The sequence below is a fragment of the Capsicum annuum genome, chromosome 7 (genome assembly GCF_002878395.1).
Source record: "Capsicum annuum cultivar UCD-10X-F1 chromosome 7, UCD10Xv1.1, whole genome shotgun sequence".
Classification (NCBI taxonomy): domain Eukaryota; kingdom Viridiplantae; phylum Streptophyta; class Magnoliopsida; order Solanales; family Solanaceae; genus Capsicum; species Capsicum annuum.
In genome coordinates, this window is record NC_061117.1 from 217,795,600 (window position 1) to 217,867,688 (window position 72,089).

Sequence of the window (72,089 nt, forward strand, 5' to 3'; positions counted from 1 at the left end):
GGTGTGACAGCTCTGGTGACTCTGCTGGGGATTTTTCAAAATTCGAGCTTATTTTGGAGTTGTATCGGCTTAGTTTGGCACTATAGGTGTATAGACATTTTGTTTGTGTTGTTTTGTGTTATTGTTTATCATTGTTGAGTGCCTACATGTTCTTTGTTTACAATTTTACTTTATGTATTACCGCCTTATATCTGGTATCATGTGCATAACCCGAGTCTTTCTTTCTGCAACAAGTCCATAGTACACGTGTGTACATGACTTATAGTTGAGTCACCCTCATTTTAAGAGGAGGAGCCGTTGGGTTGTATGGAGTAGGTGGACAGCTAAAGCAATCCACTATCGATCATACGCTCCCCCGAACAGCCGTGTTAGTGAACTCAAACGTAGGTCAGCCTTTAGGTCATGCTATGTGCATCGTATTGAGGCCTAGCTGGGCCCACTTGGTCCTTTGTAGGAGACTCACCTCTAAAGCGTCCCTACGTGCTAAATATTGCATCTCTGAAGGTAACGTGGTCATTTGATGGACTGATTTAGGGAAAGTGTGTGTTAGAATAAAGTGTATAGACAAGACAGTGTTGGAAAAAAAAAAGTGAGTCAAAAGAAGAGGGTCATAGTTTTTGGGGTTCTTTATGGATTTTGTTTTCCAAAATTCAAAAATTCAAAAAGATTTTTACTTTTTGCACTCATTTTCTCAAAAAAAAAAAACGTCAAAAAGATTTTCTTTTTATTTCTTTAGTAAGCGTTCACAATTTGAAAATTCCAAAATATTTTTTTTCTTTCAATAGGAGCTTTGTACATATTTATATAATGAAAATATCAAAAAGTTTTTTTTTTACTTTCATAGTTGTTGGTGTTAGTTTTTAATTAAAAATCCCAAAAAAGATTTTATTGATATTGTTCATCGTCTGTCCGTAGTCGTGTCTCTCAAGTCAAGGTTTTGTTTGTTCTATAATCCTTAATTGTCCAATTTGGAAGAATTACACACCCTTGATTCTCCTCTTTCGGGAGTGAGATATGTAGGCAGCCTATTGCTGGTTCGGGGATCTTATTTGAAAAATTCAAAAAGATTTTGTTCACTCTTTATTTAGAGTAAGTGTTTCATATACTTCTTTAAAAGAAAGCTGCAAAAAAAATTTTCTTTAATAGTTTCAATTTTCATTTGAAATTCAAAATTGAAAACCCCAAAAGATTTTCTTTGTTAATCATAGGTTTCATTTTGTATAGGAATATGAAAAAAAATCATAAAAGATTTTCTTCACTCTTCATTTAGAATAGGTGTTTCATATATATCTTTAAACGAAAATCACAAAAAAAAAAATTCCTTTAATAGGTTCAAGTTTCATTTTCATATTAAATTCAAAATTTAAAACTCAAAAAAAAATAATTCTTGGGTAATAGTAGGTTTCAGATTGTATAGGGATGTTAAAACTGAAAAACGCAAAAAAAAAGATTTCTCGTCAATTCTTTTGACAATTTATTATTCTGTTTTGTTCTTAAAGTTTCAAGAAAAAAAAAGAAAACGAGTTTAATTGTCCATTTTGGCAAGACTTTACAAACTACGCACACCTGATTCTCCCCTCTCGGGGGCGAGATACGTATGTGCCCTTCTTGGGTTCGGTGATCTTTTAAAAAAAAGAGGTTTTGAAAAATTATTGAACTCTAACGCATTTGCTATCTCTTATCCAATTAGTTTAAGGTGGTTGGTTTGTGTTATTTTGGCTGGTTCTTCATATTGCACCAAGTCATAGAGAAAGTTATGGCCAACAAGGATACCGAGTTTGTTGTCACTAATCAGACAGGGAGGTCGGGAAATAAGAATTTAGGAGCTAATGAAGAGATTCAGAAATTAAGGCAGTAAATGATAGAAATGCATCGTGTTTGGGCTAATAGGTTGCCGCCTCCTTTGGTTCTCACTGATAATTTGGAATATCTTTCTAGCTTGCCTCCCGTGTCACATGCACAATTTCCTATTTTTGTTGATATGTCATAACATACATCAGGATCGAATCCAGGGCAACAATATCCAACCACTTCCAATGTTCATTTCCTCACTCCCCAATCCAAGACTACCACATACTCGACTCCACCTGCTGTTCATGCTTTTGCGGTGCTACCCCACCTGAAGCTCCTATTTTTTATGTTCATCCACAAGTTGTGCCTCTCTACTTTATAAGAGAGTCTACATTGGATATTATTGGTGATCAGCGTTACACTTCTAAGACTACATTCAAGTTGACTGGTCTTTACGATGACACTCACCCGCCTGAATTTTCTCCTAACACTGAGAAGCCTGTTATGACAGAAGAACAAGAGGAAATGACCAGAAACTTGAAAAGTTTGGAACTGGATATGAAGAACTTGCAAGGACTTGGGGGTTACAAATCTCATATAAGGACTTATGCATGTTTCTAGGTGTCAACTTTCCTCCTGGTTTTAAAATGCCAAAGTTTGAGAAATATGATGGACATGGGGAACCCAGAGGCACATTTGAGGCGCTATTGTAACCAATTCAGAGGTGCTGAAGGGAAAGAAGAACTACTCATGGCTTATTTCGGGGAGTCTTTCAGGGCTAGCTTCGGAATGGTTTGTTGACCAAGACATTGACAAGTGGATTAGTTGTGATGAGCTAGATAATGAATTTGTGCAACAATTTCAATACAATGTGGATTTTATCCCTGACGAAAAATTCCTAACTAGTATAAAAAAATAATACTGGGAGTTTCAGGGAGTATGCAAACAGATGGCGCAAACAAGCTGCTAGAGTAAAACCACCAATGAAAGAAAGCAAAATAGTAGAGGTATTTATTCAAGCGCAGGATGAAACATATTATCAACACTTGTTACCTGCATTAAGCAAGTCATTTATTGAGGTCCTTAAAATGGGGGAGATGATAGAAAAGGGAATTAAGACAGGTCGCATTGTGAGTTTTGAAACATTGAAAGCGATAACTCAAGCAATTCAAAAGGGTTCAGGAAGTGTTGAGGAGACAAAGAATGAGGAAGATGCATCTTCTATTGTAGTTGGATAGCGGAAACGGTCAAGAAGACCCCGTTGTCGTCACTCTCAGGCTCAAACCCAAGTTCATACCCAAGCTTCATATAATCACTCCCAAAATCCATTATACTCTGCTCCTCCACCTCCATATCCAGTATATAACACACAGCCACCTTTTCAACCCCATCTTACCCACAGTGGAACACACCAACTCCTCAGAGTCATCCTCTAACTCCACAAACATACCAAAACCATTCTAAGCCTGATTTTCAATCTAAGCCAAACGATGAAATGAGGTAGAAGTTGAGAGATAGCTTCACACCAATTGGAGAGTCGTATGCCAGTTTATTTTAGAGATTGGTACAATGGTGAATGATCACTTCTCTCTTTGGGTGTACTCTTAATCGGCGTTCAAGAATTTTTGATCCTAATGTACGGTGTACGTATCATTCTGATGCTCAGGGTCATAGTATTGAAGATTGTAGAGATTTGAAAAGAGAAATTGAAAAGATGATTCAAGATAGACCAATTATGGTGCAGAACATTGACAGTGAGGGAAGCTCTAGTCATGCTGATATGCAAACCAGTGGCTAAGTTGTCAGGATGAGCAATTGAGAAGTCACCTCTCTCGCTTCTAGGAAGAGGTCTGATACTTTATTTTGTTTTCATTTTTGGTTTTTGAATTATTTCAGGATTGTAGTTCAAAATCTATCTTGTTTTGTCCTTTTGTCGTTTATGTTCAAACCCTTCTATCTTTTATTTCAACTAAATGAATTGTTCCTTTTCCTTTGTGTTTTAAATATGTATTATTTGTTTGTTCTCTTTATACAGTACATTTTATGTTGACTCTAGTGATATGACATGCTTGCAGAATTTTCAGTCAGATCTTAAAGTCCAATTTAACCATGAAACATGGAATCAGAGGGCTAAGGTTAGAAAAAGAACCTGAGAAAATAGGTAGAGTGCTGAGACATTTGGTGACAAGTTGAAGCCTTCTTTCAAAATTAAGGAGATTATTTTGAGAATCACAAAAATAACTTGGTCATCAATTGAAAAGCATAGTTCAATTAGGTCAAACAGTGTCTGCGTGATCCTATCAAGAGGAACAGAAAGAAAATCAACTCCACGAAAGCATGATGAGTCATTCAATGTGAGGGATGTACAACAAAAGTGGAGTTGTATTTTTGACAAGTATAGAAAAAGAGGTGACACACATGTTCGGGGCAATTTAGTGTTATAAAACATGTCATGAGTGATGTTGATCATGCACTTTCACATTGCATGCTATGTACTAGTATTTTCAAGGATTGATATGATGAAGACATTTTATTCTGCTATCCAAACATTGTGTCATCCTTTGTTTATCCCATTTGATCCTTAGTGTTATTTTCTTTCATACTCCTCTTATGGAATCAAGATGAAGCTAGCAAAGCTCAAAAGAAAAGTATCGAGCAAGAGAATAGAGTCAGAAAGTTTCAAAAAAAAAAAGAAAAATGTGTCCAAAGAAGGAAGAAAAGAGTGTCAAGAAATTAGAGTCAGAAAAATCACAAAGAAAAAGAGTCAAAAGAAAAAAAAAAAGAAAAACAAGTCAGAATCAAGCAAAAAAAGAATAAGCTGCCAGAACTACGCATGACCTGATTCTCCTCTCTCGAGGGTGAGATAAATAGGCTGCCCTACTCAGGTCTCGGTCCAACCAAATAAATAATTTATTATTGCCCAATCAAAAAAAACTGGGGTATGAGTTGATCCTCATTGTTTGAGTCGATTCCAAAAGTTGTAAATCCCACCCCACTTCAAGTGTCGTTTGGGCCTCATGTCATCCTTTATTTCTAACCCTTTTCAAAAGCCAAGTTACAACCAAAAAAGACCTTCAGATCAATCTTTGAGGATGTTAAGGCTAAGCATGCAAGGGATATGATGATGCATTAGGGAACTATTTGTCTTCCTCAACATAAGGAATCAAGAAAGAAATAAAAATGAGAGAGTCTTATCAGTGAAAACCCTCACGAGTACTGTAAGAAGACTATGAGTTGAGAGAAATAAAAATAAGAGAGTCTCATTGGTGAAAAATACTCACGAACACCGTAAGCCAATGGTGAGCTGAGAAAAAAAATGAGAGAAGCTTGTTGGTGAAAGCCCTTTAAGGTTTCACTAGCCGAATGAGGTCTTAAAGACAATTGACCGAAGGAAACAACTCAGTTTCAAGCCTAGTTAACTCAACAACAATTGGTATAAAGTTTGGATGGAAAGATTAGGCAGCTTAATCCAAAATGCATGGCATAATCATTAGAGTTGACTTTCATTTCTAGATCAATTTTTCGTTTCTTTGTTTCAAATGGGGACATTCATTGTCTTTTCTTTCCTCTCTTTAGTTATATTTTTATTTTCTTGAGTCAGTTATCCAAATAAAGCAAAGTTGTTATTTTTCTATTGTCTTTGAGTCAAGTTTATGTCAAAACAAGGGAGAAAAGATTCCAAAACTAGCTACCAGCTTTTTCAATTGCAAAGCAACACAAAAGCTAGCACATAAAAGAGACATGATTGTGAACCAAAATGAAGCAAGCAGAAAGTTTTGTCAACAAACAAGTCTAGGAACTCATGAAATACCAAGGTTCGAAAGGGGTTTATCTGAGAAACAGGAAAAAGCATAGATACCACGTTTGTTTCAGAGTCACTCTTAATAACCTGAGTTTGGGTCAATGATGCAGCAAGTCAATGATATATGCTAATGGTTGGAAGCAGGGTTAAATGTGACGAGGGCAAGAGAGACCGCCGCAAAAGCTAAAGCCACAAATAAGCCACCATGTTTCAAACTCACAAGTTTTCTTTGATGAAAAAATAAACATACTACCTTCAAAGAAAGAACTTCAGAGCATAAACATCAAGGGATGCAATGCCTCACTTTTACAAATACAGGAAGAAAAGTTGCTGCATAGGTTTGATAATAAAATCATGGTAAAAATTTATCATCCTATATCCCTCAGAGACACACTTGTGCAGGGATTTCAGTTTTCATTTGCTAGGTGATGCACTTCTTAAATTGAACCTTCACTCCTAAGAGACGTACCTTCTAGTCGATTCATCCCCCTTGATTCCTATAAGACGTACCTTTTAGTTGAGTCATCTCCCTTGATTCCTATTAGACGTACCTTTTAGTCGAATCATCCCTTGATTCTTATAAGATGTACCTTTTAGTCGAGTTATTCCCCTTGATTCCTATAAGACATACCTTTTAGTCAAGTCAATCTCCTTGATTCCTATAAGGCGAACCTTTTAGTCGAGTCACTCCCTTTGATTCCTATAAGACGTACTTTTTAGTCGAGTCATTCTCCTTAATTCCTATAATGATGTGACTTTTCAAAAGTCCTTTGATGATAAACTTGGGCAAAATTTAATCCTTGTTGTTTGGAACTTCATTTCTCTAGCAAATGTTCTCTTTATATAATCTTTGTTTGGGATAATTTTCTTTTTAGTTTTGATGTGATTTCAGGAGTCCACCTGAAGAACGGGATGAATAAAATGAAAGTCAAGAAACAAAGTGAAGAAATTGAAAGACAACATATGAAAATAGCAAGTCAGGAGCCCGCCTGAAGAACAGGGTGATGAAACGGCAAGTCAGGAGCCCGCCTAAAGAACAGGGTGATGAAATGGAAAATCAGGAACCCACCTGAAGAACAGATTGAATAAATGAAAAGTCAAGCAACATAGGGAAGAAATTGAAAACCAAGAAACAAGTTGAAGAAATTGCAAGTCAGGAGCCCGCCTAGAGAATAGGGTGATGAAACTCAAGTCAGGAGTCCAAAAGCAACTGCATAGATAGGATTTTTGTAATTCCATTTATGTTTTAACTTGTAATTTCTCATTTTTTATGTAATGATAGAGCCGTGGTCCGGAACCTCGAAGGGACCTCACTCGACTCTCCAACTCGGTTGTCCTTCTTCCTTCTGTTTCTTCCTTTGAATAATGGTCGGGACTAAATTCCGTCTCGTTGTCTACTTCTTTGTCTGAAAATACTGCGTGTTTACATTCATAGGGGGCATGATGTAGACACCTAATTTTGTCCCTCTCCGATATCACTTTTACTCATTGTACCCTCAACCACATAATTCCCCCCCCCCCCCCCCCCCACACACACAAAATATAAAAATAATAATAACAAACCTCTAACCAACTTTACACCTCATCCTAATAACCTACCTATCCCACCCCACCCCCCCATATTTTATTCCTTTTACATAGCAAAATGGGGCCCACAGGGAATACAATATAAATACATGGATAATTACCAAACCAAAAAAAAGACACCTAGACACAAAAGCAAAAAGAAAACCCACTTTAAAATGCTTTTTCTCTCTAAAAAAAAAACATCATTCACATATACACCAGCACAAGACAAAAATGAGGGGGACCTTCACTCACGATTCACACGCATACTCATAATTCCATGGATCCTCACCAAAAATAAAACAAACACACGCCATTGCTTTCCCTTTGTCTTCTTCAAGATTACTCAACACACACAGAGAAACATATACACTACAAAATAGAGAACAATTGATACTCATCCTCATGCAACAGTCATACACGCACCCTCCTTCATTTTTCATCATCACTCGACCATACTCGTACAATACATAAATAGAGAGAGAGAGAGAGAGAGAGATGACAGGAGGATGACGTGAGAGGATAGATCAAGTGGGTTGGCCGGAGAGATCGAAAGGTTAAAAAAAAATGGAGAATTAAGGACTAACAGAAGGAAAACTTGGGACCAAAACAGAGAGATCGAGAAGAGAGAGTTGAGATCGAGAGAGAGGAGAGTAACACAAAGCTGAGGGAACACAAGTTTTCATGGTTTGGTTACTGTCCCGGGGACGGGTTCACCAAAAATGCATCACAGCCGTATTCCTTCTTCGTTTTCGGTAATTAGCGCTCACCAGAGCTACGACTATAGAGAGCAGTTAAGCAAACCCCGATTTTACTTTCGATTCTGTCCAAACTTGTCGAAATCTATTCTGAGTTGGGGTTCGTATTTGAGGTTCAAATCGAGGTATTCCGGCGCCGCTTCGTCGAGCAATTCAATTGAAATAAAACGTAAAGTTTGATGTCCAAATTTTCAACTCTATCTCTTTCTATTACTATTTTATTATGGAGTTGATGTTTTGATGTTGTGGATTGCATGATTCATGTTGGGTTGGTGATATATTTTTATAGTGTGTTTGAGAAATTTTAATTGTTGTGATTATGACTTTGATTGCTTGATTTACTTTAACATTGATTAATCATGTGATTGGGAATGATTTGGGGAAATTGATGATTGAATAAGTTGAAATATTATTGTTTTGGTTCGTTGATGTTGCTGATTGTGATAGTACCATGATAGGTCGTGCTGTGTAGGCAAACGGTAGGCTCGGGCAGGCAAAATCAAGACTTTTGATTTTTGAATGATGAAAATATTCGTTAAATGTTTTGTTTTTGTTGTATTTGTAAGTGTATTCATTTGTCCGGGGAATGCCCCGAGGTACATGTGTTTATTCATCGGGGAATGCCCCGAAGTATTTTGTACCCGGAGGACATTCGTGATGAAGGCCCGAGGCATCAGGTAAAGCACTAGAGCATAGTTAGAATTAGTGTAGGATAGAATAGGATATATTTTTTGTATTTTTTTTATTATTTATTTTGGACTGTATAATTGGATTGAACATTATATTTTGGATTTGTTTGTTTCGTGTGTTTGATTGATTGTTTTACGTGCTTTGTGTGGTTTGTACATTTATGATGTCAAATTAGCCGATATACTCCACTAAGCGACCGTGGTTGAACCACGAGATCGAGGGGTGCCTAACACCATCCCCTCGGTCAACAAAATTCCTTATCCGGAATCTTTGTTCGCAAATCAGTTTTAGAGAGTCAAAACTGTTTTGAAAAAGGATATCCAAGGGTGACTTGGCACACCCGATTTATGCCAAGTGGCGACTCTAAGATTAATTGTAAAACGAATCCTTTTCGAAATAATTTTCAATCTTTTGTCACTTTAACAATATAAACCCTTTCGAACTTAAAAATAATCTTTTTGGAGTTAAAAAAAAGGGGTGTGACAATATTCATCTTCTTTCCGAAAAACATAAAATTGATATATTTATTTTTTTTCAATCTCCATCGTGAATCATGTCTAAGCCAAAATTCGATTCTACTCCTCCGCGTAGAAGCCCTAGAATATTCAACCACTGATTTGTTCCATTGTGAATCGCTATTCAATCAACGATTTGTTCTCCTTCATCAGAAATTCTCTTTCTTCTATAGTTCCTTTTATTCTTTAAAAATAATAGGATATAAGGAGTATTGTCAATTTCTTTATTAAATACTCATATAACAATAAAAGATATGTCAATGGATATTAGAGAAAAAATATTGAACAATCAGTTTGTGTTGGTAACAATATAAAAAGGATTTAAATATAGATTGTAATCTCTCATAAGAATAATATGGTGAAAATTATCTTTTGTACATTCTTATTAAACTATTTCATGTATGAATTCTGTATAAAATCAGTATGAAATAAGTATAATGATTATAGAAGTTGGTATAGAAATCGACTTTCACCAAATATTATACGTTATTATTTATTTTAGTGTATGAAATAAATATACAAACTTGTATTTTTTGAATTATTTCATCTATGAAGCCTGTATAATATCAATATTACATTCAAGGTTTATAAAATAGTTTCTTACATGTTATATTTATATGAAATGAGTATAATGTGATTGTGATATTCAATTAAGAAGATATACTTAAGATTATAAATTAAATGGAATCAGTTTATAAAGTGTTTCTTACATGTCACATTTATATAAAATAGATATATAAATTGATATTTATGAATTGCGATATTAAATTTAGGTGCTACCAATTTATATACTCATTCTATACACTATGTGCTTCTCTCTTTGAATCAAGATTCTATGTCATCTACTTTTGTATTAAATTAAGATTTAATGAACACTGTCATTTTTCATACTGAAAAAAAAATCACGATTTGTAAAGAAAAATTGCAGTAAATGTGGTTGACACAAACTTAATTGATATCCAATTCATTCAACAATGTGAAATACAAAACAACTGTTAAATTAGCATAACACCGAATAAAAAACTTCTTAAATACAAAAACTAAACTTTGTTCATACCAACAATCATAGAAAGACAACAATAATGAGCACCAAAAAATATTAAAATACAATATTCATGTCTATGTATGCAACTCTTACTGCGCTTCAATCACAAGCAAATTGAGGAGATGAGGGTTAAAGTCTTATTAATCAAGTAGTGCTCCCCTAGAGACATATTGATCAAATGGAGACATATTGATCGTGCTTGTTCATTAAAGCGTTTGTGACTGGAACAACTAAATGGTATATAAAAAGAAGGTAGTGTATGAAGATGAAAACTCTTAGTGGAAGCATTAAAATAAGAGAAAAGAAAAACGGTTAGAGGGATTTGGGGTGGATTGATATCAATAATTAAGGATAACTATATTTAAGGAACGATTATTGCATATCAGTTGTATTAAATCTTTATTTTCCTTTTCAGTAATTACTTTTTTGTATTTAAAAAAAAAAAAAAATATTTTTATTTTTTATTTTTTATAAGATTTGCTACAATTTGAAAAATAAAAGTTATGCTATAAGTTGTAATTTCCTATCTAATAATTGCTATATATGTATTTTTCCCAACTTATTTTCCCTACTTTCGCTAGGGAAGACATTTTCTTAAAAAGCAAATTTTTCAAAAAATTTGAACAAAGAACAAAAAAAAGTTGAAAAAAATGTCTTCCTCCTTACTGATTTTCAGTGGAGTCAGATAGGGCATGGGGGTTTATGAACCTCTTTTGGTGGAAAATTACATTGTTTGTATGTATATATAGGAAATATTGAGTCTTTTGACTTCTTCGCATGTATACTTTTTTATATTTTGAATCTCTTAGCTTAGTAAAAATTTTAGTTCCACCGCTACTATTACACCCTACATATTCTACTTTTAGGCTTCCATCACCAACTAGCTTAATTATTTGACTGGCCCAAATATTTGAAGACATTTGAATCAAGTCCCAAGTTCATTTTGGTCATTCTTCCTAGACTCTTCCTTTAATAATACTATTGCTGTTCATAATAGTCCATAATATGGTACAAACGTCAGAGTTGGTCAGGGTATTTTATTTACTTAGTCTTTTTATTTATTCATCGAATATACTTTTAAATTAGACATTGAAATGGAATGAAAAATCCAATTGCAAATTCCTATCTAGAGTTTTTTATTCTATTGGAAATAAGTTACTTAAATCTATAGATTAATTAGATGATGATGCATCTGACAGGCCAACATATGAGCTCACATTCAGTAGAACAATTCACGATAACAAAAATATATGAAATTACAAGTTTCAAAGTAAAAGCTAATGATTTACAACTTGAGTGCATAAAAAAAAAAATCTAAGGGCTATGAACTTCGTCAGAAATTAAAAAATAATATCGTAATTGGTCGATGGCTTACTATAAATAGCCTCAGAAATAGTTGTCCAAGCAAACATATTTAGTTATTTACTATGAAATCATTCACTATTGCGATCCTATGCATCATTTTTATGATGCCCACTTTGGTCATTTCTTGTGTCATATTGTGCAAACACCAGGTGGCGGAGAGGTTGTGACAGTTGTTTCAGTTGTGACGGATATGGAGATTAATTTGAGTGATTTATGATTTTGAAAGACTCGATAATGAATTAATAGTGTTTCTTCATTTGTGTTTCTCCTTTTTTCTTATTATTAGAGGAGTTGGGAGAGTAAAATAGTGTTTGTTGCTGACTTTTTCGCTCTATTTTTGAAAAATAAAGGCTGTTTGGATTAACTGATTGTAAATAGCTGATAACCTTTAAGTATTGTAAAACATTTATAAACAATAAAATTGTTTGAAAGACAGGTTCTTTGGATTAGCTAGCTGATAAGCTTGTAGTGCCTAATTTGAATTAATTTCTACTTTTGATAGGTTAGTTGTGAATTGTTGATTTTTCTATTGTCCGATATTTTTATTGAAGATTCGATAGTTAGTTAATATGTATTATAGGCCCTTTTCCTCCTTATAATTTCTTCTCTCTTCCTTGCAAGAGTCCGAGGAGTGAAAATAATAACCTTTGCTGATTATTTTTGACACTATCTATCACAAAGTCTCCCTTGTGAAATTAGCTAATTTTGTAATCACATGGCTGAAAAATAGTTATTTATGAATTTTACCTTGAGAAGATGTTACTTTATAAATATTACTGGAGTTGCAGATCCAAGTTTATCTCATCCCAACACGTCTAAGAATAATTTGAACAAATGACTATTTTAAAACTGTTCTATTCAACATGGTCAAAAGTTTCATATACAATCATCGTGTTCTAAAGCAACAATCAATTCAATTCGATTGGGTAGATAAAATTAAATCTCAATTGAAATTCAATATTTTGCAAATTTGAAACTTAGTGAAGTTTTCTGTTTGTCAATATTGGTAACAATCTAAGGTAAAGAACTAAATATCAAGAATGGAATAGTGATATAGAAATACTTTGATTTACTATTTTATGTTATCAATACTTAGTTGTTAGGTCCATCATTCACTTGATCAGTGACAAAAATTAAACTAAAAATTACACAAATACACAACTTATGTTTTTAATATTACAAAAAATCTCAACTCCCTAAACATATTACAAAAATCCCAACATATACAAAGAATGCTATATATATGTCGGTTATGTTATGTATATTAATAGGGAGAGAGAGTAAAGTAATTAAAAAAGTGGAAGAGAGTGTAATTACTTCCAAAAGGGTTGGTATTTATGTTATTTATACAAAATTAAATGATCACCATCCCTAATCAACTCAAAGTTATCAATTTCAGCCCAATCTTTGATCAGGATTTTGGGTTGCTTGATTCCATATATTTTGTAGGAAAATATACATATATACACAAGGTAACTGTACCTTATTACATAAAATCCTATATTGGAAAAGTAATTACATAAATTCCAAACTAATTACTGAAATCCCCTATTTTTTTTACTTTCTCTCTCATCTCCCTCATACATACAAAAATAACGTTTTTTGCTTCATATTTTGTGCATCATTTTTTGCTCTATATTTGTGTTCCTTTATTTACGCCTAGAATCAAGCTAATATGATCTGGGAAGTTTCAAATCAAGCCATCTTTTGCTCTCTCTTTTTCCAGCTTTTTGAAATAAATTTTTTCTTTAATTTTTTATGTAATCCAACTGCATACAACAAAAACATCAAAATAAGTCGATATCTCTAAATCGGCTTGCTCTTCCGCTAATCTAGCAAGGGAATAAGACGACGACGAAGAAGTTGATATTGATGCTGGGTGTTTTGCTACGGCGATGGATTTGGCTTGAGAGAGGAGGTGAGCACCTTGTATGAAGTGCTTCTTGGATTGGATGTTGGAGCGATTGCTGAAATGGAGATTGGAGAGGTATTTTTGAGGGATATTGTACATGAAAAGAAACATGAGTATTGAATACCATTTAATTTGTGAATGTATGCAGATTGTATAATGTCACATTATACATTCTGATCTTATATACATTATGATATTGGCATACCTTTTACTTTGTGAATGTCTGCATATTGAATACCATTTACTTTGTGAATATATGATGATTGTATAATGTCACGTTATACATTCTGATTATTTATACATTATGATATGTGCATGTCTTTTACTTTATGTATGTCTGCAGATTATATAATGTCACATTATACATTCTGAATATTTATACATTATGATATTGTGCATACCTTTGACTTGGTGAATGTATCACATTTGTATAATGTCACATTATACATTCTGATTATTTATATATTATGATATTATGCATATCTTTTATTTTGTGAATGTATGATGATTGTATAATGTCTGCATATTGAATACCTTATGCTTTTTGAATGTCTGCTATTTGTATAAGGTAAAACTATACATTATGACAAGCTTATAGGTCAGACATGTTGAAAGTTAATTCTTAATATGTATTGTATGATATTATACATTTCTTCATACTATTATTTAAATGTATAATATGTCCACATACATGTACAAATGTTGTATAATGTCATTTTTGTACGTATCGATTTGCTGCAACCTTTTTCTCTATGAATTTGAGTTTGTTTATTTTTAAGGGCAAGAAATACTGTATTGACAAAGTATCAGCTCAAATCAAAACTCATTTGATGTTGAATACATTCAAAACATACCACAACAAGCGTCTGATAGTTTGTAAGTAATTTTTTTTACATGTATAACGATGTTATAACTATTAAACGGATTGTTACTTTATCATTTTATTCAAATCAGAGTTTGCGGTGTCTTTGTTGCTGCCTATGCAGAAATATTAAGTGAAGGGCAACAAGTGCATTCATGTGGTTTTGATGCTGGAAGTCAACGTGCACGCTATGCTTCATTATTATGGCATTACAGAGTGACAAAGGACAACGAAGGGTCCATAAGTGATAATAAAGATCCTTCTCGGCCAAGGAATAGTTTTCTCTAAACAATTGATGAAAGTGCAATTATTACTTTAGAGTAACACTTTTTTATAATAGTCGGGATTGAAACATCTAAGTTTTATTTTTGTAGTTGACGTTAAATAGTTACAATGATTCTTGTTAGATGTTAATTTACATTTGTAAATGTCTTCATTTTGTATAATATTAGTTTGCTGCTATCTTCAAATTTTATAGAAGTCCTTATTGTTCCTCTACATATATATCTTCTTGAAGAATTGTGTTGCAATAAATTACACTATATTGTACTGTTACTATATAGTTTGGTAGTTCATGAGTTTGCGTTACATTTTATTATATATAACGTATAAAAAAATTACACTTTAATGTGTTATTGTATATCAACACATTGTGTTTTTACTAGTAGGTAAATTATGTTATATGATAATGATACATTAAACAGGTGTCTCATACGTTTAAATTTATGTATTACATAACATCATACATGTTGTTATACATTCAAGACTTGATAGAAAATAACAAAAATAATTAATATCATACATATGTACAAAGTATAATACAATATCATACATTATTAACATACGGTTAAGGAATTTTACATTTAACACGTTGTGAATGTATCATACATTTAGACTAATGTATAATCTATAATCATACGCATAAAACAAAATGGAAAATGTAACTTAATTGTTCATGATTTATGTTACAAACTGATTTATGAGTTAATTTAACACTAATGAGAATCCAAGGGACCCTACATACACATATGCCTTATTGTCACTCTTATGATGGAGTTCCTTGTAATCAAACCTTGTATTTCTTCAACTAGTAAATCAATCATCAGTCGCATGCATTTTCTGAATAGTCACTGAATTTTGTTGACTTCTTCGTTTCATAATCCTTAAAGGCAGCGTTAATTGTATCCCCAATGAGCATGCTACAGTATGTTTTGCCATCTCCGATATTGATATGGGGATGTTCATATTGATTTTAAACGAATTGAAGAATGGAGTATAATAAAAAAAAATTATGTAAACCTTCACTCCATTGTCTTTCCTTATCATAATTGAAGAAGAATTACCATCAATGATGTATTTAATTTTAATTTTTTCGAACATCGTCAACATTCAATTCCATCGCTATCGTCACAACCAATTTCAGAAAGTTAATACTTTCAGAAACAATAATGATATCACTTTTATATGATTTAACTGATTTCTGACTTCCAAACACTGAAATAACGCAATAATATGGGGATGTTCATCTTTTCTTTTCTTTTTTTCTAGAAATCAAGAAAGAAGCTAACTATTTTTTTCTCAAAAATGTGTTTCAACAGTGATGAAAGAAAGAAGTCGACTTTTTTCCCCTCAAAAACGTATTCCAACAATGATGAATATTAACAGTAATTTTTATGAGTTATTTTTGAAATTTAAATTCCAGTTCCTATATTAACTCATATACTACTTAATTAGGTATTTAATGTCATAATTTAAGGAATAGGAATATATTTTCTAATTTCTCTTTCCTTAATAGTAGGAAAAACAGTTTTATCATACATTAGATGAATGTATAATAAAGCTACGAATGTATGAGTATATTTAGTAAAATCGAGAGAGAGAAAACCTAAAGAGATTTTATGTAAATACTTTCATATTACATGGGATTTCTATTATTTATACTATTTTGTAACCAATATATAGCAACTCTTGAAGCTATGTGTAAGTAATATAATTTCCCCAGCAGTATCTCCCTTCTCTGGACAACTTAAAGTAACTCTTGTAGCAAGGTATAACATGCAGTGATCCGTCTGTTCTTTCATCTCTTTCACATTCTGTGGAAAAGAAAATTATCGGTTTAGACTCTCTTTAATTTGAATGAGTGTAAGTTATATACACTGTCATTGTAAAAAATATATTAAGCAATTAGGTTTCCCAAAGGCAGGGGCGGAGCCACCTTTGGACAAGGGGTTCATCCAAACTTCCCTTGGTGAAAAATTATACTCTTTATGCATGATTAAAATTATTTTTATATATTTATAGTAGATGTTGAATCCATTTCGGTTAGTTCGTATGTTCACTTCTAAACCCTCTTAGTGAAAATTCTGATTCCGTCACTGTCCGAAGGATATGTACAAACCATACTTGCTACAACAGGAAAACATGATCTTATTGGATAAAGAATTCCTTGCACTTACAGTATATGTTCATGAGTGAAGGATGAAAAACACGCCTAAAGTTTTCCTGTTTGAGTTTCGTACTTGAACTATTAGGCGTCCGAGTTTTTTGTTTTTACTATGATCAACTATTTATCAAAACACACCTTAATTATTAATCGGTTGAGTTTCATACTTGAACTTTCAAGTAGAAAAAATGAATAATTAATAGTTGAGGTGTGTCTCGATAAATAATCGGAAATAGTTCAAGTAGAAAACTCAAACACCTTATAATTCAGATATGAAACTAAAAATACCAAAATACTTTTGGTTTACTTTTTTTACCACCATTTACTTTGAATGAATAAAGTATTTAAGGGCTAAGGTAATTTACTCACAAATTGTTTAGTGCTACTTGTTCCATGGATCACCAAATTGGTGATATTTCCTATAAAATATGAGGCCAAAACCCATGTTAAAGAGCATGTAGAAAATATTAAATATCATCTCGTGTGTTGATTGAATGCAAGTCAAAAATATCCAACCAATTGAACAGAAAAGAGTTAAAAAAACATTTTGTTGACCAACAATAACAAAATACAATAATAAACCATGCAGGTACAACATGTTTAAACATCACAATAACGACGAAGAGCAACCTATATAGTAGTAATATTTTAAGGGTAAACAACATAAATCCCAACACTTTGCTACCTAATTATCCTCTCTCCCAACTTTTATATTAATTACATGATATCCCGAATATGATATATTATTTAACCTCTCATACATAAGCTTATGATACATTACTAACTAATTAGTTGGAGATAAAAAAAGGAAAAACGTTAAAAGTGACTATAATTGAGGAATTAACACACTCAATTTAAGATTTTTTTCCATTTAATTACATAAAATTCTCAACAACTTCATTATTTGAAATTTGAATAATCAAATCAATTTTCATTTATCACAATCTTCCAAAACTATTTTCTTCTCGAATTGTTCATTCCCTGCATTCAGAAAAAAAATTGAACATACTATAAGAATCTGATGTATCAGGCGAATCTCATATCACACACGCACACATATCTTTCTATGTATCAGAAAATAAATTTTAAACTTAATTATTTTTATATTTATGTATCAGAATAAGAAATATATATTGAATGTATCAGAAATCATTGATTACCTCTATCAGAAATAGTTTTATGTATTAGAATGCATATTATATGTCAGTCAAAAAAATATCTATGTATCAGAAAACGAATTTAATACTTAATTTCTTTATATTTATGTATTAGAATAAGAAATATATATTGAATGTCTCAGAAATCATTGATTACCTCTACCAGGAATAGTTTTATGTATCAGAAAACATGTAATATCTCTATCAAAAAAATATCTATGTATCAGAAATAATATTTACAGTTCCGTTTGTTTCATTGAATATTATGATACATAAATAAAATGTATATGAACAAAATTTATCAATATGATACATAAAAAATCATACCTTTATTAGAAACTCAAGAGCCTCAAACAAATTAACGACAATGCTAATAGCAACAGTAGTAGATATCCCTCTTCATATTCACTCATTGAGACAGAGAGAAACAATAATATTATTGCACCATAAAATTCATCCCGGATTTTATGGTCTTCTTCATTTGTGAGTGTAGGAAGTAATAGTTGTGAGAACAAACATGACCGTAAATCCAGCAAGAAGGGGAATAGTTGCTAAACTACCCCTGTCAAAGAATTTTAGGCTCTTGGTTCTTAATTCGTGAATGTATCGATCCCAGATGTTTCCATTGTGTCTACAAATCCCAGTTTTTTTTCTTATTTTTTTAATTTGGACAATGAGAGTTAATAATTGTTGAATTTATTGTTAACTATTATTACTTAATGATTAATGATTTAATAGCCATGTTTTTTTAAGGAAAACAGAATTTTCCTTATTTGCAACAATGTCAACGTGATTTAAGGCTTAAAAATAAGAGTTGTGTGTTATGTATCAGATAAAAACTTGTTTAGAGATTTAGAAAGGATTTTTATAATTAGTTTATTAGAATGAGATTTTAAGTAATATAGGATACTTAAGGTATTGTTTTATGTATTTTTTTCATATTTTAAAGGTGTATATTGAAAATAGAGGTGTCAAACGAGCTGGGCCGGGCTAACTCGGAATCGGCCCTTCCTTTTTAATCGGGTTGAGGGCCGGTTAAGGGCCGATTTTGAAGTTAACCGGGCCGGGCCGGCCCGGGCCAAACAATAAAAAAATTAAAACCCACCCTAACCCAGCCCACTTAACCCAACCCGATCAAACCCACCAAAACCCGGTCAAAACCGGTTAAAAACTAGTCAAACCCGTTTAAAAAATAAATAAAAAATTCAATATACACTACATACACTCCAATATACAATATATATTTTTAAAAAAATATATAAACAATTACACATATATATGTACCATTCAATATATAATTATATATGACTATACGTACTAATTTAAATAAAACATATGCTATAATAGTATAATATATATATATATATACACACTACAATATATATATATATATATATATATATACTAATTTATAAAACATATACACATGTATACGTTAAATATATACTACTTTAGAAGATATATACACATATATATGCACCATTCAATATATATGTACTACTTTAAATAAAATATATACTACAATATACATATATATATATACAACAATATGTATATATATATAGTTACATACTAATTTATAAAACATATACACTTGTATACTTTAAAGATATACGTCTATAGAAGAAATATACACATATATACGCACCATTCAATATATATGTACTACTTTAAAAAAAAGTATATACTACAATATATATACTAATTTATAAAACATAAAGTAATGTATACGTTAAATATACACGTCTATAGAAGATCTATTCACATATATACACTCTATTCTATGTATATGTAATACTTTAAATCAAATATACTATAATATATATACATTACAATATATATTTGTATAGTTATATACTAATTTATGAAACATATACACATGTATACGTTAAATATACACGTCTATAGAAGATTTATTCACATATATACACTCTATTCTATGTATATGTAATACTTTAAATGAGATATACTACAATATATATACATTACAATATATATTTGTATAGTTATATACTAATTTATAAAATATATACACAAGTATACATTAAATATACACGTCTATAGAAGATCTATTCACATATATACACTCTATTCTATGTATATGTAATACTTTAAATGAAATATACTATAATATATATACATTACAATATATATTTGTATAGTTATATACTAATTATAAAACATATACACATGTATTCGTTAAATATACACGTCTATAGAAGATTTATTCACATATATACACTCTATTCTATGTATACGCACCATTCAATGTTTATATACTACTACTTATAAAATATACTACATTATATATACATTACAATATATATAGATATATACTAATTTATAAAACATATACACATGTATATGTTAAATATACACTTCTATAGAAGATATATACACGTGTATACGCACCATTCAATGTATATATACTACTACTTATAAAATATACTACATTATATATACATTACAATATATATAGATATACTTATATACTAATTTATAAAACATATACACATGTATACGTTAAATATACACTTCTATAGAAGATATATGCACAAATATACAAAACATATGCTACTTAATATAAGAAATTAATAATATTTGGTAGTAAATTAATAATAATATTAGAAGTAAGTTTTTAATTTAAAGTAGAAAACTAGAAATTCAATTTAAAATTTTAAATCGTTAAATGAAAAAAAATAAAAAAACAAGGACTAAGGAGTGAATGAATTTGAAGAATTTTATTGATTGCAAAATGATCCAAAATTTATAATTTACATGAATGAAAAATCTATAAATTATGCATCATTTTTTTCAACTCATTCATGTTAATATTAATGGGAACTTGCATAGGATAGTCGAAGTCAACGGGGGCAAAATCATGCATTGGACTTGATTTTGCTGAGTTCTCCCGTGAAGTCATAATTTCTTCAAGTTTCAGCTCGTCGCTCGGCTCCGGTTCCATTCCTTGGTTTCTTCTTTCCGCTCTAATCCAATCTCTGAGGCAAACTAGAACATTCATTGCATTGCTTCCCAATGAGTGTCGGTTGTCTCCAAGCTGCTGTCGTCCCTGACTAAAGGCGCTCTCTGATGCAACGGTTGACATTGGAACATTCAAGATATCTCTAGCTAATCTTGAAAGCACAGGATATTGTGTTTCATTACTCCTCCACCAATCCAACGTGTTGATCCATCGTTTGCGATCCTCTGGTGCCGTCCGAAGATAATATTTCAGCTCTTCCCGATAAGTTGATGTGTAAGTTCTCTCATCAACACTGTTCCAACAATTTAAATCATAAAACGAATCAGAAAAACCACTATGTGCCGGCTTTTTAGAAGATGATGGCTTCTCGGGAGGATGAGGAGCGACAGTTGGAGTGATATTTGTAGGTACGGCTAAATCAAATAAATCAGCATAGTGATTATATAATTTTTCTATGTAATCTTTTGCATCAGCCGTAGCCGTCCACAAATCAGGTTGTACTTGTTCAGAATCATGGTTAGTATTTATTTCTAAGTTAGTATAAATAAGAGTACTAAAGTGACCTATATGATTATATTTCATGCACGGATTTAACATCGCACCAACCAAGTAAATAGGGGGAATCGGGAAAAAATATTTTTAAATTTCGTAAACACGGCGCCAACAGCTTCTTTATAACCTTCTTTATTTTTATATTCTTTGAGCAAACCAGAAATATCGGCTATATATGCCAAAATATTACAAAAAGTAGGATAATAAGCACCGAAAAATTCAACCGTAGCTACATAAAATTTTTCTAAAAACTTAACAAGATCATTAATTACAACCCAATCAGAATTATGTAGCATGCAATCAGCAGAATCAGCAAATGAACAGCAATGTTGATTAAAAGCTAGTGTAATAGGAATTCTATATTTATAACAAGTTTTTAAAAATTCATACGTAGAATTCCATCTAGTATCAATTTCCTCAGGCATCAAAATCGGTGTAAGTCCATTTTCTTGACATTTAACTTTAAATTCTCTAATTCTCGATCTACGATTATTTCCTTGAATAAAACCAACGGCAAGATGAATTTTTTCAATATAAAGCTCAAAAAAGTCAAGACCATCTTTTACAATTAAATTATATATATGACATGCACACTTAATATGAAAAATTTCAGGCAAGGGCGGAGATAGCGGAGATTTTATTTTTGTTATAGCAGTCTTGTTGTTAGAAGCATTATCAAAAGCAATACATAAAATTTTATTTTCGATACCATAATATCCGGCAATTTTAACAATACAATCAGCAATAAATTGTCCAGTATGTTTACGATCTTCATCATATAAAAAAGCAAGAATACTTTTTTGCATCACGAAATTACTATCCATCCAATGACAAGTAACGGTTAAATAATCATTTTTATTTACAGCACGACCAAGATCAGAAGTTAGGGACAATCTACATTGAATATTTTTTTAACAATATTGATAAATAAAAACAATATTGTGAATGGAGTCTAAAAATATCAGACCGACAGGTAGTTCTAGGAATACCATTAAACATAGGATTATAAATTGCTTGTATATAACGAATAAAGGCATCAAAAGAAGGAAAACTAAAAGGCAAACAACCCACACCTACCATTTTAACTATTTCTTCCTTGTCCCTCAATTTATTATACTTATTCGCTACGTGACCGGTTGCTGGGTCCATTCTAGTTTGCGTTGACCCACCAACATCCCCACCACCTTTTGCAATATTTAATTCTCTTTTGTGATCTTCAGCTACATGTCTCATTAACGTACCCGTACCCCTTGCTTGCCTCCATTTCTATGCTTATATATTTGTTGACAAATATTGCATTGCACCTCAATATCTGATATACGTTCAAAAAATTGTCATGCAATACTAGTTCTTTTACGAGGTTTTGGGGCACTGGGAGGACGGGAAGGGAGATTAACTGATTTAGATCTAACGTTAGCATCTCCTACTGCGGGTGTCTCAGCAATATTTTCATTATCTTCGTCTAAATTAACCGCATCTACTTCATTTTTTTCTATTATACCGTAATTTTTTTGAGCTTCTACATAATCCATATTGTGAGCACCTACACCTATTTCTTCCTCAAAAGGTGTACCAAGTGGTACCGGAGGCGAAGGCACACGGGTATATCTACTACTTGAACTACCTCTACCGCTAGTAATTCGCTTTTTACTACCACTACCGCTTTCGGGACAAAAAATTTTAACACCTTTAGTAGCGAGGTTTCTTAATTTATCCATAATATAAATTAAATTAAACTAAAAATATTCAAAATACACAAATATAATAAAATTAAATATTAAACAATTAATACAATAAATAAAAATTAAACGTAAGAGATGGGACGACAATACCAAATTTTGGAAGTATCCGAAGATTGCAACTTTAGAAACTTCCACTCGTACTTTGTAAACGAAAAATTAAAAAATTAAAGTGAGCACTTTAAGAAATTAAGTATATTGAATATTTGAGAATTGAGAATTGAGATTTGAGAGAGTGAAAAATTGTGTGAAAAATGATTTGAAGTTGTAGGGTATTTATAGATTTTTTTTTTGGATTAAAAAATATTTTTAATTTTTTTTTTTTTTAATAAATGGGCCCAAACTAGCCGTTTGGACCCAAAAACGGCTATATAGCCGTTGGCCCAAAATTCAAAATATCTTTTTTTTTTGGGCCGGGTCGAGCTGGTTAACCGGCGGCCCTGGACTGGGCTTGGTCAGGGCCGGGTTAGCTGGACCCATTTTAACAAAATAACCGGCCCAGGACCCGAAACCCTAAAGCCTTAGGTCTTACCGACCTGGTCAAACCGGGCCGGGTTAGGTACCACTTGACACCCCTAATTGAAAATTATTATCTTGCAATTATATTCCTTCCTAACTTTTAGGGCTTTTCTTTTTCAAATTCTATACCCTTTTTCTTTAAAAGATCTGCGGCAAGCATTAAGAATTTGCAGAATTAACATTAGGAAAAGAAAAGGAACACGTACAAGAATTTTTTTTAAAGGTTGGCAAAGGGAAAATATTACAGAAATTTTGTAATTGGAATCATCATAAAATTTAAGAAAGGTAGGAATAATTTCTCAAAACAATAATTGAAAAGGGAATATTTCCATTTTATTTAGCACATGTCGTTCATATTGGACAAACTTTGTGTTTCATATTTTCCATATTTGTGGCTGGTGTTAATTATTTAGGAACACCTAATTTCCATATATAGTTTTACTTGAACTCTATATTAAAAAGAGAAAATGGTGAAAACCCGCCTAATCTTTACCCCAAATCTCAACTACACACTTATACTTTTCGGGAGTCCTATGATCTTCTGAACTATTTTAAAGTGAAATTATTATCCCCTAAACGCTGACATGACAAGAGAGTGTGTTTCACCTTGAAGAGAGTAAGAACGATTTTTTTGTAATAATTCTTTTTTATCTTTATTCATTTTTAATTATTCCTTTTCTTTTCATTTTCCTTCTTCTTCTTCTTCTTCTTCTTCTTCTTCTTATTATTATTATTATTATTATTATTATTATTACACACAATGGCATCCAAGAATTCATCAATGGCATCGAAAATTAATTTATCATTTTCCTCATCTCCAAGCACAAAATTTATTGGTTTCGACTTTAAATTCGTCGAAAATTTCAAAATGGGTATTGTTCATTGTTTCCAACTTCAATATTGTCGGAAATTTTAAAATCGATATTGTCCATTATTTACGACTTCAAAGTCGTCGTAAATTTTAAAATAGGTATTGTCCATTGTTTCCGACTTGAAGGTCGCAGAAAATTTCAAAATTCTCTATTGTTTCCGACTTTAAGGTTATTGAAAAAATTTAAATTCGGTATTGTTTATTGTTTCTGGCTTCAAGGTCGTCGAAAATTTTAAAATTGCTATTCTTCGTTGTTTTCGGATTTAAGATCATCAGAAATTTAAAAATTGATATTGTTCATTGTTTTCCACTTCAAGGTTGTCGGAAATTTTAAATTCGATGTTGTTTATTATTTTCGACTTCAAGATCATCGAAAATTTTAAAATCGATATTGTCCATTATTTCCGGCTTCAAGGTCATCGTAAATTTTAAAATGGGTATTGTCCATTATTTCAGACTTCAAAATTATCGAAAATTTTAAAATTCTGTATTGTTTCCTACTTTAAGGTCATCAAAAATTTTAAATTCGGTATTGTTCGTTGTTTCCAGCTTCAAAGCCGTTGAAAAATTTGAAATTGGTATTGTTCGTTGTTTTCAGATTTAAGATCGTCGGAAATTTAATAATTGATATGGTCATTATTTCTCACTTCAAAGTTGTCGAAATTTTTAAACTCGATGTTGTTTATTATTTTTGACTTCATCACACAGTTCATAACCAAAGAATCAACAACAAACCACCATGAACAATTATTCACCGACAACAAAGATCAAACAACACACAAACGTTCAATATCAATATCGCATATCACTTTGGCAACTTTGGTGGTCGCAGACCAGTACCAAGAGGAGCGCCACCTCAAGGCGAGCTCACCCCAACAAAAATCCCCAAAAAACAGTGCTCTAATCTCTGGGAATTTGAGTTCGAAGCCAGCGCCATCGTTGGCGATCTCCGGCGAAGGCGATGCTACCGCTGTTCAATGGCAAACGGAGCACAGCAAACGCCAAAAGATGAGCCTTCTTGGGGCGAGCAAAACCCAACAAGAAGCCCCAAAAATGAGTGCGTCAATTGACGCCAATTTCAGATCGAAAAACACGTTGTCAGTTGCGGACTCCGGCGACGGCGGCGACACTTCGCAGGACCTCCAAATCAGAAATTTTCAACGTCATTCCATGGGAAATCACCCCAGCAATTCAAATATGTCAACTGAAATTGAAGAAAATGATAGAAAGAGCAAGTAAAGAAAATTTAATGAGTTCATTTTGGCTTTTGAGATTGAAAAAAAGAAGATGAAGAGAAAGGGGAAAAATGGATTGGGATTGAAGAAAAGAAGATGAAGAGAAAGGGGGAAAATGGATTGAGATTAAAATAATTAATTTTTTAGATTATTTTTTTTAAAAATGACGTGGCAATGACGTGGCAACGAGTGCAACTCACTGCCTCAAACAATATCTGGGCATGAGCTTTTAGGGGTGTAAATATTCCACTTTAAAATAATTCAGGAGGTCATAGGATCCCTCTAAAGTATAAGTGTGTAGTTGGAATTTGGAGTAAAGGTTGAGGAGTTTTTGACTATTTTCTCTATTAAAAATAATTGTGTCAAATTAACTGTCTAATTAATTAAAAATAGAAATTTGTATTTTTTTATTCTACCCTTTGTATTAAATAAGTAGAATTAATTTAGTAAAATACATCTTTAATTAAGAAAATTTAAATTATATGTGATATGTCAAATCAATAAAGATTAAGTAAAATGAAATGAAAAAAATACTTTACGTTCTCCGCTACATCTTTTCTTTATGTTATTGGAGTATTTAAAATTTAATTAGTACGATGATATAATGATGGTAAGGGGAAGATTTCAATATCTTACTAAGGAAAGTCATTTTAAGTAATATAGTACTACTGTAAATGTTACATATCCAAACAAAGGAAAAAAATAATTCACTTATTTATTTTATTTTCTTTCCTGTCATAAAACAGACAGAGAGTGTTAACCATATGGAATATTATGTAAAACCTTTTAAGATGGAACAGGAAGAAAAAATCTCTAAAGAAGAGACAAATTAAGAAGAAAAAAATGCTCCATAGATTCATTATTTTAATTTTTATGTCAAGTATCATCTTGAAAATTAATATTTTATAATAAAAAATTATTTTATAGATTATTTAATATATTATATTTATTTTATATTTTGATTTTGCTTTGTTCAAGTTATCTTCAATGGTAATAAAATTTTGTTCTTACATCGAACTTTGTCGTTACTGTCATCTTCTCCAGAATATAGCATATTCAAGTCATTAGCAACAACAATATATTTTCTTTTATTAGAATTTGTGTCTTCTTCCTTGAGATATTTTATTTTGAATTGTTGAGGCTAGAAAATTTTTCACAAGAGGAATTTGAGAAAAAAATGGCAAGAAGAGAGAAACAATTGAGGAAATGAGTTACGATTTATTTTCACGAGAATAGAAAATTCATTAATATAGATCCAACATTGTTTTTATAAAAAAATAGTCAAAGACCAAACTTAATAAGCTTTTAAATAGTAAAAGGACCAAAATTGATAAATATATAGTTAAGAGACTATTTTAGATCTACTCTTATAGTTAAGAGACTATTTATGGCATTTTCTCAAGTGTTAATTAATGATTGTATTAAATTTTTAAAATAAAAATTAATCAATTATATATATATATATATATATATACATGTATATATATATATATATAGATAGATATATATCAACTTTGGACTCCTCAATACATAATCGATTTTTTGTAATCATATTCAATTAAAACCGAACTTATTTACAGAAATTCAAAATTGAAGCTCGGATGACAATAAAAAATTCGCATCAATATTGAATTTTTTCAACAAATGCTTATGTAAACAAAATTTTTGAGTTACATTGTATAAAATTCGAGATGAATAAGAATGAGTATGACTTTTAGAGAGATTTTGGAGCTAAAAAATCGGGTAAGAAGAAGGTTCAATTTTAAAAGAAGAGTCTCTTTATTTTGTATAACCGATAAAAAGGTTAGTTTGCAGATTTGAGCCAAATCTGATTGGTAAAATAACTCGGTGGACCCTTGTAATTGTCCGAATTTGTAAAGTGAACGTCTCTACTTAGTCTTTTATTATTTGAACCCTTCAACTCAATAAAACTTAATATTTTAAATCCTATTTCAGCGTGTGTAACACAACTGCCTCCACGTCAGCTTCCACATCATTTTTAAATACTACAGTAAATTCTACGTTATTTTTTAATGCCACATAATAAATTAAATATTAAAATAAAGATAAGAATATTATATATATATATATATATATATATATATATATATATATATATATATATATATTTCCACCTATTTCTTTCACCTCTCAAATCACTCTCTTTCTAATTTAATTTTATTTGTTTTCTCTAACACACGACTTTCATTATTCACCATTGGCAAAAGCTTCAAATTTTTGCTTCTTTTCTTCGATCTACTTTAAAAAAAGAATTAATTGAGAAACCTGCCATGGAAAAGGGGGAATGCAATCTAAATTAATTGAGAATGCTCCAGCTAAAATTACAAATACTTCTATCATGCAATTACAGAAACTCAATTGTATTGAAATGGGAATTGGTACGATTAATTCGTTGTTGAAGGGTAATGAAAATCGATCAAGTTCCGGGCAGATTCATGATGCAATAATGGTTAGGGGTGAAATTGAACGTACACACGCTGCTATCAGTTCAATTATTTTGTGTCAAGAAAATTCGATCGCCGTTGCCGAAGAAGCTCAAAATTTTAGCCACTCTACTGTGATGATTGAAAATTCACAAATTGGTGAAATTCCAAAGGGTGGTAAAGTGCAAATTGATAGAGAAGATCAGAATGCATCTCCAAAAGATAAATGAATATACCAAGTGGGGTTCATGCCTCATGGATACTGACTATATAAAGATGGAATTTTTGCTAAAAAAAAATTTCAAAAATTGAAATCTTTAAATAGAAAATAGTAAAGGGGTGGCGAACCAAGGGAAAAAGAGAAATTTGTTTTGGGGGGAGGGGGGAGGAGGCGAGCGGGGGAGCAAGATGCCATTGTAACAGAAGCTGACAGTAAAAAGTTTTGAATTTGTCAAGCCCCATATGATTTTGTCCAATGAAGTACTATAGCGAGGTAGGTGAATTGAGCTTATGAGGGAAACAATATCAGTGGGGAGATCAAAAGAGAGTCTCATAATTTAGTGCACATCAAATGTAAGGACAGAATATGTTTTCCATCATATGAAAAAGTGAAACAAACAAAAATAGAACTCTCATAATTTAGTGCACAACAAATGCTAGAACATAATATGTTTTCCATCATAGAGAAAAATGAAACAAGCGAAAATAGAACTCTTATAATTTAGTGCACAACAAATGCATGGACAAAATATGTTTTCTATCATATGGAAAATTGAAACAAGAAAAAATAGAACTCTCATAATTTAGTGCACAACAAATGCAAGGACAGAATATATTTTTCATCATATGGAAAAATGAAACAAGTAAAAATAAAACTCTCATAATTTAGAACACATCAAATTCAAGGACAGAATATGATTTTATATTTATGGCCAAACACAACTTTAATTCCAACTTCAACTTCAACTCCAACTCCAACTCCAAAAAATTAATTTCTAACATTCTGTAATTTTTCGTGCATATTTGAAATCTACATTGAAACAAATGAATAATAATAATTATTTTACCTTTTTATCCTCATTATTGCAACATTATTGAACAATGTTATAACTGTCACACCCCTTTTTTTTAATCAAAAGATCGATTGTTAAGTTTGAAAAGGGTTTTTATTATTAAGTGACAAAAGATGAAAATTATTTTGAAAAGAATTCATTTTTTATAATCAACTCAGAGTCGTCACTTGGCATAATCGGGCTCTTTCCTTTTGAAAAGAATTATTTATAAAAGAATTCATTTTTTATAATCAAGAATTCCATTTTCAAAACTGTTTTTGACTCTTTAAAACTGGTTTGCGAACAGAGATTTCGGTTAAGGAATTCTGTTAACCGAGAGGAAGGTGTTAGGCACCCCTCGATCCCGTGGTTCAACCAAGGTCGCTTGGTGGAGCGTATCAGCTAATTTAACATTACAAATGTATAAACAACACAAAAATACATAAAACAATCAATCAAACACACAAAATAAAACAAATCCATAATATAATGTCCAGTCCAATTATAAAGTCCAAAAATAGAAAAAATACAAAAATATAAATCCTATTCTAAGATAATCTTAATACTACGCTCCAATGACTTACCCAATGCCTCGGGCTTTGATCACGAGCCTCCTCTGCGTACATGATACTTTGGAGCATTCCCCGAATAAATCAATACAAATCCTTCGGGGCATTCCCCGACCAAATGAGTACAATTTCAATTGTTGTGCGATAAAATAGAACGAATCAGTCATACAAATATTCAAAAACTTAACAAATCATTTGTAATACCTCGCAAAATTCTAAGCTTAATTCAGTCTTTTAAGCTTGTCTAGGGGTCCCAGACTTAGAATATTTTAGCTAAGTACTCAGACTTAATGTCATTTTAGTCTACGAAAGGTGAAAATCATATTTCTAGACCTTTACATCTAATAAATGATAATGTTTAGGTTGATTCATGATCAGGGAGGTCCATAGGGATTTTTGGACGAGTTTTGGGTTTTTTGAACCTCGTTTGATATATGTTTGAGTGACCAACACAGTGAGTCAACGCGATCTCAACGCGTCGCGTCGTCCATTGCGTCGATAGGTAAATTCTTCCCTCAGCTCAGTGTACATTCCAGTGAACTGATGAAAACTCAACACGGCGCGTTGGACATAGCTTTGATGCCAACAACGCGGTGCGTCGGTCTGCGCGTCGGTGGGATGAGTTTCAGTCATTAAAAGGCCGCGTCCGTAAGGGTATTTAGGTCTTTTTCCTCTGTCCTTCAGCCTCTTATAACACAAAATTTATCCCCTTTTTAGCAAGATATAATCATTCTTTCACAAATTCCTCAAGAATAAACCCTAGGGCTATCAATTCAAGAATCAAATTTCAAGAGATTTCACCGTCAATTTTCAAGAATTCACCAACTAAGGTATGTAAAGTGTTCATTCAAGGGTCCCTTCCATTCTTGGAGTTCAAGAAACCCTTTTTAAAACATGAATTATGATTTCCATGTTGTGGGTTAGATTGTACCCATGTTGATGATGTTGTATGATTTCCAAGTTGAGATCTTTAATGAATTTCATGAATTTATGTTAGTGTGTGGGTTGAATTCCATGAATTTGAATTGATTTATGTAGCCATGGTGTATTAGATTAATGTTCATGACTAAGCATAAAGTTATGCCTCCCATGTGTTTGTCAAAATGCCTAAGTAAATGAATTGTATTTTGTGGTCCAAGGGTAGTCTTATGATAACTTCATGCAAACACTACATGCTCAAAATTACTCTTATGATAATGTTATGGCTTGTAAGTGTTTGTTGGATTACCTATGTGAAATGAAAAGTGTTACCCATGTACAAGTTCATGACCTTCAAGTGCTTAATGATATGCCTCATTGATTGCATTGTGTACAGTTGATTCTTGTTCTATTTCCAAGAATTATCAAGTCTTATTATTATTCATGCTATCGAGTCCTGGGGGTATTTAATACCCGACAATTTAGCTGCTTACATAGAGCTAGTGTTAGTTATAGAATTATCTCAGTCATGTCACGATCAGTAGAATTCAGTCAGTTACAGAACCCAGGAAAACTCAGTAGTATTCCGTTTAGAACTCAGTAGGCTTAGTCAGTTCCCAGAATTCAATCAGTGATCAGCGAGGGTTGACGGGATAGCTTCCTCTTAGAGAGGGTTAACCCCAACTTGTCCTTACCCCTGGCACGGTATTGATACCTTTCCAATTGGGGTTACAGGTTAGACCCCAAATTAGTTAAAAAGGGGCATATCGGTTAGATAATTACCTCCCACAATCTCAGTCTCAATAATCAGTAAAGAACTCAGATTGTTCTATAGATTTTAAGACTATCAGATACAGTCACTTAGCTCTGTACGAAACTCAGCTAGTTTTATCAGAATCAGAATTATCAAAAACAGTCACTCAGTAACAGTATATCAGTTATCAGTACATCAGTTATCAGTAATCCATATTACCAGTAAACTCAGTATTCAGTATTATTATGACTTTAGTTACAACTCCTGTATTCATACATGTATTTCTCACTCAGTTATGTTTATGTTATTCAGTCAGTTATAGTTCATGCATGTGAACCCTTGTATTCAGCCTACCTCAGTTTGCATACTAGTACATTTACACGTACTGACGCATATTTTTCCCTTGCGCTATGGTGTTTTATACCATAGGTTTGGACGCTCAGGTTCCCGATGACGTATAGATAGATTCAGATTCAGCCGACTGCAGTAGGCTAGCAGTGAGTCCTTATTATTTGAGGATATTCTTTTATTTCATCATCTCATTACATTTAGTGTTTCAGTAGATGGAGTTAGTTGGGGGATTGTACCATCAACTCCATAGTTTAGACAGTTTAGTTAGAGACTTTTCAGACTAGTTATTCAGACAGTTGTTCAGTATTGGTATTGAGATACCTTATCTCAGTTTTATTTCAGTTATTTGAACCTTATGACATTTCTGCCCATTATTCCACATTATACCATATTATTACTCAGTTATTGCAGTAGGTACCAGTCATGGGTTAGCTTGTGGTCCTTCGAGATTATGAGCACCATGTAGCGTTCGGGGTACAGACTCAGGGCGTTACATCGGTATTCCTAAATTTTCCTACCTGACTTAGCATTTGCCTACTAATTTCAATTTAAATCAACAATAATGAATCAAAATTAAACCACTTTCATTTCGTTAATCTCAACCCTTCCCCAAATTCCTTCTTTTAACCTATGAATTTTCGAATGAGACGATTATCCAAACCCATACTCAATCAGCAAATTCATACCACGGTCAATTATTCACGAATAAACAATATCAAACATCAATTAAATCATTCAATCATGATTATCAACCTATATTCACAACAATCAATGCACCAAATCAAAATAAAGTGAGGAGAGAGTTGAAGGATTGGACCTTTAATGTCGATTTCAATATATCAAAGATAATAAAGAGTCTGATTTAATAAATTCAATAGGTACTAAGATCGACTCCCCAAATCAGGTATGAACCAGTATGAATTTGCAATAAACCCGACATCCGACTCAAATCAAAACCACGAACAAAAACAAAGAATTCGAGACAAAGATTAGAAAATCCCCAAAAAAGGACTAGTATTCAACCCGCCAGAATCAACTTCAACAGCCCTATTTGACCAATTTCATTGCAATATTCGAACTAATTTTTAATCAAATTTTGATATTTTTTCGGTGAATAAAGATTGTCAGAGCTGTATTAGTGGCTAGAAGTTAACAACTTTCTCCTCTACCTTACCGGCATACTCTCTCCGTCCTATTTCCGATGGTAGAAGAGAGATTAGGGTGGTTAGCAACATCTAAATCTGATGAGAAATAACCAATTCTGGTGAGGAATTTGCCAAAAAATTCAATTGCCCACCTTAGTTTCTCACTGTTTCCACCCTTTTCGCCTAATTCTGTGTGTGCGTGTGTTAACTTCGATGAGTGCATGTATATCCAATGAGTGTGAATGAATCCCCCTTTTTCCATGGTGTGTGTGGTCATCTATGGAGGTGGTGTGTGTGTGTGTATGGTGCTCTGTGTCCAAGATCAGTGAATGGAATTGTATGATGTAAGCATTGTTGTGCTGCTATGTGCGTGTATATAAATATGGTGATGGAGGAATATGTCTATTAGTGTGTGTTCATCGAAGAAGATGGTAAATAAGCGTGTGTTGTATTTGAATATTGTTGTGAAGAAAAGATGGAGTCTGTGTATGTGAGGCACTATGTGAGGCGAGTGTATATTCCATCGGCCCTCCTTTTTGTGTTATATACTGGTGTATGTATGTGCTCCCCTTTATTTGTGGAAAAGAAACATGGGGGAGGGGGTCACGTGGGTGGGGTAGTGGGGTAGGGTATGTTGGTGAATTGGTTAGGATAAAGTTTGTTAGGATAAGGGAATGTTAGAGATTTAAATTGTTAGGGATTTGTTGAAATTTTATTATTTTTTTATATTTTTGTGGGGTATAATCACATGGGTGGGGGTGTAAGGTAACGTGAGGTAAAATATGGATGAATTAGGTTTTTGAAAGGGACAAAATTAGGTGTCTACATCATGCCCCTTTTTGGTGTAAGCACAAAGTGTTTTCAGAAAAAAAAAAAAGTAGACAGCGAGACCAAATTTTGACCCGACCATTATTCAAGGAAATAAATAGAAGGAAGAAGGACAACCGAGTTGGAGAGTCGAGTGAGGTCCCATCGAAGTTCCGGTCTGCGGCTCTGTCATTGCATCAAAAATAAAAATTACAAGTTAAAGCATAGATAAAATTACAAAAATCCTATCTATGCACCTTCTTTTGGACTCGTGACTTGAGTTTCATCACCTTATTTTTCAGGCGGGTTCCTGACTTGCAATTTCTTTAACTTGTTGCTTGGCTTGCAATTTCTTCACCTTTTTTCTTGACTTTCAACTTTTATACCCTATTGCTTGAATTTCAATCTCCTAACCTTGTTACTTGACTTTCAATTTCATCACACTGTTCTTCAGGCGGGCCTAACTTTCAATTTCATCACCCTGTTCTTCAGGAGGGCTCCTGACTTGCTATTTTTCAATCTGTTGTCTTTCAATCCCTTCACCTTGTTATTTGAATTTCAACTTCTTCACCTTGTTTCTTGACTTTTCATTTGTTAGCCCTGTTCTTCAGGCGAACTCCTGAAATCACATCAAAACTAGAAAGAAAATTATTCCAAACAAAGATTATTATGATGAGAGATTCCATTTGCCGGAAAAGTAAAGTTCGAAACAATAGGAATTAATTTTTTGCCCTAGTTTATCATTAAAGGACTTTTGTGAAAGTCACATCATACCTACTTGAAAAAAAACCTGAACAAAGAAATGCTTCTTGTATGGGTTAATTGGAATGATTCGACTAGAAAGTGAATTTTCTAGGAGACAAAGGGGATGACTTGACTAGAAAATATATTTTATAGGAATCAAGAGGAATGACTCGACTAGGAAGTACATCTTCTAGGAATAAAGGGGGAATGACTCGACTAGGAAGTACATCTTCTAGGAATCAAGGGAAATGACTTGACTAAGAGGTACGTCTTATAAGAATCAAGGGGAATGACTTGACTAAAAGGTAAGTCTTATAGGAATCAAGGGAAATGACTCAACTAAAAGGTACGTCTTATAGGAATCGAGGGGAATGACTCGACTAAAAGGTACGTCTTATAGAAATCAAAGGAATGACTTGACTAAAAGGTACATCTTATAGGAATCAAGGGGAATGACTCGACTAAAAGGGATGTGTTATAGGAATCAAGGGCAATGACTCGACTAAAAGGTACGTCTTATAGGAATCAAGGGGAATATCTCGACTAAAAGATACATCTTATAGAAATCAAGGGAAATGACTCAACTAAAAGGTACATCTTATAGGAATCAAGGGGAATGACTCGACTAAAAGATACGTCTTATAAGAATCAAGGGGAATGACTTGACTAAAATGTAAGTCTTATAGGAATCAAGGGGAATGACCCGAATAAAATGTAAGTCTTATAGGAATCAAGGGGAATGACTCAACTAAAAAGTATGTCTTATAGGAATCAAGGTTCAATTTAAGAAATGTATCACCTAGCAAACGAAAAATGAAATCCCTTGACAAGAAACTATGTCTCCAAGGGATATGAATTTTTATCATGACCTGTGCAACAACATTTCTTCCTGCATTTGTAAACGTAAGGTATTGCAACCCTTGATATTTATGCTCTGAAGTCCTTGCTTTGAAGGTAACATGTTTCTTGTTTCATTAAAGAAAACTTGTAAGTTTAAAAACATGGTGACTGGTTTGTGGCTTTAGCTTTCACAGCTATCGCTCTTGGCCTCGTCACATTTAACCTTGCTTCCAACCATTAGCATATATCATTGACTTGCTGCATCATTGACCCAAACTCAGATTATTAAGAGTGACTCTAAAACAAATACAGTATCTCTGTTTTGCTATACTCCTTAGATTAATCCTTTGAACCTTGATATTTCCACGAGTTCTATAACACGCCGCATTTTCCTAGGTTACTCTAAGTCCCTATACATGAGTATTTGTATATAAAATTTTTAAAACGCTCATTATTCTTTAGTTTAGAGCTTGCCGTTGCGTAGGAAATTGAATTAGCTTTTCAACTATGTAAAATTCACCTAAATACGATAATCGGAAAAGAAGTTATGGCGAATTTAAGTTTCTGTCATTAAACACCGTCATTTTGAACCCTGGCACATCGCGTAGGAAACCCAAATGCCAATTATCGATTTCCAGAATGACTCCACAATAATGGCGCGTCGCGGAGCAGGCCATTTTCCTGTTTGTAGATTTCCATTGGAGGTACGCGATAGTGGAGCATCGCGGAGCTAGCCAAAATGGCATCCAAAGCTTTACTGCGATGGCATCGCGTCGCGCCAAGGCCAAAAATTGGGTTTTTAATTTTCAACTTACATTTTTAAATACATTTAAGGATATTTGGGTCTTTTTTTTAAGCCCTAAATTCATCCTAAACATGAAATTTAACCCCTAATTGACCTAAATACTCACCATTACTCACTTTCTCTATAATTAAAAATCTCTTCTTTCAAGAACAAGGAATCCTAGCTCTCAAATTCAAGGCAATTTCTTAAGAACTCTCCATCAATCCTTTCAAATTCAGTAACCCAGGTATATTAGAGGTTCATTTATGGATTTCTTTTCATCCATGGAGCCCAAGTAACCCATTATAATTATCAAGTTATAATCTTTTCAAGATTTATGTTTTAAATTATGATTTCATCCATGAATCTCCATGTACTATTGATTTTATACCATGTTACCATGAAATTGTTATTATTATGCGATCTTTCATGTTTTAATACTATGATTTACTGAATTAAACCAAGATTTAATGCTTTTATGATGAATTCATGCTATTTCTATATGTTTTAGAACACTCCTATGATTGTTTTCAACCATGAACTACAAGTGTTTGATAAAATTCCTATAAGAGTAAATGTTTTATGAAAGCCTTCATGTCATGTCCCCCAAGCTTTAGTGTCATGTTAATATTGTTGTTTTAAGTCCTGGGGGTATTGAATACCCGAAACCATAGCTATTTTATTTGTCTAGTCTCAGTACATTACAGAATACTGTGAAGATTATACTATGAGGATTATCAAAATAGTCAGATATCAGTCATTAAACTCAAAACAGTCTAGTATCTCAATGCCATTCAGTTGGGAGTAGGACTTAGCACCAAGCGAGTGTAGGGATGTCGGCTTCCCCTTCAGATAGGCAGAGTTATTAGTAGCAGTCCCTATACTCCAGAACAACGTAACCAGCATAGGATATGGGAATTCACCCGTCAGATTAGGCTTGACTATCTCGCAGGGGTCACCCGTCAGTTCAGGCTTAACACCCTTAGTCCTTTGGACCTTATATCAGTTTAGTGGATCCACACAGCCAACGTTAGTAACCGTGGCATGGCATTAATACCCTTCTAACTAGGGTTACAGGTTGGACCCTAATTAGCTCAGATTAGAGAATGTCGGTTAGATGATACCTCCCACAGTATCAAATATAGTCTCAGTTACAGTCCTAGTTCAATTATTTTAGCCTTAGTGTTGTTTGATTAAGGCACACAGATATCAGTATATTTTTCAGTACTTTAGATTTCAGATTTCACTCTGTCCATGTTATATGCCTGGTCATGCATCTTTAGTGTCTACAAATTTTCATATATTTTCAGTATGTTATAGACTTTCATGCATGTTCAATATCTATAGATTTCATGTTCTCTGTCCAGTATTCTATGCCTTACATGTATACTCAGATAGATCATTACTCCTCTTCATGAAACCTTGCATGTTAGCCTACCTCATTTAGCATACTAGTACATTCAAAGTACTGATCGCATACTTTTTTTTGCACTATGATGTGTCATATCATAGGTGCTGACGCTTAGTTCTCGAATCATACTTAGAATCCCAGATTATTAGCAGTACAGTAGCAATGGTGAGTCCTCATCATCCGAGGACAGATTTTATCATTTCATGTCTTTATTTTAGTAGTTAATAGAGTTAGTTGGGGGCATGTCCCATCAACTCTCAGTCAGTCAGTCTTAGAGGCTTTTCAGACACCGCAGTCAGTTAGTTATTTAGTTTATCAATAGTTTCTCAGATTCAGACAATTGTCATTCCTAGATTTATCTTTCAATTTTGGATTCAGATATTAAAACCTTATGGCATTTTAGTTATTCTTCCATATTCATGATTATATTATTCAGTGCTCACCGCAGGTACCAACTCATAGGTTAGCTTGTGGTCCCTCGGCATTGTAAGTACTGTGTAATGATTAGGGGGTAGTCTCGGGTCATTACAAACTTAGTATCAGAGCCTAAGGTTTTAAAGTGTCACAGAAAGTCTGAAAGCCACGCCGAGTAGAGTCTTGTGCATAGGTGTGTAGCGTGCCACACTTATGGACGAGAGGCTACAAGGCATTTAGGAAAAGTTTCCCTTCTTTTAGTATTCATGTCAATTCTCGCCCTACTTATTCCCACATGAATTCAAATCTTTCAATTCCTTTATTCACGTGAATCAATCAATCAATATCAACCACAGTAATCACGATTTCTCAAACACAATATCGAAACATATCACCACATAACAATCATCAACCAAACACAATATTCACTCCAATACACCAAATATAATAAACATGAAATAAAAGAGAGGAATAGAATTAGACCTCGATTCGTAGCTTTCAAACTCAAATATTAAACGAGTGAAAAAATGACGACCGCATCTGAATATCCCGAGCAGAACCTCAACAACGATCAAACCAAACTCGGTATTAAAAATAATAATTGGACAGCTCCAAAACCAGTGAAGAAAAACTCATAATACGGAATCCAAATCACAAAAGTTGACACGATTTGAACACAAAAACTTCGAGGACTGATATCGCCGATGAAATGCCAAAATAGACGAACCCAAAAACTCAACGACAGAAAACTAAAAGAAAACCGTACAGTCCAAGCTCCGGCGAACTGACAGTAGGAAAAACCAATAGGTAAAGTCAGATTTCGGCGACCCTGATATTTTCAGCCAGATTTAGCTAGAAACCAACAAAATACGGAGAAAATTTTGGGGATTTTGGACTAGACCCATTGAACGGAAAAATTGGACACTGATGACGCCGAATCCGGTGTAGATATCACCAGAAAAATGCTAAAAGGAATCAGGTTTATCGTCGTTTTCCAGTTTCTTCGCCGGATCTCCCTCAAACAAACTTCCTACTCTCATTTTTCTTTGTTGTGTGCGCGTGTATATCAGTGAGGATGTGTGTATGATTTGATCTTGAGAAGAAAAAATAAAGCCAGGCAAAATGAAATCCGTACTTTCTCTTTTTTTTTTGTATCTTCTAGTATGTGTTGCTATCTCTCTATGGTGAGGATGAGTGTGTATGTATATATGAAAATAAAAGGAAGGTGTCCTCTCCTTCACTATGGGCCCCGTGATTATAAATATGTATATCCTTATCTCCATTCTGTTAGTGGTGAGGAAAAGAAAATGTGTTAAGGTGGGGTGGATGTTAGGATGAGGTGTAAAGTTCGTTAGGATAAGGTTGTTATTTTTTTTTGTATTTTTGTGGAATATAATCATACGGGTGAGGACACATAGTAAGACGAAGGTAAAATGGTAAAAATGCTATCGTGGAGGGACAAAAATTAGCTGTCTACATCATGCTCCCTTTGAATGTAAATACGAAGTGTTTTCAGACAAACAAGTAAACAACGAGATCGAATTTTGTCCCGATCATTATTCAAAGAGAGGAGTAAAAGAAAGAAGGACAATCGAATCCTTTCAGACACCCTATCTACCCAAGTCATGAGGAAATCACAAGTATCTCAAAGGGCTGGAAGAGAAGTAGACTATACCGAGTTGCAGAGTCGAGTGAGGTTCCATCGAAGTTTCGGTCCGCGGCTCTATCATTACATCAAAAATGAAAATTACAAGTTAAAACATAAATGAAATTACAAAATCCTATCTATACAGCTTCTGTTGGCTCTTGACTCGACTTTTATCACCCTATTCTTCAGGCGGGCTCCTGACTTGCAATTTCTTTCAACTTGTTGCTTAGCTTTCAATTGCTTCGCTTTGTTGCTTGACTTTTCATTTCTTCACCCTATTCTCCAGGCTGGCTCCTGACTTGCTATTTCATCACTTTGTTGCTTGACTTTTCATTTCTTCACTCTGTTCTCTAGGAGGGCTCCTGACTTGCTATTTCATCACCTTGTTCTTTATGCGGGCTCCAAAAACCGAAAATTAAAACTAGAACAAAAATTATCCCAAACAAAAATTATAGTAAAGTAGTATTTCATTTTTGAAAATGTTGTCCCATTTTCCCGGAGGGTCCTGAATAGAAAGTAAAATCCCATTTTTCAGGAGGGTCCTGAACAGAAAGTAAACTCCCATTTTTAGGAGGGTCCTGAACAGAAAGTAAAATCTCATTTTTCAGGAGGGTCCTGAGCATAAAGTAGAATCCCATTTTTCAGGAGGGTCCTGAATAGAAAGTAAAATCCGATTTTTCAGGAGGGTCCTGAACAGAAAGTAAAATCTCATTTTTCAGGAGGGTCTTGAACAGAAGTAAAGTTCTATTTTCAGGAGGGTCCTGCGCATAAAGTAGAATTCTATTTTTTAGGAGGGTCCTGAACAGAAAGTAAAGTCCTATTTTTCAGCAGGGTCCTGAACAGAAAGTAAAATCCCATTTCCATTTTTCAGGAGGGTCCTGAGCATAAAGTAGAATCCCATTTTTCAGGTAGGTCCTGAACAGAAGTAAAGTCCCATTTTTCAGGAGGGTCTTGAACATAAAATGGAATCCTATTTTTCAGGAGGGTCCTGAACAGAAAGTAAAGTCTCAATTTTTAGGGGAGTCCTAAATAGAAATTAAAATCTCATTTTTCAGGAGGTTCCTGAACATAAAGTAAATTCCCACGGATGTGCATTTCCAATGGTAGCTGAATTAAGTGAAGCAAATTTACTGCTATTTTAACAAAGAAAATTTGTCAGTTAAAAACTTAGTGGTGGCTTGCAGCTCTTAGCTTCTCAGGTATCTGTCCCAGCACTCGTTCATTTCATCATTGTTCCAAATCGCTAACACTTTCCCTGTCTTGCCGCATCATCGACCTGGATCCAGATTACCATGCCTCTGAGGTGCACCCTTTTCCCAAATCTGAATACTTTCACGAATCCAACAGCCTATCGGTTGATAGACTTCCTTTGCTTTGTGTTGAATTATGATCATTTTTCTTTCTTGTACTGTTCCTTGGCTTTTCCTCATATAATTGGAAAGACTGGTAGTAAATTTTGAAATCCTTTCTCCCTTGTTTTGACATAGACTTGACTTAAAATGTAAAGAAATGATGGTGACTTTTATTTTGATAAATGACATAAAAAGACAAAAGCATGAATATGTAAATGAAAGAAAAGGGCAATGTCCCATATTCAAAAGGAAAACTTATCTGAATACGACAACCAACTCCAATGAGTATGACATGCATTTTGGATTAAGTTGCCTGATCTTCTTATCCAAACTCCCCATTTGTTGTTGAGTTCGTGCCTTTGCCGCTGAGCCGCTTCTTCAAATCCATTGGACTCATACATCACATTCAATTGACGACATCTTAAAAGACTTTCGCCAATAAATCTCTTTCTTTTCACTTTTCACTTTTCTCTTGAACTTGCCATCGCCTTATGGTGCCCATGAGGGTTTTCACCAATAAGACTCTCTCATTTTTATTTCTCTTCACTCACTATCTCCTTATGGTGCTTGCGAGGGTTTTCACCAATAAGACTCTCTCATTTTTATTTCTCTCAACTCACCATCGCCTTATGATGCCCGCGGGGGTTTTCACCAATAAGACTCTCTCATTTTGTATTTCCTTCCTGATTTCTTATGCTGAGAGAGACAAGTGGTACCTCACAATGTATCATCACATCCATTGCATGCTTAGCCTTAACATTATCAAAAATTTATCTGAAGGACTTTCTTTGGTTGTAGCTTGACTTTCGGATAAGGTTAGTAAAAGATGGCAAGAGGTTCAAACGACTCTTGAAGTGGGGGTGGGACTTACAACTTTTAGAATCGACTCAAACGACATATTAACTCATGTCCCAGTTTTTGTTGACTGGGTGACTAAAATCTTTATTTGGTTGGACCAAGCCCGAAATAGGGTAGCCTACGTATCTCACGCTCGAGAGAGGAGAATCAAGTCGCACGTAGTTCCATAAGCTTGTTCTTTATTTATTTTTTTGAACTCTTTCTTTTATTCTTATTTGCTTGACATTTATATTTGACTCTATTTTGATTTCAAAAGAGGGATATGAAAGAAAAAAAGTAAACAAAGCTCAAATGGGTAAACAAAGGATGACACAATGTTTGGATAGAAGAATAAAATGCCTTCATCATATCAATCTTAAAAATGCAAGTACTAAACATGCAATAAAATCAACGAAGGATAAAATATCATACATAATATCTTTTGACCACATCAGCATTGATAGATATTTCTGCCATTTTGCCTTCAATATCTGTCAAATATAAGGCTCCATTGGGCAACACTTTCTTCACAACGAAGGGACCTTGTCAGTTAGGGGAGAACTTGCCTTTCGCTTCAACTTGGTGAGGAAAGATACGTTTCAATACCAACTGACCAACTTCAAAATTCCTGGGACGGACCTTTTTGTTATACTCTCGAGCCATCCTCCTCTGATACAACTGGCCATGACACACAGACGTTAGCCCTTTTCCCCCAATCAAACTTAAATATTCCAGTCTGGTTTTGACCCATTCGTCATCATCAATCTCTACTTTTACAATGACTCGAAGAGAGGGAATTTCAACTTCTGTAGGGATGACTGCTTCTGTCCCATACATCAATAAATATGGAGTTGCCCTTGTTGAAGTGCTAACAGTGGTGCGATAACCTAGCAATGCAAACGGTAAATTTGTATGCCACTGTCAAGACCCTTGTACCATTTTTCACAGTATCTTTTTTATATTCTTATTGGCGACTTCTACAGCACCATTGTCCTTTGGGCGATATGGAGTAGAATTTTGATGTGCGATCTTAAACTATTGACACACTTGCATCAAATGACTATTGAGATTGGTAGCATTGTCTGTAATGATCATCTTAGAAATTCCAAACCTACAAATGATATTGGCATGAACAAAATCTACCACAACCTTCTTTGTCACTGACTTGAAAGTTACTGCTTCCACCTACTTTGTAAAGTAATCAATGGCTACCAAAATGAATCTATGTCCATTTGATGCATTCAGCTCAATCGGTCCAATCATATCCATTCCCCAAGCCACAAATGGCCATGGAGAAGCATTGCATGCAACTCAGTAGGAAGAGAATGTATCAGATCACCGTGTACCTGACATTGATGACACTTTCAAACAAATCGAATAGAATCTCTCTCCATAGTAAGCCAGTAATAACCTACTCGAAGAATCTTCTTTGACAAGACATGACTGTTCATATGCAACCCGCATACTCCAGAGTGTATTTCAACCATGATTGCCGAGGCTTCTCGTGCATCTACACACCTCAAAAGTCCTAGATCTGGGGTTCTCTTACATAAAATCCCCCCACTTAAGAAAAATTCACTAGCCAAATGCGTAATAGTCCTCTTTTGATCGTTGGTGGCATGTGTTGGGTATTCTCCTGACTGAATGTATCGCTTGATATCCAAGAACCAGGGTTCTCCATCGAGCTCTTCTTCAACCACATTACAGTAAGCATGCTGATCACGACTCTGTATATGCACAGGATCGATGTAGGCTTTATCAGGGTGTTGGAGCATTAAAGATAGAGTGGCTAAAGCATTAGCAATTTCATTATGAATCCTTGGAATATGCCTAAATTTTACTAACATAAACCGTTGACATAACTCCTGCAAGCATTGTTGATATGGGATGAGCTTCAAATCTCGCATCTCTCAATCTCCTTAAATTTGATGGACGAGGAAATCTGAATCCCCCAGCACCAATAATTCCTGAACTCCCATATCAACATCTAACCTCAAACCAAGAATGCAAGATCCATACTCTGCCATGTTGTTAGTACAGTAAAATTGAAGTTATGCTGTTACCGGGAAATGTTATCCCAATTCATAGATAAGAACCGCACCTATTCCGACTCCTTTCATATTGACAGCTCCATCGAAGAATAACTTCTAACCTGGATCAGCATCTATGGCAACTTCATCGACAAATGACACTTCTTCGTCAGGAAAATATGTCTTTAATGGCTCGTACTCTTCATCGATGGGATTCTCAACAAGATGATCTGCCAAGGCTTGGGCTTTCATGGCAGTTTGAGTCACATATACAATGTCGAACTCAGTAAGCAATATTTGCCACTTTACCAATTGACCTGTCGGCATAGGCTTCTGAAAGATATACTTCAAAAGATCTAAGTGGGAGATAAGATAAGTAGTATAGGATGAGAGATAATGCTTCAAATTCTGTGCTACCCAAGTTAGGGCATAACACGTCCTTTCAATAAGAGTATACTTGGCCTCATATGTGGTGAACTTCTTGCTAAGATAATAAATAGCCAGTTCCTTGTTGCATGTGACATATTGTTGACCCGGGACACAACCAAAAGAATTGTCCATGACTGATAAATATAAGATCAAAGGACTACTGGGCTCCGGTGGTACCAGCACAGGCAGATTTGACAAATATCTTTTGATTCTGTCGAATGCTTCCTGACATTCTTCAGTCATTCTACTGCAACACTCTTTTTCAGCAACTTGAATATGGGTTCACAAGTGGTTGTGAGTTGAGAAATAAACCTGCTAATGTAGTTCAGTCTACCAAGAAAACTCATCACCTCCGTCCTATTCTTGGGCTGGGGCAAATCCTGAATGTCTTTGATTTTCGAGGGATCTAATTCAATCCCCCAACGGCTGACTACAAACCCCAACAGCTTTCTAGATAAAACTCCAAATACATATTTTTTTGGGTTGAGCTTGAGATTATACCTACGAAGCCTTTCAAAGAACTTTCTTAAATATTTAACATGATCGGCCTGACTTTTTGACTTAATAATCACATCATCCACGTAGACCTCAATCTCCTTATGCATCATATCATGAAACATAGTGGTCATGGCTCTCATGTATGTTGCTCCAGCATTCTTCAAACCAAACAGCATCACTCGAGAACAATAGATCCCTCATGGTGTGATAAAAGACCTCTTCTCTGCGTCTTCATCATCCATAATGATCTGGTGATATCCAGCATAGCAATCCGTAAAAGAGGCAACCTCGTGTTTAGCATAGTTGTCTAGAAAAATATGGATGTTGGGCAGTGGAAAATCATCTTTTGGACTTGCTCTATTCATATCACGGTAATCAACACATACTCAAATTTTGCCATATTTCTTTGGTACGAGAACAACATTGGATAACCATATGGGATAATGAGCCACTCAAATTACTTTAGCTTCAAGTTGTTTTATGATTTCCTCTTTGATTTTAATACTTACATCAGTTTTAAACTTCCTCAACTTTTATTTGATAGGAGAGAATGTGGGGTCAGTTGGCAATTTGTGAGTCACTAATTCAGTGCTTAAACCAGGCATATCATCATAAGACCATGCAAAAACATCCTTATAATCAATTAATGCTTGAATCATTCCATCTTTTTAGCTGTGGCAAAGCATGTACGCTGATTTTAGTTTCCCTAACATCTTCTTGATTCCCTAGATTTATTGGCTCAGTCTCATTCAAATTAGGATTCGGTTTGTCTTCAAGCTGTTCCCACTCTTTGCTTATTTCTTTTAGTGCTTCTTCTTCATCATATTCCTCATCCTACTTCATTACATCTTGATTAGTTTGGATTTTAAGATCAGGCTGAAAATTCTATATGCATGTCATGTCATTAGAATCAGCATAAAAAGAACTGTATATAAAAAAAGAAAAAGAAAATATATTAGACACGAAACAAAAGGGACATTGCATTTCATTAAATAAAAAGATAGAAGGGTTTAGGCATAGATGCCAACATAACATAAACAAACTAGAATCCGAATTACAACCCTGAAATAACTTGGATAAACAGAAAGAAAAACAAAATAAACTACAAAAACTCCCTCTTAATGGGGAGAGGAGTGACTTCCCAATTATTGAGTCGATGCCTGGACCTATGAATTGCACGTCTGCCATACTGGTGCCTTCTCCTGCTTCGACCATATCAACTTTAATAAAAAGGTTTTGGAAATTATTAACAAATTCAACTTCAAATTCCACATGCTTCGTTTCACTGAGTAGTGGCATTGGGCAAGGGAGTGACCATGTTTTCTTTTTCTTTCCCTTGACTTTCTTCAGATCTTCAGCTGTAGGCTCAAATCCCAGACCAAACGTGCCCACGTTCTTACTCGGATATATGGGATGAACTATACCGTGCAGAGATGCTCCCAAACCCTTTCCTAGCTCAAATCAGTATTTCCAAAGTTCACTCACCATCATGGTAGAAGCAGAAGATAATTGCGGTCCCGGTATAACCTGCCATTCAAGGATACGATTCATTGGCACTGTATTGAAAATTTGATAGATGAATGTCTCCTCTACATTATTTTCTTTAATAAGAGACAAGGGAGAATCTTCGCAGGCGGACAAATCTCCTTCACCATGAATAACCACTTCTTGTCTGTCATGCTCAAACTTAATTATTTGGTGCAGTGTAAATGCAACCGCCTTGTCCTTGTGGATCCACATCCTTCCCAACAACAGATTATAAGAGGATTCTATATTTAATACTTGAAACTCTATGGCGAATTCAATAGGCCCTATGATCAACATTAGTTCTATTTCGCCAATGGAGTTTGATTTTACACCATCGAAAGCCCTGACACATACATTGTTGGGCCTGATCCTGTCAGCATCAATATTCAACTTTTGCAAAGTAGAAATAGGGCAGATATTTGCACCTAAACCTTCGTTAATCATAACATGACTGACGTGGAAATCTTCACACTTCAATGTAATGTAAAGGCCCAGGTTATGCCCTGTACCTTCAACAGGTAATTCATCGTCAGAAAATCTGATCTGATTGACCTCAAAGATTTTTCTGACCATTTTCTCAAGCTGATTTATTGTAATCTCCCTAGGAACAGATGCTTTATTTAATACCTTCAATAAAATATCACGATGCGTCTTGGAGTGCAACAACAAAGATAAGAGGGAAATTTGAGCAGGGGTTTTCTTCAGCTGGTCTATTATTGAATACTCTAGCAATTTAATTTTTTTCTAAAATTCTTCAGCTTCTTCTTTGGTGATAGGCTTTTTGATAGATGACAGTCCACTCACAATTAGATTGGACTTTCTTATACTTTCAGGCATGAAGCATCTTCCTTACCTAGTCAAACCCCCTACCTCATCTACATCTTCCACTACTTCTTTCCCGTGATAGGTCATCATAGTCTGCCTATAATTCTAGGAAACCCTTTTCGTATCAACTATCATAGGTTGGGTCACCGGTTTGAGGACAATAGACGCTGCCAGTGCTCCTTTCACCATCAAGATGGGCTGACTCAGAGCTCCTACCACTGTCAACTTAGGTTTATCCTGACTTAAATCAACATACCTTCTGGCACCTTGTACTGTGATCAGGGGTTTCTTTGTGCTTTCTTGGGCTTTATATTCTCTCATTCCTTCCTAGCCCAATGATAATTCTTTCAAAGACTCTGCTACATTCATCGATTTTTTCTCAATGGTCTGTATCTTGACAATAGGCTTATAACACCTTGAATACTCTTTCCCATCATATATCAATTCTAACATATTAGTTTCAGCATAGGTTGGCAGCGGATTCTGGTTAATGTTTGGACCTTCCAGGGCCTGGACCAGCATCTGATTTATGTTAATTAAATCTTGGACAGCTCTCTTTAAATGCTAGCATTTCTCGATATCATGGCATGGCATGTCAGAGCAGTACGCACACCTTAAAGAATAATCGAGATTCCTCGGCGGTGGATTTGAAAGCCTTCCTTGAATTGGGCTTAAGACCTTCAACTTTCTCAACCTATCAAACAGGCTAGCATATGACTCCCCAAGAGGTGTGAATTGATTTTTGACTGCCTTCTTTTTCTTATACTCGGGCCTAGGTTGAAAACTGGGTCTGGAGGGGTTTTGGTAATTCGGTAGAGCGAATGGGCGATTTTGTGGAGCTTGCATGCGCCACTGCGGGTAAGAAGGGGTTTGGGCATATGGCTGCATGCTATATACTGGGTACGGGGGTAGTGTAATGGAATATAAAGGGTTTTGTAGTGGGTAGTAATGGTGGGGAGAAATATATGGAGCTTGGGCGTAGACTTGGATTGGGGATAGGAGCGAGTTGGTTTTTTAGGATAGGAATGGGTTCCAGCTACGACAGTCGCCACGTCCTCTTTCTTCTTTTTACCTCCAAATGTGCCAGATCCATCTTGAATCACTTATGTGGTGGCTTTCAATGTGGTACAACTCACTATTCGGCCGGTCTTGTTTCCGTCCTCTATTATCTCCCCCATTTTGAGGACTTCAATAAAAGACTTTCCCATTGCCGGAAGTAAATGTTGAAAATAGGTCTCATTCTGTGCCTGAATAAAAACCTCTACCAACTTACTTTCTTTCATTGGATGCTTTACCCTGGCGGCCTGTTCACGCTACCTTATCGCATATTCCCTAAAACCTTCAGTGCTTTTCTTCTTCATGATGACCAAGGACTTTTGATCCGGAATCAGGTTGATGTTATACTAAAATATTCAACAAACTCAGAAGCTAAGTCATCTCAGCTGTTCCACTTGTCGATATCTTGATCGATAAACCATTTTGAAGCCAGATCAGAAAGACTCTCGCCAAAGAAGGCCATGAGCAGCTCTTCCCTTCCTCCTGCAGCCCTCAATTGGTTGCAATAACGTCTCAAGTGTGCTAAGGGACCACCGTGCCTTGTATACTTCTTGAACTTGGGCATTTTAAAATCGAGGGGAAGGTTAATGTCTGGGAACATGCAAAGATCTTTATAGGAAACACTCTTATAATCTCTGATTCCCTGCAAATTCCTCATAGTCTGTTCTAAACTTTTCAATTTTCGTGCTATGACTTCCCTCACCTCTGTTGTGACAGGTTTCTCCATATCAAATGGAAATGCCGGTGGCTGAGTGTACCCATATAGTTCATTTATTCTCAAATTAGGCTCCGGGGCATAATACTGACTATCTGGAACCTTCAATACTGACTCACTGGCAGACTTGGGAAGTCCCATTGTGGGACGCCCAGCATATATGGGAGCTTCAGGTGATGGCGAAGCCACGAATACCGGTGTGATCGGTGGTACCGGCTGAGCAGTGGGTCTTGATTGGGGAGCTGCCAAGGGCACACCAGAACTGCCAGGATAATAATGTCGCAGAGTGAATCCTGGCGCGTGCTCAGGTGACTCAGTAGGAGCAGAGAATTATGCCTGAGAGAGTGGTGGGCAATTAGAGATATTCTCAAGACCTTCAGGGAGCGGAGGAGGAGGCATTCCGCTGGCCCATGCCCGGTGCAAATCTATCAATTATTGCCTGAGCCTTACTACCTCATCATTATGTTCTGAACTTTCTTCCCTGTGATCCTGATCCAGGTAAATGAGCGAATTTTCAATCTCTCTGCTAGCCATGGCGAGCTTTGCTTTGGATCTAGTGAAGTATGGGTGACTAGCCAGAGTGCTGCAAACCTACCACTATTATCTGAAAGAACATGCTCATCAAAGATGACATCCGTTAGGATTAGGGCACACAACAAGCATGGGAATCACATTGGTAAAACTGTCCTAAATTCATGTTCATTTCTACCAGCTTTTAAGGGTAGCGAGGTCATTTTAACATCATCCCAATTTTTATCTACACTTATTATTATTATTATTATAATTTCGCCCTTCTTTCCCTTTTTTTTCGTATCAATCTCTGTTCTTTCCCTTTATTGTCTCATCATCATTTCTTTCTTTTCTTCTCTCGCTATCTGCCTTCCTTTTATCATTCTTTATGACTTTTGTTTTTTCTTTAAAAGAGGAAAAATAATGAAAAACAATGAAACAAAATGATTAGATAGAACCCAAAAGTAGGTTGCCTACGTATCATGTTGTACATGAATCAGATCTTGCGTAGTTCGGCCAGCATATGCATAAACATCACATAATTGAAGTTTTTTTTCCTCTCTTTTTTTTTTGCGAAAACAAAAAAAAATAAACCAAAGAAAGACGTAACATCATAACATTTTTAAGAAAGAAACAACAAAAACATACAAAGAATTTAGGACCACTTTAAAACTAAACAATAAATACAAAACAACATTCTAGACCCCTAAGACGACATACGTGAAATTACTAATAATGACCCTAATATCAAAAACAACTCGACTTCGACTTAAAGCAGACACCACCCTACAATGACAGAAACATAAAAGACTCAAACTGAATAAAGATAAGAAATGCTCTTTCAGACTGGTGCTCTGCGTGATGACCCTGACTGAGATGGACCTGCCTGTGAAGTTCTCTTTCTCCCATTCAAACTTTGCAGAATATCCTGTAAAAACACCCTGATATTAGGGAAGAAGCTTCGGGCCTGTATTCCTACCTCATGAGGAGTGCACTTGGAAAGATTATTCTGACACCTTTCTACCATCTTGAACAAATCTGCTAATTGAACTCTCAGTGTCTCCACTTTGGATGCCGCACTTTCATCCTATGGTCATCAACTATGCATTCTTCCTGTATTTTTTATTTAAGCTGCGCTGGTAAGGGTTGACTGATACCCCGAGGGATAGATTGAAGCCAGACCTCATATCCCTGAGTGTACCCCGGATTATCCAAACTTTCCTTGAGAGTGTCTACACCTAGCTTTGTTGCATGCTTCCAGAACTGCTCATATTTTCTTTCACCTAAGGCTTGGTTCTTGAAGTACTCAACATCCTTTAGAAGATCCACTACTGGTGGCACGTCCTGCAGCCTACCCAACTAGCGCATTACCCTAGAAGGACTGCATGGTCTAGTGCAATTAAGCCCTAACATAACTAGAAGGAGCTGTATTTGACAACCAAACAAGATTATCTTTGGTCGAAGCCACAGACAAGTCCACAAAATGTTATCCCCAGTTCTTGACTCAAGAAATTCAATCCAAGCGTCGACTCCCATGGGTAGCGAGAATTTATCCAAACGCAACCTGAGGTTCATGTCTTTCACTCGATTGCGAATACAACGATCAACCACGTCTGGTCTAACTAAAGAAGGCGCATGCAAATGCTCCATCAACCATAACTGCAATATCAGGTTACGGCCATCAAAAAATCTCATCCCCCCCTTCACTTCGATTAAAGCCTTATATATTTCTGTTAAGATCATGGGTATGAGAGTGAACCTACCCTTTTGATTAATGCCCTTGTCATTTTGATCCTTATGAAATAGAGCCATCACCATAGATTACAAACGTGTATTAATACGTCTTTCTTCTAGCGGAAACACTAAAGTATCTAACAAAGCGAGGGTGAAGACTTCAACACTCTTTCTCTCCCACTTCTCCTTAGTCATATAAAATTCATTCCAAAAGCAATCAAAACCTTTCGAGGGCCCGAATCTAGAGAACAAACAAATCTAAGGAAACCCAAGAATCACTTAAACAACCCAAATGCATACCCTTACTTTTTAAACCACAAGACTTCAAAAACCTCACGCCAGTATGATTTCCTACTCGAATCATATCTTTCTCGATATAGGGCAAATGCAACAAACCAGATATTTCTGCCAAAGTAGGACTCATTTCACATTCCCTAAACCTGAACACCAAACTACTTGGATCCCAAAAGTTCAACACAGCCTCTATTAAATCTGGACGAGGGGTAACATGCAGAAGTTCCGTAAGATCACCTAATATTTTAATCTGTTTCTGCTGATCAACATAGTTAAACATTTTCCACCACTTGATTAACTTTTTGGGCACCTTGACAACCATCAGGACTCTAGACTTGGTGGACAAATCCATCCTGTAATAACACATAAGACGTTATCTCAAAAATTCGATAGGAGTAGAAGATTCCCAACCCTTGGGATTTTTGACGCAAGCATATGTCGATAGTACAGACCACTTCATGACTCCAATTTTTCGAACAGAAGTACTGAGCAAAAGCAGTTTACTTGGCTAACAACTCTAGATTATGGGGCGAGAGACCTAGGCTAATAATAAGACAAAGGCCAACACAAAGATTACCAGACCTACCGAGGGTTGCCTACGTATCCCAACCTGAGGGGAGGGAATCAGGTATGCGTAGAACTAATAAATTGACCCTAACTTAAGAGACACAACCAAAAACAAATGAATAAATTTTTTTTTTTCAACTAGACACTTCAACTAAGACTGACACCACCAATTATGAAGAAAAATCTTTTTGGTATTTTTGCTTTTGACAAACAAGTAGAAAAGGCAAACAAAACCTTCTTTTTTTTCTTTTTTTGTTGAACTTACGGTACTTTGAGAAGATAAATGCAAAACGTTAAAAAAAAATCTTTTTGAGTTTTTGGATTGTGAAGAACAAAATCCATAAAGAACTCTAAAATAAACTACGACACTCCTTTTGATTCATTCTTTTCGACTCACTTTTTCTAAATTTTTTTCGTTTTCATTTTTTGCCTACGCACCTTACTCCTAACAAATGGTTTTTTTTCAAATCAGTCCGTCAAATGACCACGTTACCCTTAAAGATGCAATGTTAGCACGTAGGGATGCTTTAGAGGTAGGTCTCCTACAAAGGGCCATATGGGTTCCACTAGGTCTCAGTATGATGCACATAAGCATGACCTACGTTGTAGTTCACTAACAAGGCTATTCGGAGGAGCGTATGGTCGATAGTGGCTACTTTGCTTTCCACCTACTACATAACACCGACGGATCCCCCCCTAAAATAAGGGTGACTTAACTCGAGGTCGTGTACAACACGTGTACTATGGACTTATTGCAGAAAGAAGGACTGGGGGTAGACACATGATGCCAGACATAAAAGTTGTAACATATAAGATAAATATTGTACACAAATATCATGAAAACGCACAACAGTGATAACAATAACACAAACAATAATCACAAACCATGTTTATACACCCATAATGCCAAACAAAGCCAATACGACTCAAAAAATAAGATCGAATTCTGAAAATATCCCCAGCAGAGTCGCCAGAGCTGTCACACCCCTTTTTCGTACTCCAAAAGAAAGAATTCGTTTTAAGTTTTGAAAGGGTTTTATTATTAAAGTGACAAAAGATGAAAATTATTTCGAAAAGGATTCATTAGTTTCAAAACTCAGAGTCGCCACTTGGCATAAATTGGGTGTCCTCATGTAGAGAGGTAAGGTCATAGCCTACGCCTCCAGACAGCTTAAGCCTCATGAGAAGAATTATCCGACTCATGATCTTGAGCTAGCAGCTGTAGTGGTTGCCTTACAGATTTGGAGGCATTACTTGTATGGGGTGCATGTATACATGTTAACAGATCACAAAAGCCTCCAGTATGTGTTCTCTCAAAAAAAAATTAAATTTGCGTCAAAGAAAGTGGTTAGAGTTATTAAAAAATTATGACATGAGTGTTTTGTATCATCCAGTAAAGGACAATATAGTAGCTGATTCTTTCTGTAGATTGTCTATGAGTAGTGTAGCTCATGTGGAGGATGGTAAGAAGAAGTTAGACCAGGAAGTTTATCAGCTTTCCTGACTAGGTGTTTGTTTACTCGATTCAGTAGAAGGTAGTTTATGGGTATAGAGTATCTCAGAATCATCTCTAGTTTCTGAGGTGAAGGAAAAGTAGGATAGAGATCCCAGTCTATTTCAGTTGAAGAAATCAGTTAGAGATCAAAAGGTGGAGGTTTTCTCCCAAGGAGGAGATGGTGTTTTGCGTTGTCAGGGTAGATTGTGTGTTCCTGGTGTAGATAATTTGAGGCAATGAATTCTTGAAAAAGTGCATGGCGCGCGTTACTCCATTCATCTAGGGGCACTAAGATGTACCATAATTTGCAGGAGATCTATTGATGGAGTGGGATGAAGAGAGATATCACAGAGTTTGTAGCTAAGTGCTCTATATGTCAGCAAGTTAAGGTCAAGCACCAGAAGCCTAGTGGGTCTGTGTAGGAGTTTAGTATTCCCATATGGAAATAGAAAGAAGTAAACACAAATTTTGTGATAGGTTTGCCTCGTACTCATCATCAGCATAATTTTATTTGGGTTATCGTAGACAGGATGACCAAATCAACTCATTTCTTGCCTTTCCATACCTCTTGTTTAGCTGAGGACTATGCCAATTTCTATCTCAGAGAGTTGGTTAGGTTGCACGATGTTCCCTTATCTATCATGTCAGATAGAGGTACCCAATTTACCTCTTATTTCTAGAAAGTATTCCAAAAGGGTCTTGGTATGCAAGTCCACCTCAGTACAGTCTTCCACCCTCAGACAGACAATCAAGCAAAAAGGACCATTCAAAATTTTAAAGATATGCTGGGAGCGTGCATTAGTGATTTCAAAGGTAGTTGAGATGACCATTTGCTTTTGATTGAATTCGCATACAATAATAACTATCATTCCAGTATTCATATAGCTCCATTTGAGGATCTCAATTATAGGAGATGTATATCTCCAATTGGATGGTTTGAAGTAGGTGAGGTTACAGTTGTAGGGCCTGACTTGGTGTTTGATGCATTAGAAAAGGTTTAGTTGATCAGAGAAAGGCTCAGGGCTACCTAGAACCGACAAAAATTGTATGCTGATATGAAAAGAATGGATCTCAAGTTTGAGGTCAGTGACTTTGTGTATTTGAAAATATCTCCCATGAAGAGAGTGAAGAGATTCGACAAAAAAGGAAAACTCAATCCCCACTATGTCGATCCCTTGAGAATCCTCAGTTATTTCAAAAAGGTAGATTACGAGCTAGAATTTCCTTCAGATTTAGCCTCAGTAAACCTAGTGTTCCATGTCTCATTGTTAAAAAAGTATATTGGTGATCCAGCTGTAGTTGTTCCCGTAGAAAGTGTAGATATTCAAAGCAGTCTTTTCTTTGAGAAAGTTTCAGTCAAAATTCTCGATCATCAAGTTCGTAGACTAAGGAACAAAGAAGTTCCACTAGTCAAAGTTCTTTGATGGAATCAGTCGTTAGAGCCACTTGGGAAGCAGAAGCGGATATGCAGACCAAATACCCTCATCTTTTCTCTGCGAATCCAGATTCAATATAAGGTACCAATCTTCTTAAGAATCTTCTCTATCATGTTCAATTTTAGTCGCACATCCTGTTCATGTTAGTTGTGTATTCATGAATTAGTTCAATCATTAATTCCATGCATCATACATACATATTCATTGTGTAAGCTCAATCCATAAGTTTCCTCAGCTTAACCAGTTTTATTCGGGGACAAATGATCCTAAGAGAGAGATATTGTAACACCCCACATTTTCCTAGCGTACTCTAAGTCCCTATACATGAGTATTTGTATATAAAATTTTTGAAACACTCCATATTATTCGGCTTAGAGCCTTCCGTTGCGTAGGAAATTGAATTGGCTTTCCAACAATATAAAATTCGCCTAAATCCGATAATTGGGTAAGAAGTTATGGAGAATTTAATTTTCAGTCGTTAAACACCGTCATTTTGAACCCTGGCACGTCGCATAGGAAGCCCAACTGTCAATTTTTTATTTCCAGTATGACTCCGTGATCATGGAACATTGTGGAGCAGACCATTTTCTTGTTTGTCAATTTCTAGTGGAGGTACGCGATAGTGGCGCGTCGCGGAGCTGGCCAAAATGGCATCCAAAGCTTTACCGCGATGGAACCACGTCGCGGTGTTTGTCCAGGTACCATTTGTCCAAATTCCAGTGTCTTGGTGTGATAGTGGCACGTCGCAATAAGGCCAATAATCGGGTTTTCAATTTTTAGCTTACATTTTTAAATACGTTTAAGGGTATTTGGGTCTTTTTCCTAAGCCCTAAACTCATCATAAACATGAAATTTAACCCCTAATTGACCTAAATATTCACCATTACTCACTTTATCTATAATTAAAAATTCCCTCTTTCAAGAACAAGAAACCCTAGCTCTCAAATTCAAGGCAATTTCCCAAGAACTCTCTATCAATCCTTTCAAATTCATTAACCCAGGTATGTTAGATGTTCATCCATGGATTCCTTTCATCCATGGAGCCCAAGTAACCCATTTTAATTATCAAGTTATAATATTTTCAAGATTTATGTTTTAAATTATGATTTCACTCATGAATCTCCATGTACTATTGATTTTCTACCATGTTACCCTGAAATTGTTGTTATTATGCAATCTTCCATGTTTTAATTCTATGATTTATTGAATTAAACCAAGATTTAATGCTTTTATGATGAATTCATGCTATTTCTATATGTTTTAGAGCACTCTTATGATTGTTTTCAACCATGAACTATAAATGTTTGATGAAATGCCTATAAGAGTAAATGTTTTTTGAAAGCCTTCATGTTATGTCCCCCAAGTTTTGGTGTCATATTAATATCGTGTTTTGAGTCCTGGGGTTTTGAATACTCAAAAACCATAGCTATTTTATCAGTTTAGTCTCAATACATTATAGAATAGTCTTAAGATTATACTATGAGCACTATCAAAATAGTCAGATATAAGTAATTAAACTCAGAACAGTCTAGTATCTCAATGTCATTCTGTTGGGAGTAGGACTTAGTACCAAGCGAGTGTAGGGATGGCGACATCTTCGTCAGATAGGTAGAGTTATTAGTAGCAGTCCTTATACTCTAGAACTACGTAGCCAGTGTAGGATATGAGTAGTCACCCTTCAGATTAGGCTTGATTATCTCGTAGGGGTCACTCGTCAGTTCTGGCTTGACACACTTTGTCCTTTGGACCTTATATCAGTTTAGTGGATTTACACAGCCAGCGTTACTACCCATGGCATAGTATTAACACCTTTTTAACTGAGGTTACAGGTTGGACCCCAATTAGCTCAGATTGGGAAATATCGGTTAGATGATACCTCCCACAGTCTCAGATACAGTCTCAGTTACAGTCCCAGTTCAGTTATTTAGTCTTTGTGTTGTTTGATCAAGGCATACAGATATCAGTATATTTTTCAATACTTTAGATTACAGATTTTGCTCAGTCCATGTTATATGACTGGTCATGCATCTTTAGTGTCTACAAATTTTTATGTATTTTCAGTATGTTACAAACTTTCATGCATGTTTAGTATCTTCAAATTTCATGTTCTTTATCCAGTATTCCACGTTTTACATGTATACTCAGATAGATCATTACTCCTATTCATGAAACCTTGCATGTTAGCCTACCTTATTTAGCATACTAGTACATTCAAAGTACTGATCGCAATACTTTTCTTTTGTGACATGATGTCTCATATCATAGGTGTTGATGCTCAGTTCTTGGATCGTACTTAGACTCCTAGATTATCAGCAGTACAGTAGCAGCGGTGAGTCTTCATCATCCGTGGACAGATTTTATCATTTTATGTCTTTATTTCAGTAGTTAGTAGAGTTAGTTGGGGGCCTATCCCATCAACTCTCAACCAGTCAGGTATTAGAGGCTTTTCAGTCACCACAGTTAGTTAGTTATTCAGTTTATCAATATTTTCTCAGATTCAGATAGTTGTTTTTCCTAAATTTATCTTTCAATTTTAGATTCAGTTATTAAAACCTTATGGCATTTCAGTTATTAATCCGTATTCATGATTATATTATTCAGTGCTCACAGTAGCTACCAGCTCATGGGTTAACTTGTGGTCCCTCGGGATTGTAAGCACCATGTAACGACTAGGGGGTAGTCTCGAGTCATTACAAGTTCCCAGACTTGTTTGTTGACAAAACTTTTTGCATGCCTTATTTCAGCTCACAATCATATTCTTTCATGTACTGACCTTTTGTCTTGCTTTGTGCAATTGAAGAAGCTGGTAGCTAGTTTTGCAACGTTTTCTCACTTGTTTCGACATGAACTTGACTCAAAGACAAGAGAAAAATGACAATGATTTTTTAATTTGGATGACTGACTCAAGAAAATAAAATAAAAATAAAGATAATAAAGAAAAGACAATGAGTGTCCCCACTTGAAACAAAGAAATGAAAAATTTGTCTAAAAATGACAGTCAACTCTATTGATTATCCCATGCATTTTGGATTAAGCAGTCTGATCTTTTCATCTAAAATTTTTATCAATTTTTTTTGAGTTAATGGACCTGAAACTTAGTTACTTCCTTGGGCCAATTGCATTTGGAGACCTCATTCGGTTAGTGGCTCCTCGAAGGATTTTCCCCAACAAGTTTTTTTTTCAACTCGCCATTGCCTTATGGTGTATAAGAGGGTTTTCACTAATGAGACTCTGTCATTTTCATTTCTCTCAGCTCACCATCACCTTATGGTTCCCCTGAGGGTTTTCACCAATATGGCTCTCTCATTTTTATTTCTCTCAACTTACCATCATCTTACGCTGCCCGAAAGGGTTTTCATCGATAAGACTCTCTAATTTTTATCTCTCCTGATTCCTTATACTGAGGAACACTAGTAGTACCCAAAATGCATGATCATATACATTGCATGCTTAGCCTTAGCATTCTCAAAGATTGATATGAAGGTCTTTCTTTGGTTGTAACTTGGCTTTTGGACAAGGTTAGAAAGAAAGGATGACATGAGGCCCAAATGACACTTGAAATGGGATAGGAATTAAAACTTTTGGAATCGACTCATACAATGAGGATTAAATCATGCCCCAATTTATTTTGACTGGAAATTCTAAATTGTTTATTTGGTTAGACCTATCCCAAAGTAGGGCATCCTACGTATCTCACTCTCTCGAGAGGAGAATCAGGTCACACGTAGTTCTTGCAACTTATTCTTTTACTCGATTCTTATTTCTTTTTTTTCTCTTTGGGGTTTTTCTGACTTTATTTTTCTTGACACTCTTCTTTTTTCTTTCATTTTGGACACATTTTCTTCTTTTTTCTGTTTTTTTTTAAAACTTCTCTGAATCTAATCTTTTACTCAACACTTTTTTTTTTTAACTTTGTTGACTCTATCTTGATTCCAAAAGAGGTTTATGAAAGAAAATAAAACTAAGGCTCAAATGGGGTAAACAAAGGATTACACAATGTTTGGATAGCAGAATGAAATGTCTTCGTCATATCAATCCTTGAAAATGCAAGTACATAGCATGCACTATGAAATGAAAAATGAAGATCATTTGTGACACTTTAACAACACTAACTTTAACTGAGCATGTTCCAATTGTTCTTCTACACTTGTCAAACATACAACTTCACTTTCGTTGTACATTCATCATTCTTAAGGACTCATGACTTCGTGGAGCTGATTTTCTTTTTGATCATTTTGAAATAGGATCGCACATTCACTATTTGACCTAATTAAGACATGTCTTTCAATTGATGACCAAGTTATTCTTGTGATTTATAAAATAATTGCCTTAATTTTCAAAGAAGGCTTCAACTCGTCACCAAATATCTCATCACTCTTACCTATTTTCTCAGATGCGCTCTTTTCTAACTCTAACCCTCTACTTTAATGTTCATGCTTAAACTGGATTTTAAGATCTAGCTGAAAATTCCGCTAGTATGTCATATCACTAGAATCAACATAAAATGTACTATGTAAAGAAAACAAATAAACAACACATATTTAAAACACAAAAAAGGGACACTCTATTTAATTAAAATGAAAGATAGAAGGGTTTAAGTATAACGACAATAGATCCTGAACAACAACTCTGAAATAATTTAGATAACAAAAAAAATAGTATACCAAACATCCATCCTAGCAGGGAGAGAAGTGACTTCCCAATTGCTGAGCTTGATAGCCACTGGTTTGCATATCATCATGACTAGAGCTTTCCTCACTATCAATGTTCTGCACCATAACTGATCCATCTTGAATCATCTTTTTAATTTCTCTTTTCAAATTTCTACAATCTTAAATACTATAACCCTGAGCATCAGAATGATACGTACATTGTATATTAGAATTAAAATTTCTTTAACGCCGATTAAGAATGTATCCAAGGAGAGGAGTGATCATTCCCCACTATACCAATCTCTAAAACAAACTAGCATATCACTCTCCAATTGGTGTGAAGCTATCTCTCAAATAAAAAATCGGGAGAAGAAGGGCTTTGGTATGTTTATGGAGTTAGAGGATGACTCTGAGGAGTTGGTGTGTTCTACCAAGGGTAAGATGGGGGTTGAACATGTGGTTGTGCATTATACACTAGATATGAAGTTGGGGGAATGGAGTATAATGAATTTTGGGAGTGATTCTATGGAGCTTGGGCATGAACTTGGGCTTGAGCCTGAGAGCGATGACGACATGGTATTCTTGATCGTGCCCGCTGTCCAACTACAATAGCAGATGCATCTTTCTCATTCCCCCCCCCCCAGCACTTCCTGAACCCTTTTGAATTGCTTGAGTAGTCTCTTTCAATGTTGCAAAACTCACAATACGACCAGTCTTAATTCCATCTTCTATTATCTCTCCCATTTTGAGGATTTAATAAATGGCTTGCCTAATAAAGGTAACAAATATTGATAATATGTTTCATCCTGCACTTGAATAAGTTCCTCCACTATCTTGCTTTCTTTCATTGGCGGCTTCACCCTTGTTGCTTGTTCACACCATCTAATCGCATATTCTCTAAAATTTTTAGTATTCTTCTTTTTTATACTGGTTAGAGATTTTTCGGCAGAGATCAATTCCACATTATATTGAAATTGTTTCACAAATTTATTAACTAAATCATCCCAACTATTCCACCTATCAATATCCTGATCGACAAACCACTCTGAGGCTAGACCCGAAAGATTCTCACCAAAGTAAACCATGATCAGTTCTTATTTGCCTCCAACACCTCTGAATTAGTTTCAATAATGTCTCAAATGCTCCATCAGATCCCTGTTTCCGTCATATTTCTCAAATTTTGGCATTTTAAAGCTGAGGAGAAGGTTGACACCTGGAAATATGCATAAGTCCTTATATGAGATACTTTTGTAACCCCCAAGTCCTTACAAGTTCTTCATAACCAGTTCCAAACTTTTCACTTTTTGAGTCATCTCCTCTTGTTTTTCTGTCCTAACAGGCTTCTCAGTGTTAAAAGGAAATTCAGGCAATTGAGTGTAACCATAAGGACCAATCAACTTAAATATGGGCTCGGGAGTATAATGTTGATCACAAAAAATATTCAATACATGCTCTCCCACAAAGTAGGGTGACACAACTGGTGCATGAACATCAGTTGGAGCTTCGGGTGGGGGTGAGGGTGCAAAATCATGAACAATAGGTGGAGCCGAGTATGCAGTAGTTTTTTTTTTAGGAGTGAAGAAATAATATTGGAAGTGTTTGGATAGTGTTGCCTCGGAGTAGACCCTAATTCATATTGTGGCATGTCAACAAAAATAGGAAACTGTGCATGTGACATTGAAGGCAAGCTAGAAAGATATTCTAGATTATCAGTGGGAAATGGAGGAGGTGACAACCCATTAGCCCAAGCCTGATGCATTTTTATCATTTGCTGTCTTAATTTCCAAATCTCTTCAATAGCTCCTAAATTCTCATTCCCTAAACTCCCTATCTGATTAGTGACAACAACCTCGGTATCCTTGTTAGCCATAACTTTCTCTTCGACTAGGTGCAATATGGAGGACTAGCCAAAAATGCCACAAACCAACCACCTTAAACTAACTGGATAAGAGATAGAAAATACATTAGAGTTCAACACTTTCTCAAAACTCTTTTTTTAAAGATCACCGAACCCAAGAAGGGCGCCAATGTATCTTACTCCCGAAAGAGGAGAATCAGATATGTGTAGTTTGTGAAGTCTTATCAAAATGGGCAATTAAACTCTTTTTTATTTTTTTTTCTTTTTCTTGAACCTTTAAAAAGAAAAGAAAATAACAAATTGTCAAAAGAATTGACGAAAATCTTTTTGCATTTTTCAGGTTTAAACTCCCTATACAAAATGAAATCTATGATTACCAAAGAAGAATCTTTTTGGATTTTTGATTTTTAATTTCATACAAAAATGAAACTTGAAGCTATTAAAGAAAAATCTTTTTTGTAGTTTTCTTTTGAATATGTATATGAAGCCTACTCTAAATGAAGAGTGAAGAAAATCTTTTTTTTTCTTTTAAGGACGTATATGAAACATTTACTCTAAATGAAGAATGAAGAAAATCTTTTTTAAATTTTTTTTAAATAAGATCCCCGAACCCACAATAGGCTGCCTACGTATCTCACTCCTGAGAAAGGAGAATCAGGGGTGCGTAGTTCGACCAGATTGAACAATTAAGGATCAAAAGTCAAACTAAACCTTAACTTGAGAGACACGACTACAACAACGAAAATAAAATCTTTTTGGGGATTTCCAATTGACACTTCACATAAAAATGACACCAACAACAATAAAAGAAAAATATTTTTGGTATTTTTGTTATATGAAATGCACAAAACTTCTACCATCTTTTTTGAATTTTTCTTTTATAAAAAGCTCCTAAAAAGAATCTTTCTGGAGTTTTCGAATTGTGAATGCTTGCCAAAGGAAACAAAAGAAAAATCTTTTTGATGGTTTTTTATTTTTTATAAAATGAGTGCAAAAGGTAAAAAATATTTTTGAATTTTTGGATTATGAAAAACAAATGCCATAAGAAACAAAAGATGAAAATTGTTTCGAAAAGGATTCATTTTTTATAATCAACTCAAAGTCGCCACTTGGCATAATCGGGTGTGCCAAGTCACCTTTAGAAATCCTTTTTCAAAACTGTTTTTGACTCTTTTAGACTAGTTTACGAACAGATATTCCGGCTAAGGAATTCTATTCATCGAGAGGAAGGTGTTAGGCACACCTCGATCCCGTGGTTCGACCACGATCGCTTGGTGGAGCGTATCGGCTAATTTGATATTATGAATATATAAACCACACAAAAAACATAAAATAATCAATCAAACACACAAAATAAAATAAATCCAAAATATAGTGTCCAGTCAAAATAGAAAAAATGCAAAAATATAAATCCTATTCTACGTTAATCCTAAAACTACGCTCTAATGCCTTACCCGATGCTTCGGGCCTTGATCACAAGCCTCCTCTGCATACATGATACTTTGGGGCATTCCCTAGATAAATCAATACAAATCCTTCGGGGCATTCCCCGGCCAAATGAATACAATTTCAATTGTTGTGCGATAAAATAGAATGAATCATTCACACACATATTCAAACACTCAACATATCGTTATTCCTAAATCTGCCTACTCACTTAGCATTTGCCTACTAATTTCAATTTAAATCAACAATAATGAATCAAAATTAAACCACTTTTATTTCATCAATCTCAACCCTTTCCCAAATTCCTTCTTTTAACTCATGAATTTTCAAATGAAACAATTATCCAAACCTATACTCAATCAGCAAATTCATTCCACGATCTATTATTCATGAATAAACAATATCAAACATCAATAAAATCATTCAATCACGATCATCAACCCACATTCACAACAATCAATACACCAAATCAAAATAAAGAGAGGAGAGAGTTGAAGGATTGGACCTTTAATGTCGATTTCAATATATCGGAGATAATAAAGAAGTCCCCTTCAATAACCTCAACAGGTACCAAGATCTCGACTCCCCAAATCAGGTATGAACCAGTTCAAATTCGCAATAAAACCGATGTCTGACTCGAATCAAAACCACAAAGAAAAATGAAGAATACGAGACAGAGATTAGAAAATCTCAAAAAGACAAGTATTCAACCCGCCAGAGTCAACTTCAACAGCCCAATTTTTCCAATTTTATCGCGAGATCCGAACTAATTTTTCATCAGATTTTGATGTCTTTTCAGCGAATAAAGATCGCCGGAGCTATATCAGAGGCTGGAAGTCAACAACTTTCTCCTCTACCTCACTGGCGTACTCTCTCTGTCCTATTTCTAGTGGTATAAGAGAGATTAGGGGGGCTGGCAACATCAAAATCTAATGAGAAATTACCAATTCCAGTGAGGAATTCACCGAAAAATTTGATGACCCACCTTAATTTCTCACTGTTCCACCCTTCTCCTAATTTTGTATGTGCGTGTGTTAACTCCGATGAGTGCGTGTATATCCGATGAGTGTGAGATAATCCCCCTTTTTCTGTAGTATGTGTGGTCATCTATGGCGGTGGTGTGTGTGCGTATGGTGCTCTGTGTTCAAGATCAGTGAATGGAATTGTGTGATGTGAGCATTGTTGTGCTGTTGTGTACATGTATATGAATATGGTGATGGAGGAATATGTGTGTTAGTATGTGTTCATCGAAGAAGATGATAAATGAGTGTGTGTTGTGTTTGAATATTGTTGTAAAGAAAAGAATGGAGTCTGTGTATGTGAGGTGAGTGTATATTCCAGTGGCCGTCCTTTTTGTGTGTATGTATTGGTGTATGTATGTGCTCCTTTTTCTTTGTGGAAAAGAAATGGGAGGGTTACATGGGTGGGGTAGTGGGGTAGGGTAGGTGGGTGAATTGGTTAGGATAAAGTTTGTTAGGATAAGGGGATATTAGAGATTTAAATTGTTAGGTATTTATTGAAATTTTGTTATTTCTTATATTTTTGTGGGGAATAATCACATGGGTGGGGATGTAAGGTAACGTGAGGTAAAAAATGGCTGAATTAGATTTTTGGGAGGGACAAAATTAAGTGTCTACAATAACGCAAAATAGAATGAAATGAATGAATTTTCCTTTTACTTGAGATTTAACTATGCTCCATACCCACTCTTGTGTGTAGTCAAAATAGGTATATGTTATTTCCACATTACTTTTTGTTTTATTGAATTAAAATTATTTGTTAGTTTCACTCAATCAATAATTTTTAATTTAGGATGTCATCCTTTTTTATTGAAGATTTTTTTAAAAAAAAATTATTTTAATACTATAATATTTCACAAGCAATGTCCGAGCATAATTTAAGTTTTAAAAAAGCTTATATCGATTTGACAGAATTCAACTACTAAAGACAAAAAACCAACTCATTTAAGAAATAAAATTTAAAGATTAACCGTTTGAAGGACAAAACATGCGACTTTATTGTACGTGAGGTTTTGCTGATGTTGGTGGTGACGACGCTAATAGTGGTGGTTGTGGTGGATGTGAAGATTAATTTGTATTAATTTGTTGTTTGGACAAGGTAACTGTTAATTTGTTGTTTTTAGTTTGATTTTTTAATGTATGATATCCACATTGAAGACTCGGTCGTAAATTAATGTGCATTATAGGTCCTTTTTTTCCTTCATGTTGTTCTTCTCCTTTTTTAATCTTCCTTTTTAGCGAGTGAAAATAATTTTTATTCTTTTTGATAATCTTTTTTTAACACAATTTATCATAAAGTAAGTTTCACCATATGAAATTAGCTACTTTTTTTATTTATATGGTAAGAGAATAGTTCCTTGTGAATTTTACCTTGGATGAAAAGTGTTAGAAAATGAAAAACTTGTGAATAAGTTAGTAGAGCCACTGAGAAATTCAGGGGATTAGGGATCAATTATACTAGGGCTAATTGGTTTTCAGATTGTCTGAGTTATTGTCGAATGCATGACTTGGGTTTCTTGGGTAGTAAGTATACTTGGTCGAACTTGCGTAGGAATAATAAAACACTTCTGGAGCATCTTGACCGATTTGTTGCGAACTCTGAGTGGTTAGAGCTGCTTCCTGAATCTTTTGTCAGACACCTTCCGCGCACCCACTCTTACTACTGCCCTTTATTGCTGATTTTAACTCCTCCTATCTCTGTTCCTAAAAAAATCTTTTAGACTTGATACTATTTGGATGTTCCACCCTGACTTTAGACTGATTATTACTAGCTCTTGGGCTCATATGAATAACTCCCTACTCCCTACAATATCGTATTACCAAGAACAAGACTCCAGTTGGAATAGAGAGGTGTTTGGAAACATTTTATGTAAAAAAAATGAATTCTTGTGCTCCTTGCTGAAATTCAAAGATCTACGAACTATAATATCAGCATTTTCTTGCAAAATTTAGAGAACACTCATATCTTTGAGTTCATCACTTTATGTAATACCCCAAAGTTTCCTAGCTAATTTCCTCCTAAGAAAGTCTAGTATTATCTTCTAAATTGAATAATGTTTACTCCATGAGGAATTTGTAAGATTTTTACTTTTTGTCATGTGGAAAATTCAGTAAGCTTTCCATCGATATAAGATTCGCCTAAATCCGATAACCGGGTAAGAAGTTATGACTATTTCAAGTTCCCATCGTAAAACAACGCCATATTGGTCAGTGGCGCGCCGCGCCACAAGCTAAAATGGCAATTGTCCTTTTCCAGTGTCTCAATGCGATTTTTCCCGCATCGCGCCAAAGTTCCAGATCGTAAATGAAGTAGCAACATGATGGCTCCACGTCGCGCCATTTCCCTATTTCCCAATTGTCAAATTCCAGTGACACGGCACGATAGCGCCGCGTCGCACCAGGGGTCCAATTTGGGAAATTTTTACTAAATTAAAAGATGCGTCCAGGGTTAAAAGGGTCAATTTCTCACCCATATTTAAGCCCTTTAACATGTGATTTAGCCATCCTTCAACCAAAATATTCTAGTTTCTCTCAACTTTCTCTCAAGAACAAACTAGGGTTTCAATTGGGGATTCAATTTCAAGAAAGTCTCTCCATCAATCTTTGTTAAATCAAGAACTAAGGTATGTTATGTGTTGATTCATGGGTCTCTTTCACCCATGAAGCTCAAGAATCTCTTTTCAAAATCCAAGATTTGTATATTTATGAATGTTCATGATTTGATTGAATTGAAAAGTGATGTTCATATTGTTTTTTGGTTTTATTCCATGTTTTAGACTATTAATTACAAAAATTGATTTTAACATGTGATGAATTATGTGGTATTCACGATAACCCTTCAATTTACAAGTTGATTGTTGTATTCTTAATTATTAGATGTGTTAATGATTGCATAACCAAAGCTACCCATATGTTTGATTAAATGCCTATGTGAAGGAAAAGTGCAACATCAGTATGATTATATGAAATCTCCATTCTTGTACAAGTTATGTATGCCAAGTGTTTGATGAAATATCTTAGCTAATGGTTTATGTATTGTTGATATTGGTCCTATACTCCAGAAAGTCAGGCTTTTCCAATTTCCTTCTATCGAGTCCTGGGGGTACTTGTACCCAAAAAATATAGTTGTGTGCCTAGAATCAGTACATGACTCAGAAAAACTCAATAATCTCAGTCAGTTATCAGATCTCAGTAATATTCCATCAGTCAACAGAATTCAATTAATTCAGTTCAGTAATTCATGTTCAGTGTCTATTCAGATGGGAGTAGGAATTAGCACCGAGTGAACCCAAAGATGGGAACACACACTGTTAGATGAGGGTGTGATTCTTAAAAGTCATCCTTGCATTCCATAACTATGTAGCCAGTATAGGTTGAGACATCAAAACTGTCAGATGAGGTTTGATGAGGTGGATAAGCACTGTCAGATGAGGGTCACTCATAGCTTGTCCTTACCAGTGGCGCGATATTTACACCCTTCCAATTGGGGTTACAGATTGGACCCCAACTAAGCCATAATGGAATATTAGGGGCATGTCTGTTAAATAACTACTTCCCACAGTTTCAATTATAAAATCAGGACTGTAAGATACAGTCATTTAGTCTCAGTAATAGAACTTAGATAGTTTTACAGAATTCAGGACTATCAAATATAGTCAACTCAGAATAGTACAAAACTCAGCTAGTTCCATCAGATTTAGGACTATTAGATACAGTCACTCATTTCATTAGTTGTATCAGTCATCAGAATTTAGTTATCAGTCATGTTAGTTATCAGTACATTCATGTTATCACGATCTCAGATGTAGTTACTATGTATTCATGCATGTATTCTAACGTTCATATTAGTCAGTTGGCCAGTATTGTTCATGCATATGAACTCCATCAATTCATCCTACCTTCCATGCATACCAGTACATTCAAAGTACTGACGCATTTGAGCTATGGTGTCTTATACCATAGGTTCGAGACACGAGCTCCAAAGCATTAGTAGATTCCCAATATTAGCAGTCAGATTTAGCAGTGAGTCCTCTTCCTTCGAGGACATGATCATTACTTGATTTTCTCATTAATTAATTTATTAGTTGGAGTTAGTTAAGGGCATGTCTTATCAACTCCTTATTCAGACAGTTCAGTCAGTTAGAGGCTTTCCAGACTATCATGTTAGACAGTTTTGTTTTGGGTATTTATACCCCATCCATATGTTATGACTTATCAGTTATATTACAGTTTGAACCTTATGGCCTTTCAGTTCATGTTTCCGCATTTATACAATATATCACGCAGTATACAGGTACAGATATCAGTCATGGGTTAGCTTGTGGTCCTTCGAGGTCATGAGCAGCATATAGCATTTCGGGCACCAGATTCGGGGCGTTACACTTTACTCCATGCTGAAAATGAATTTTGGAGGTTAAAGTCTCTAATTCTTTGGCTCAATGACGGGGATGAGAATACAAAATTTTTTCATATTTCCACTCTTGGATGAAGGCAGAAAAATAAAATCTTATCGCTTTAAGACTCAGTGGGTAACTGGATCTCTAGTAGGCAGAACATTGAAAGGCATGTTATTTCTTTTTACATGAGCCTCTATGCTTTGGATCTTATCTACTCTCCCAGGCACCACTCGTGTGCTCTCTCACGAGTAGTCAATCCTGAGGAAGCTGGTCTATTATTGAGGTCCCTAATGCACCAAGAGGTGATTGATGCATTTTTTAAGCCATATAAGTCTCCAGGACCTGATAGAATCCATCCCTTTTTATACCAAACATACTGGGATATTTTAGGTAGTTCCATTAAGGATTTCTGTTCTAATATTTTCACAATCTAGACAATCCCAATGAAAATCAATGAAACTTTTATTTGTCTCATTCTGAAGATCTAAAATCCTACAATTATTAATCAGTATTGACCCATTAGTCTCTGCAACAAAACATATAAAATAATTAGCAAGATTATCATAAACTGAATGAAAACTCCTCTTCACAACTTTATTGGACCCTCCCAGTCCAGCTTTCTAAAAAATCAGAGGGCTTCTGACAATGCAATTCTAGTCCATGAGATTCTCAATTTTTTCAACACTACCAAAGGTAGAAAAGCTCATATGACTGCCAAGATTGATTTGGAAAAGGCTTTTGATCAGTTGGAATAGTCGTTTAGTCATGACACTATTTTAATTTTCCTCCCAATTTTGTAGGTCTTATCATGTCTTGTATCACGTCTTCATCAGTCTCCATCCTACTTAATAAAATGGTTACGTCTTATTTCTATCCCTCTAGAGGTATCCTTTAGGGTGACTCTCTCTCTTCCTATATCTTTATTTTATGCATGGAGCGTCTTTCCCGGCGCATTGACATAGCTGTTAACTACGACTTGTAAAGTCCAATTAAAATCTGCGCCCGAGCCCCACTTTTATCCCACTTGTTCTTTGTTGATGTTATCATTCTTTGCACAGAGGGGAATTCCACCTCGTGCATGGAAATTTCAAACATTTTTGCGTACTTTAATTCTGTCTCAGGCCAAAAAATTAGCCTTGCAAAATTGAAACTCTTTTTCTCAAAAAACACTTCTTCCGCTACTAAGGAGATGGCTAAATCTATTTTAAGTCTTCAGGAAGGGCACATCTTCAGTAAGTATCTAGGTTATCCCATCTTTATGCATCAGCTAACTAAAAAAGACTTCCAGTTCTTGTTAGACAACTTCAAGAAATGATTTGCGAGCTGGAAAGCTCCTTTTCTTACCACTGTAGGGAGAGCAACCCTTATACGATCTACTCTTAATAGTCTCCCAATTCATGTATGTACCTTATTAAGCTCCCTACATATGTTATTAAAAGAATGGAGGTTTACCAATGAAACTTCTTTTGGAGAAATACCTTGGAGCCTTAAAAGATACATATGTTCAGTTGGGCCTCTATTTCAAAACCTAAAAAGCTAGGAGGACTAGGTATTCAGCAACTTGAAACCAAGAACTTAGAACTCTTGGGATCTACAGCTTGGTGAGTCTTTCACTCAAATTCCTTTTGGGCTCTAATTCTTCACAGTAAATACCTGGGTAGACGGTCTGATTTTTCTCGAATCTGGAAGATTCTCACTCTGGGTTTAGTTCAATGCCAAATTGAACTTCAATGGCATCCTGGGAATGGACAGCATATTAATTTCTTCACGGAAGCTTGGATAGCGCCAAATTCGCCGCTACAAAATCTGATTCATGGCCCGCTTTCTGAACATGAAATCTCAACCAAAGTATCTCAATATAGAGTAGCAAATAGTTGGTCCTTCTCATAATTTAGTGCACAACAATTGCAAGCACAGAATATGTTTTTCATCACATGGAAAAGTGAAACAAGCAAAAACAAAACTCTCATAATTTAGTGCACATCAAATGTAAGGACAGAATATGTTTTTCATCATATGGAAAAGTGAAAAAAGCAAAAATAGAACTCTCATAATTTAGTACACAACAAATGCTAGGACATAATATGTTTTCCACCATATGAAAAAGTGAAACAAGCAAAAATAGAACTGTCATAATTTAGTGCACAACAAATGCATAGACAGAATATGTTTTCCATCACATGGAAAAGTGAAACAAGCAAAAATAGAACTCTCATAATTTAGTGCACAACAAATGTAAGGACAAAATATGTTTTTCATCATATGGAAAAGTGAAACAAGCAAATATCAAACTCTCATAATTTAGTGCACATCAAATACAAGGATAGAATATTTTTACCATCATACGAAAAAGTGAAACAAGCAAAAATAAATATCTCATAATTTAGTGCACATCAAATGCAAGGACAGAATATGTTTTCCATCATATGAAAAATTGAAACAAGCAAAAATAAAACTCTCATAATTTAGTGCATAATAAATGCAAAGACAGAATATGTTTTCCATCATATGGAAAAGTAAACAAACAAAAATAAAACTCTCAATAATTTAGGGCACATAAAATGCAAGGACAAAATATATTTTTCATACTATGAAAAAGTGAAACAAGAACAAATAAAACTCTCATAATTTAGTGCACAATAAGTACAAGGATAGAATATATTTTCTATCATATGGAAAGGTGAAACAAGCAAAAATAAAACTCTCATAATTTAATGCATATCAAATGCAAGGACAAAATATGTTTTCATCATATTAAAAAAGTAAACCAAACAAAAATAAAACTTTCATAATTTAGTGCACATCAAATACAAGGACAAAATATGTTTTCCAATACATGAAAAAGTGAAACAAGAAAAAATAGAACTCTCATAATTTAGTGCACATCAAATGTAAGGACAGAATATGTATTTCATCATATGAAAACTGAAACAAGCAAAAATAGAACTATTATAATTTAGTGTACAACAAATGCTAGGATAGAATATATTTTCCATCATATGAAAAAGTGAAACAAGCAAAAATAGAACTCTCATAATTTAGTGCACAACAAATGCATGGACAGAATATATTTTCCATCACATGGAAAAGTGAAACAATAAAAAATAAAACTCTCATAATTTAGTGCACAACAAATGCAAGGACATAATATGTTTTCCATCATATGAAAAGGTGAAATAAGAAAAAATAAAACTCTCATAATTTAGCACACGTCAAATTCAAGGAGAGAATATGATTTCCATCATATTGAAAAATGAAACAAGAAAAAATAAAACTCTCATAATTTAGTGCACAACAAATGCTAGGACAAAATATGTTTTCTATCATATGGAAAAGTGAAACAAGCAAAAATAGAACTCTCATAATTTAGTGCACAACAAATGCATGGACAGAATATGTATTCCATCACATGGAAAAGTGAAAAGAAAAAATAGAAATCTCATAATTTAGTGCACAACAAATGAAAAGACAGAATATGTTTTCCATCGTATGAAAAAGTGAAACAAGCAAAAATAAAACTCTCATAATTTAATGCACATCAAATTCAAGGACAAAATATGAATTCCATCATATGAAAAAATGAAACAAGAAAAAATAGAACTCTCATAATTTAGTGCATAACAAATGCAAGGACAGAATATGTTTTCCATCATATGGAAAAGTGAAACAAGCAAAAATCAAACTCTCATAATTCAGTGCACATCAAATACAAGGACTATATATGTT